Source organism: Morus notabilis, unplaced genomic scaffold, assembly GCF_000414095.1.
Source record: "Morus notabilis unplaced genomic scaffold, ASM41409v2 Scaffold503, whole genome shotgun sequence".
NCBI lineage: Eukaryota > Viridiplantae > Streptophyta > Magnoliopsida > Rosales > Moraceae > Morus > Morus notabilis.
Genome location: NW_010366489.1, coordinates 65,211 through 137,299, shown reverse-complemented (window position 1 = coordinate 137,299; position 72,089 = coordinate 65,211). Strand labels below are relative to the sequence as shown.

The 72,089-nt window shown below is 32.2% G+C and overlaps 5 protein-coding genes across 6 annotated transcripts; 4 read left to right on the top strand and 1 right to left on the bottom strand.

Moving 5' to 3' along the window:
• The first annotated feature begins 1,206 nt into the window (after nucleotides 1-1,206).
• On the top strand, nucleotides 1,207-4,994 carry LOC112093970. The gene is made up of 4 exons (XM_024173665.1): nucleotides 1,207-1,243; nucleotides 2,151-2,579; nucleotides 3,795-3,835; nucleotides 3,923-4,994. The coding sequence occupies exons 1-4, from the start codon at nucleotides 1,207-1,209 to the stop codon at nucleotides 4,793-4,795; spliced, it is 1,380 nt and encodes a 459-aa protein (XP_024029433.1). The 3' UTR covers nucleotides 4,796-4,994.
• An 18,839-nt stretch (nucleotides 4,995-23,833) lies between these two features.
• On the top strand, nucleotides 23,834-26,155 carry LOC21398757 (expansin-A15). Its single transcript, XM_010110383.2, has 4 exons — nucleotides 23,834-23,918; nucleotides 24,066-24,210; nucleotides 24,317-24,629; nucleotides 25,270-26,155. Exons 2-4 carry the CDS (start codon nucleotides 24,084-24,086, stop codon nucleotides 25,571-25,573), a joined length of 744 nt encoding a protein of 247 aa, XP_010108685.1. The 5' UTR covers nucleotides 23,834-23,918; nucleotides 24,066-24,083; the 3' UTR covers nucleotides 25,574-26,155.
• Nucleotides 26,156-31,306: 5,151 nt separating this feature from the next.
• LOC21398756 (agamous-like MADS-box protein AGL30) lies at nucleotides 31,307-36,373 on the bottom strand. Its single transcript, XM_024173663.1, has 13 exons — nucleotides 36,281-36,373; nucleotides 35,754-35,815; nucleotides 35,217-35,451; nucleotides 34,223-34,279; nucleotides 34,116-34,134; nucleotides 33,915-33,979; nucleotides 33,809-33,821; nucleotides 33,662-33,723; nucleotides 33,446-33,542; nucleotides 32,814-32,858; nucleotides 32,595-32,722; nucleotides 31,781-32,153; nucleotides 31,307-31,685 (listed from the first exon to the last, which is right to left on the bottom strand). Exons 3-13 carry the CDS (start codon nucleotides 35,399-35,401, stop codon nucleotides 31,674-31,676), a joined length of 1,056 nt encoding a protein of 351 aa, XP_024029431.1. The 5' UTR covers nucleotides 35,402-35,451; nucleotides 35,754-35,815; nucleotides 36,281-36,373; the 3' UTR covers nucleotides 31,307-31,673.
• Nucleotides 36,374-44,668: 8,295 nt separating this feature from the next.
• On the top strand, nucleotides 44,669-47,172 carry LOC21398755 (transcription termination factor MTEF1, chloroplastic). 2 transcript variants are annotated; one of them, XM_010110381.2, is made up of 2 exons: nucleotides 44,669-45,675; nucleotides 46,464-47,172. In XM_010110381.2, the coding sequence occupies exon 1, from the start codon at nucleotides 44,676-44,678 to the stop codon at nucleotides 45,660-45,662; it is 987 nt and encodes a 328-aa protein (XP_010108683.1). In that variant the 5' UTR covers nucleotides 44,669-44,675; the 3' UTR covers nucleotides 45,663-45,675; nucleotides 46,464-47,172. The 2 variants fall into 2 exon arrangements, with proteins under 2 accessions (XP_010108683.1, XP_024029438.1); XM_024173670.1 differs by having other exon boundaries at nucleotides 44,669-45,680.
• Nucleotides 47,173-65,330: 18,158 nt separating this feature from the next.
• Nucleotides 65,331-67,409, top strand: LOC21398754 (myb-related protein A). Its single transcript, XM_010110380.2, has 3 exons — nucleotides 65,331-65,796; nucleotides 65,996-66,577; nucleotides 67,071-67,409. The coding sequence occupies exons 1-3, from the start codon at nucleotides 65,331-65,333 to the stop codon at nucleotides 67,364-67,366; spliced, it is 1,344 nt and encodes a 447-aa protein (XP_010108682.2). The 3' UTR covers nucleotides 67,367-67,409.
• Nucleotides 67,410-72,089: the final 4,680 nt, after the last annotated feature.

Genomic DNA, 72,089 nt, shown 5'->3' with positions numbered 1-72,089 from the left:
TCATAATTTGTCTCGTTATGAACTATAACTTGATAAGTTATTGTCCATAACTTATCTGGTTATGGACCATAACTTGACAAGTTTGTCTATAATTTATCTGGTTATGAACCTTAACTTGACAAGTTTGTCCATAACTTATCTGGTTATGAACTATAACTTGACAAGTTATGACCTATTAATTTCTATAACTAAAAATTGGCCAATATACTTTCTTAAGCTTTTCATATTGACATATTTCCTACTATTTCCGTAAATCCAACTTAACTTAGGCTGTGGGCTCCCAAAATGCCTTTCTGTGTTTTTATCATTTGGTTAGTGATAATCAAGTTTGCCGTGTTAGTTTAATTAGAATTCAAATACAACATATTACAACTAATGAATTTCAGCATAATTTCACGCGTGACTCTATTATAAAATGTAGAGTTTAAATTTCCCGCTTAAGTTGAAAAAAAAAGTCCTATGCTATGTGCACATAATTTTTTTAACAGATAAATTTCCTACTTTCAAAAAGAGCCTCTTGATCTAATAGCAAAAAGTAACATAAAATGCCAAGAACAATGAACAAATAGAAAGAAAAAAAATAAGCTATATTACTGTTTAAAAAATTTAGTCCATAGTCTTGTGTTGAATATATACAAAGAAAAAGAAAAAAAGAATTTTAAAAAGGATTGAGATTTTGGTCAGCTCACTATAATATTGACGTATAGATACCAATGATTAGTTATTGTCTATCCATGAGATCAAGAGATGAATGATTCAAATGTTTCAATTTCAGTCACTATCATCATCAATAAAACGTTAATGATTTAATAACTAAATTTTGCAGAAGAAAAAAACTAGAGCTACAAAGTTTATTTTTCTAGATTTGCATGCAAAAAAAAAAAAAAAAAGGAAAAAAAAAAGAAAAAAGAAAAATGGTACCACTAAATTAAACCTATGGCTTTGGATGTGGTCCTCAAAAGATGAACAAAAAGTTTGTTATGGAAAACGACATGAATTGTCTGATGTGGGATGGCATAAATGGAATTACCCAAAACAAGGAGGATCTCTCTGCAAAAAGCTTCCCCAAAATTTGTTGTTCCCTTCTTCTCTCTCTCTCTTTCTACTCGATCGTTTTTTCTTCACTTCAAGTGATATAATTAGGGTTTTCTTCTGCTCTCTGGGGACAGCCAATCGCCAGAACAGAGAAGAGCACTTCGTCAAACGATGTCGTTTCACCTCGTGCCTCTCCTTCGCGTAAACGGTACTCTTCTCTTTCTTTATTTCTCTCTCTAGTTTGTTGCTTTTAGAAGTTTTGAGCATTCCTAATTGTTCGAATAAGCAGTTTCTTCTCGTCTTCTAGTTTTGCCTGTTTTCAGCTTTTTTTTTTTAATACTTTTTAAGGAAGGAGATTGTGCTTTTTGTTGTTGAATTTTAAGTTCAATTTGGTTTATTACGAAAATCTTTACTGTTTAGGCCATACAGAGATCATTTTTTTTTTTTCTTTGGCTTATCATGCTTGAAGTTTTAAGTTTAAATTGGATTTACGGTGCTTGGGGCAAACAGAAAAAAATAATAATAAAGGAAATAAATAAAAAAACCTTATTCCAGTCTTTTTTGTTAAGCCTCATTGATTTTCTTTTAGGTCACGATTTTTATGGATTCATAATCATGATGGGGTTTTTTTATGTGGATATAAAGTTGTTAAATTTACGGATCTTGTTACCTAAAAAAAAAAAGTTTCTTGTTTGAATGACGGTAAGTACTGTTAAATAATATAAGCTCATACATTCGTATTTGTTCTCATGGTAGGTTTACTAACCAGATTGAATTTCTGGAAAAGATTTAATTTGGTGAAATTCTTTGGAGAGATGGGCAGATTTTGTACCATGTGATGCTAGTGGTGATGGAGAGTTGTTGATTTGTTAATCCCTCTTACACCACTTAATTGCCCGTTTCGAATGCGAACTTATTTGAAAGTGTAGATTGTGGTGTTATTCTTGAAGCAAGACTTTTTCGAAGTTCAGATCTCGCATAATCCCCGTATTTTTGTATAATGTGGTTTTAGCAGACGTATGACATAAGCTAGTTTTACAAATATAATGTTGGTGTTCTCTTAAGTAATGTAATCTATCAATGCTGGTCAGTGGTGAACTTTGTCGAGGTATAAGCAAGCGGAATTGGTCTTCGTGAGTTTAACAAAAAAATAGCTAAAACGGGGTCGCTTTGTTGTGTGGCCGCGAGGCCACATGGATCTCATACAACCAGTAGGGACTGGTCAGTGGGTCCACATGAGCCGTACTGGCAGACTAATTCAAGCTTCTCACCACCCCCAGCAAGATGGGATTTCCAGTTCCAAACTGAAGGACTGCAATATGGTCCGCACGATGGCATTCCACCGTATGGGTCTTCTACATCATCAAACAGTAAAGAGAGTCGGAGCTGGGTGAGAGGCAACCAACTTTATAATCATCACTACGCATCTGATGGTGCTGGGATGTTTTTGAGTAGTTCGTCTGACCTTTCTCAAGGTCCTCAATGGACACCTCCTGCAATACAGGAAATCAGAGTTGATGATTTTGAATCTGCACAGAGGAGAGGTAAATCCGATCTGCATTGCATTGTTTCACCGTTTCCTTACGTTACACATGCACAAATACGTGAGTACTCCTGTATTTTGAGGTTAATAATTGGTTTTGACACTGTGATATGGGTTTCAAAGTAGAACTTCTGTGAAGTTTTCTGTATATTCTTTATCAGTACTTTAGCTATTAAATTTATTCTGCTAAGTATTATATATGTTTATTTATCCCATGTCAATTATCATGAATGTTGTATACGTTATGAACATACTAACCTCTTGTCTGCCTGCTTAAATCTCGAGGTAATAATAATATATATGTTTTGCCGAATGGATTTAATGTGCTTTATCATTTTTCCCTTGCTCTCATGAAAGGTGAAATTTTATATAACTCATATGTGCAAAAATATAGAATATACATTTATTACAATCCGCATAATTGTTGCATAACCACTGAGAGTGCACGGTTTAGTAGAAGTCCACATGGTACCGGTTTACTGATGAGGACCAGAAGGATAGCTAAATACTGAATTTGGTGTATTTCGGTTACCCATATGAGTTATATTTTTAGAGTTATATATATTAGATATTTTGTTCCTAATTGAAAAATGTGACCATTTAAATCTTTTCGGAAACTGTTTGGACGATGAATCTTAAATTTGAAAAGGCTATGGAAAGGAGAAAATAAATTTTTTGCCTCAATTTGTCATTTCTATTTAAAAAGCTAGGATAGGTTGTTCTTTTTTCGTTGTGCAAGGGCTTGATGAGAAGTGGCAGGGTTTTGAAACTTTTAGCTCTGTAATTCCTGCGGGTTTTCTGTAGGATTCCAAATCATTGAAGCCCAAAATTGATTAATTCATGGCATCATAGTACAGGCCTTGTTATGGGTATTGTTTGAGGATTTTCTTCGACTATCCGACGTGTGAAGTCCTGCCTCCAAATGCCATGACATTTTTCTATGCTTTTTGAATCTTGTGTCTTCCTTGGTATCCACCATATATTTTGATTGCAGTCAGTACGGTGATAATTCACTGTTGGCGTCTCTCACTTCAATGTTTAATATGCAACGGCTATTCCTGAATCAGCTTCCGAGTTCCTCTGACAAAGAAAATGCAACTTCTTGTTGAGATTCTAAGAAGATAAAAAATCTAACCTGTTAATGTCATTGTTCTTCGTTTCTACTATTCACACAGTTTATTGACGGAAAGTTCTTTCTGTATTTCTGACTTGCTAGGTATGACTTTGGGTCCACCATCTTTTAAAACTAACATGGAGGTACTTCATCGTTTCAAAGCTTTCTTAGCTTAAACTGAAATAGAATTCTTCGACCGAGTCGTATCTTACATTGATTAAATTCTGCAGGGAACCTCAGAAAATCCAGATAGTGGGGGCTCCACTTCATTCCGATCAGACAGTAGTGAGTCTGAACCCAAATCACGTTCATCCTCGCATCGTACCTTCTCAAGTCGCCGCTCTTTTATGTCTAAACCTATACATCCCTTGTCCTTCCCAAGACAAACCTCTCCAGGAGAGGTTTCTGACATTGCAGTTGCTGGGTTGCCAGAGTTTGATGCCTCCGCTCAAAGGGATGCACACAGCTGGAGCAGTGCTAGCAGCAGCCTTGATTTTGCTGATGTTTCTGAGACTTTTGAATCAGAAACATGCAATCGGTCATGTAATCCATCAGATGGTCTTAGATGCGGTTTGTGTGAAAGGCTTCTTTCCCAGAGATCGCCTTGGAGTTCTCGTCGGATAGTGAGAAGTGGAGACATGCCAGTTACCGGGGTTCTTTCTTGTTGTCACGTTTTTCATGCAGAATGCTTGGAACAAACAACACCCAAGATGCGTAGGAACGACCCTCCCTGTCCCCTATGTGCCAGATTGGAGGAGGAAAACTGCCCTGAACAGAGAAGCTGTTCAAGATCAAGGAATAGTTTCCCAAGGCTTAAACCATTTAATGAGGACGGACCATCAAGGCCTTGGGGTTGTGTGCAGGTGGGAGATTGTGTTGAAGGTGCTTTGCATGTGCCGCCCCGCAATTCTATGCTTTTACTCAACAGGAGCCGCATTAAAAAGAATCTTTCCTTGAAGGGCAATTCGAGCAAAGAGTTTCCAGGTAAGTTAAAGAAAAGCGGTTCCTATTCCTCGCAGCAATTTAATGTAAGATCGATCGATCAAGGAGCGATTGGTTGTTCAAAGTCGAAGAGTATAACGGGGCCGATCATGAAGAGCTGAAGGAAATATGTAGATAAGTTTGGAATATGAACCTTTGCTCTTTCAGAGCCATTTTCCTCACACTCGTTCTGTCTACTTGCTTGCAAATCCCAGTTTAAACGAGTAGATTCTTTGACAATGTGATTGGATAACCTGGTTATGTTGTATAGATTTCATTGTGTGAACTATGGGTTGGAAAGTAAACAATTACATCTTCAAATTTTTGTTTTTGTTTGTGGAATGTGGATGGAAATAACTATATTGCGTTATTATTCTTTGTTGGATTATTTTCATAAACTCTCCCCGAATTTTGTACCCTATTTCAACCCTGATTTTTTAAAATCGTTCATTATGTCCCTTGATATATAAAAAAAACGGGTTTAAAACACCTCCTTTCAAAATCCGTCTCTAATTGTAACGGATTGTTAACGGGGCATATCTTAAAAAGTTAACTAAAGCTATTTAATTCAAATTAGTTATATAAAAATGATTATATTAAAAAAACAATAAAAAAGGAATTAAAGAAAAAATTCAAGGCTAATTTAATTCGTTAATTTGAGTTAAGATGTGATTTTATATGAAAATTTTTTATTATAATAAAAAATTAAATATAACTGTTTATAAGAATTTTTTACTACAAAAAAATTTAAATTTTAAACTCGAATCGATTAAATGATGGATATTAATATCCATTGCCTCCAAATTTTCAAATTCCTAAGTCCCAACCTCCGCCCAACGCCGACGAACTTCCGACAAGCCTTCAGCCTGGCGAACTTTTGACTCGCCTTCAGCCCCGCAGACCCCAGCGCCTCCACACCCTGCCTCAGACCTGCACGAACACCGACAAAATCAACACGTCAGCTGCGACAACGCGACATTCTCCCGTGGAGCGTTCGCGAAGAAGAAGACGGCATTCTCTGCCATCACCCAGTTGCGACCCAGATCCGTCCTTTGCTGTTGCGCCACTGTGCTAGATCTCCCATTTCCCTGGCATCCCCCGAGAGCCGATGTCAAGATGCCATTGTTGAGCTTGATATCTGAGTGTTTTGCAGGTCAATCTTGGAGCTCTCATTCTGTTGTGCTATCAGAAAAATCCCTAAGCAGCTTGATTTTCCAATTGAGATTAATGTTTGAAGTTTCCGATTAAATTGTTTTTTTTTTTGGGTGATTTGTTCCAATTGAATTGTCGTCACTGTAACTCATTGATTCTTGATTATGTTTCAATATACTAGTGACTTTTTTCTTTTCTTTATACTAAAATATACTCGTGTTAATGTTTTCTCTCTACAAATATACCAGTGTTAATTTTTTTTTTCTTTTTGCTGAATATACTAGTGTTAATTGATATGAGGAACTTGGGTCTAGTTTCCTCGCTGTGGGATTTTTTTCCTTTTGAAAATTGATATGTTTTTTTATCTTTATGTTCATAAGTATTTTATTAATTTTTTAGTAATTAATCTTATTTTTTAGCTTAATTAAGTTTAATTTTTAAAATTAATGTCATGTCAGTATAATCCGTTAGTGTTATAGACAGACTAAGATGAAAGGGATATTTTAAAATGTTTTCTATAAATCAGGAGTGTAATGAATCATTTTGAAAAGTCATTGGCCATTTTGAAATATGATACATAGTTTAGGAGGATTTATAAAAATAATCCTTCTTTGTTCTTACCTTGTCAAACGTGCAAAGAGGCTTGGTGCAATTCGTCCAAATATTATTGTTTAAACTTTGCTTTGGCACAATGTAAATCCATTGCATTGTACAACTATTAGTATTTAAGATTAGTTAAGTGAAAGTATGAAAACCATAAACGACATAATCGAATGTTTGATGGTAGATATAGACATTTCTATTGAAAGTATGCTTATATTTCACAGGTAAATTGTTTATACGGAGAAAACCATTAAGAGTCATTCGTTTCACTTGTTTGAATTGAGAATTTGAGTTAAAGAGGAAAAATATTGTAGTAGAAAAAATTAAGTTTAAATTTTTGTGAGATAAAATATTGTAGTAAAAATTTGAGTTGTAATTTAGACTACGAAAATGAACGGAACTTTTCATAAAAATGATATCTGGACACCAACTTTGCAAGCGTAATATTACTCTAATTCAATCCTACTGAAGGGGTTAAATCTCTTCATGGTCCTCTTTCTCTGACTGGGGTTGTGGAGCTAATGCAAAACAGTGTTTCATTTTTGCCCTCTCGTTTCATTTGAAATCGCTCCATAACAAGACATTGGGATTCAAAGATATTTCCATGCCCTTTGGTCCATTTCAGTAAGATTTATCTTCTTGTTATTTGTTCATTCGTTCATTTTTAATATGACTACGTAGACACATTTTTGCCCTTAAAGTATAAATGGCAGACAAAATTTATGATTGGATATTTATACACGTGGTATAATTTCTGTCTTGTAAGATAAATCCCAAACCATACCAATAATGGTTACTTCAAAAATTGAAGTAAGATATTGATCGACGACGGTTGTAATAAATTAGATAGTTAATTAAAAAATTTATGATAATTAATGAGATTAGATTCTTATTATGCCATGTTATCAAATTTCAATATATTAATATTAAGATGCAAAAGAAAAGGCAAGTGCAATGTCTAAATGCATGGCTTAATGTGTCACCCTTTTATTCATGAATTGAGTGGTTAAGGATGTGTTTGAAGTAAGGATTCGTGTTATGGTTCGGATCATGATTCGTAATTTGTTATAGTATTTTCTCTATAAAAAAAATACACGTAAACTGAGAATAGTTTTGAGTCATTTTCTAAGAGTACTTTACATGTATAATTAAAGGTGCTAATTTCCTTTGTGTTGCATTTTTCTCGGTGATCAAATCAGTGTTAGAGATAAGACCTATTATTGACCACGTACGTGTTCGCTTTTTTTGTTATAATTTTTCTTACCCTATATATTTCCTACTTAAATTTCTGCTATTAGATATTTAGATGGCTACAACAAAAGCAGATTTTCCAAATAAATAGATAGATAAATAAATAAATAAAACACAGAAACGAAAGGAGTATTAGTAGATCCTTCAGAAAAGAAAGAAAAGGAGTTTTAGTAGAAGACGAGTAAGTTATGTATTATTATACATTTAAGCTTTTTGATGCGTGTATGTTAATATATGAGTCGACGCAATTTTACCTGACAAATACCGATTGATTTTATTGCATGTACATACAATCACTTGTTAATCCAAGAAGTTAGAGGATGACTTTTTTTTTTTTTACCTTCCCTTTTCTCAAAATGTTTTCAGGTTCGAATTTTGACAACCGTAATATAAAAGGTATTGCATAACCAATGGCCGTCTAATTTGAAATTTTTAAATTGAATTAGATCGGATCGAAACACACTGTTATTTATTTATTTAAAAAAATAAAGACCATAGAGAAGAGCATAAAAATGACACCAATAATTCTCATTTTTTTTAACCAAAAAATTAAAAAAAAAAAATCACCCGCGTATCCGAGAATCCGAGATTGGAAATCGATTTTTAACCAGAGCAAACAGAGAATTACCATAAAAGAAAGCAGAAGGAAAATTCCGACAAGAAAGTTACTAAACAATGTCAAATGCAATGCAACCATATCCATCATTTTCTTAAGGTGTGAAAATTCTTGGGGAGGGAGGAAAATAACTGAGAGGACGTTTGGTTTATGTATTCAGAACTATTCTCGTTTTATGTGTATTTTTTTTAAAAAAAATACTGTAAAAAATCATGAATCATAATTCAAATTCGGGGACGAATATAAGAAACAAACGTTAAATTATTTTAAAATGCCTGGTCCCCATATACACTGACATAAGTACAAACTGCAGTGCACTATCAAAATCAGTACTATACTCCTCTGTATCTATACAAATTGCATAAAACGAGAGGGTATATATATATATATATATATATATATATATATCTGCATTATTGTAAATACGCTACAGTGCAAGGCTTACATCAGTTCACAGGTACTTATCGTCCCTTACATATGGGCCAACTTGTGTACTGGATAATATGTGAGCTTCCCTTCCACACACACACACACACACACACACAAAAAGGATTGAGGAATATCAATTACAACATTGATAGCCCAATTTTCCTTGGGCTGTACAAAAGGGGACCATATTCTTCATCTTCTTTCGTATTCCCCCCACAATCATGTGCACTGTTGGCATTACCATAGACAATTTTCACATTGTACCTTCAACATGGATCCTTTGCCGGATGTTTGTTTCTACTTGCAACCACAAACTGAGTTTTTTTTTTAACAATTGGGCCCTTTCGGAACCAATAATATCCCTTGTTCTTTTCCCACTAGCCATGTTCTTTAATCTCATCCTCTTCATTTTCCATCAATTTTCCCACATTGAGATAAAAACCTCCTATTCCAATTAGATTTAGTCATATTTGCGATGGAGACTTCCCATTAAAGTGTCATCACTATGGTTTGATTTTTTTTTTTCTTTTCCCCCCTTTCCTTCTTTTCTTTCGGTTCTCTTTTTGCTCTTTTTTCTAATTAAAGTGACAATGAGGGATTTGTTTTGTCCAACCTTTCAATTATAAGATAATGTGGTCAAGCTCTTGAAATTCAAGAGATAAAAAATCAACAAATTTAGGCTACTTGGAAAATATAATACAACAGTTGCTGATTTAACCTAACGATAATTCTACAAAGCCATGCGTTGTTAAAGTTTCGAGTACAAATTTCTCAACTCTAATTTTTTTATTTTAGAAAAATGGAATAAAGAAAAGAGGATATAGAAGTTCTCTCTCTCTCTCTCTCTCTCTCTCTCTCTCGTTTGTGGGCAGCAACATCATGTTATATCTACTATTATCCATAACCTTTGCATTTGGTAGCCCACAACTGGAAAGTGGTGTCCCTATTAGACTAGTCTACTTAGTGGCTAAACCATTCACACAACAATGAAATGACACTCAAATCTTCACATGCTATCGCGTCTCACATGGCATGTTACTTAGCTTTTATAGACCGAGAAAGTAAAAAACTTTGCCGTCAGAAATTTAAACTAAAGTTTGGAGCACAAATGCTAAACGACATCAAAGTTACATGTATAAAAAAGTTTTGGTATCTTAATCATGATGGTAAGAGAAAAATTGACGAGATCATACACATCGATTACTTTTATATATTGATATTTATATACTTTGGCCAACTGTAATTCGAATTGACCTCCTCTTTGCCAAAAGGGTAAGGATTGAATTTTCCAATATTAGGGGTTAATTCCATGCACTACAATGTATGATGGTAATTTGAAGCTATAAAAATAAGAGGACTTGAGCATGAGACCCCCATGTGATGGAGGGTCCAAACATTGTCACATTTTTTAGAGGAAGTCACAATCGAAAAGTCTTTTTGGGTCCTAGAAAATATGGAGGCTAAGAAATGTTCCCAAGTTAGCAAAAGGAAAATAGTTGTACAATTGACAATTTCGCTACGTACAAACCTAACTTCTCTAGCTTATTATAAGTAGTAACAAATTTTATCCAATATTGCTCTGTGGTGCGTGACATCTCTCAATGTTCATGCACAAAAAAGCTTTCTGAACTTGGAATTTTGGAAAAGAAAAAAAACAAAGAAAAAAAGAAAAGCTGTATTAAGTTGTCAAAAAGGAAGTGGGGCTGGCTTTAGTAGTGCTTCGTGCCCTCATCCTCATGACCAACTGTCGTTGTGGAAAGCAGTAAGTGGATGACTCTGTGTCGTCCATGCATACACACAAAAATATACATAAAAAGAAAAAAAAAAATATATATATATATATATATATATATGGCTGGATTTCTCTCTTCCAATGGGGTGATATAATTTCCTTCTCTTTTACTACTCTAATCCATTCCTTTTCCTTTCTCCCGATTGCTCTCATATCCATGTCACGCTTACGCATGATATCCTTTGGCCAAAATTTGAAATATATATATATATATATATACACAACATTTTTCACTGTTTAAACTTTGAACTTTATTTATGCATGTGATGTGAGTAGTACATTCAATGACGTGAAATAGATAGAAAATAGGGAAATTTTCTTACACGTAATAATGGTGCATGAACGTCCAAAGGGAGAAAAAAAGAATAATCACTGCATTTAGAATTAATTCCGTTTTTATTTTTTACGTTTTTTGTACACGTAATAATGGTGCATGAACGTCCAAAGGGAGAAAAAAAGAATAATGACTGCATTTAGAATTAATTCCATTTTTATTTTTTACGTTTTTTAAAAATGAAAAAATAAAAACGTTTTTAAAATGGTGTTTGATGTAATAAAAATAAAAAACAGAAATGAAAATAATTTTTTATTTTAGTATTTTTTGTTTTCGTTTTCTTCTCTTTCGAGCAGAGAGAAAGAGAGAGAGAGAGATATTAATGAATTTTTTATACTAAAAATAATTTCTTGATAAAACTACTAAACGCATTTTCAAAAATGATTTGTGTCTAAGATTGAAAAACGTTTTCATTTTCATTTTCAGACAAAAAACAAGCGTTTTGAACTCGTTCCAAAACGATTTTGTTTTTTGTATGAACATGAAAACGTTTTCAATGTCAGACAGAAATCATTTTTAAAAATGCGTTTGGTAGTTTTATCAAAGATTGTTTCCAGTATAAAAAAATTCATTAATGTCTCTCTCTCTCTGCTTGAGAGAGGAGAAAACGGAAATAAAAAATGAAAACGACTAAAAGTCGTTTCTCATTTCTCTCCCATTTTACACTAAACTAAAAAATCGTTTTCATTTCCGTTTTTTATCTTTAATTGTGTCAAACGCCGTTTCTCTCCCATTTTCATTTTTTCTTTCTCGAAAAATATGGAAAACAAAAAAAAAAAACAACTCCAAACACAAACGCACTCAATATTTTGCACTTTTTATCAGTATGTATTGGGAAAATTAGTGTCACATTTACTGTGTTATTGACTCATTGCGCAACATATATTACTTTTCCCTCTTCCTCATCCTCCCCAAATGCTAATTGATATGGCCAGGCCATTCTAGCTATGCCAGTACTCTTGAATTTATGTTACTCTTTCGGGTGTAGAATATATAATATTATCAAGACTGATTGTTAGCTAAGTTAATTTTGGTCGAAAACTAAGATAATTGTTCCATTAATTGGTTACTAAAGAACAATTTCAAGCATTCTGATTAAGATGCTCTCTACTTAAAATTTTTTATATCATTTTCATTGGATGATACATGTTATGTTATAGCATGTGCTTTTTTTTTAAAAAGAAAATGTTGGTGTAATTCCATACTTTGATATGTGATTTATGGGAATCACATTAGTAAAGAAAATCGATCAAAATGACCTTAAATTTCTTGACTAGAAGTCTAACAATTAATTTGATCCACCTAACATTACTCAAGAGCCGTGACGGAAAGAAATGAACAAACAAAAACATTGAAAAAATATTTCATCACTTTCATTAAGGACGCCGTTAGCTGCTGTAAGATTGGCAATATATAGCCCACAGAACAATTAAACCAAGTTACTACGCTATTATATACATGACTATATGTGAGCCATAAAATTACAAGTATTAAATTGGAGTATACTTTAGTATGGCCCACATGTATCATCAAGTTTAAATACGTCACATTTTCTAGCTGGAATTTATTGGCTATTCATAGTTGGTGAAACTAAGGGTGACAATTCGTGTTAATGAATTGTGTTCGTGTCAACTCGTTTATTAATTATATCAGAGTAGATCAATTTAAAAATATCAAACTCAAATACAGCTCATTTATTCATCGTATTAATTATGTCAACTTAATTATAACTCAAACTCATTTATAATAAATCTAAACCCGCTAACTTCTTACGAATTTCAAATTGTGTCGCTACTTAAATTGTTAGCCCTAGGTGAAACCTCCAGATAAATAAATGGAATGGCCAATTAGCTGATGATCAGTTGGCTGCAAATTACGGCTTCTAGATATGTCGGCTTCAGCAAAACTACACAAAAGAGAGGACTTATTTGTAACAATTTAGAGGAATATCTCAAATTCAAATTTCGAATATAAAAACTTGTAGTTGACAAATTACTTAGTTAGAGTGTGAGTCAGGCAATTGGACTTTTGCTGCTGGATTAGATTTTTGACCTTATTCCTCGGATTCCCTCCCTCCCTCTCTCTCTAGCTAATATTTATAAACACATTTATAGAACATGAGAATTATATATATATATATATATATTATGGGATCTTCTCCGTTAACTTATCGATAGGTATTTGTCCGTCAGATCTACATAAAATCACGTAAAATTAAAAAGTATGTAAATTCAATAATTAAAAAAATTCTACATATCAGTACGCTAAGCGTACCAGAGAATCTCTCATATTACATACACACATTCATACATACATACATGTGTGTATATATATATATATATATATACACACACATCTATATGCCAACAAAAGTTATAATAAGGAGGCAAAATATTGGACAAGAATTATATACAAATGTTAGCGAGAACATGAAGAAGATTTTAACTGAAATTGTTGCTGCAGAGACTACTGTTGCCGACAGTCATTCTCTCTCAAGGCTAAGGGATATTAAATTGGTCATGTCATTTGTTACAAAACAATGCAAACAAACTAAGATGATTGCTTAATCATGGCAGCCAGAGAAATTTCTCTGCATACCATAAGTTCAAAGCATTGTCTAGAGGTTATTAATATTAAAAACCACCTTTATAGGTGATTAGCCTATTCTGATCAGCAGCCTTTTCAATTAGTCATAATTACAAAATTAACTTTACAAGGTCGTTTCAGAACAGCAGTAATTCCTCATCTAGTGGTCAATTAAGAAATTGTTTATGCAATAAGTAGAAAAGTAATTACCACGTACGTTTACATTTACATCCTCTTAATACGACACCTTATGTGACATGTTTAGGCTCTATCCTCTAACTTGTATGACTATGACTTGCCTAGACCACGAGCTAGCTCTCATGTTGTGCATGAATGAAACTCACAATTCAAATGATTTCATTTTAAATTTGATACTAACTACAGTCCCAAGAAAGAAAAAAAAAATACACTGAATTTTTTTAATCTAAATTATAGACCAAATTTTACGTTGTTCATTAGTTTTAAAACATTTATATCTCAATGAAAGAGCGTAACTTGATTATTAACAGTCGCGTCCTTTAGATCATCCAACTGTTAAAATCTCAATGAAAACCACATGTGATTCTTAAGTACTTTTTATTTTAGAATTGGATGGATGGAATGTTTTATTTAAGATAATTTCATCTGGAAACATTATAAAAATCATGGACTAAAATAGGATTTGACCTATAGTTCGAGGATTAAAAATGGGAGTAACCTTTTTTTCCCTATAAATCTATTCTTCCAAAAAATGCAATGCTAAAATCTATCAAACTTGACAATATTCTGTCTCTGTAAACGACCCCAAGCTCATAGTACATTAGTACTGCACATGCAACAAGCCTATAAGCACATGTAGATAGAGATTTGGCTCTAAACATCACTTTCCATCCAATGTCGCCTCGATGAATATTGCTGCTTAATAATAAAGTATGAAACTCAATTATGCTCGAAAAATGTGATTTGCTATTTGTTTGTATACTAATTAGTTTGCTTTCTACTTGAGCTTGGTGGATTAATTAGGGAAACTTATAAGCAAGGAATTAATTAGGCTGTTTGCTAAAGCAACCAATTAAGATTAGATTATGCTAACTTTTGTTAGCTTCAAATAGGTTCTATCGCCTTCAAAAAGTTGATACGATTTCATGGCTTATGTCACCAAAATCTTTGACCTAAGAACTTTATTATGATTTAAAGGATGTAACTAGAGCGATTGCAAGATATGAATTGTTGTTTTGGAATTTATTAGCATTTAATACAAAAGAAAGAAGTTTTTCAAGAATTTGGAAGTTGAAAACTTGGTGCTGGCTATTAATGAAGTAGTTAAAGGTCAACATCGCTGAGTTTTGTCCAGCTTTAGGCCACATGAATCACATCTTCATGAAAAGAGAAATAGAATGCGAAATTGAGTATGGTTTTAAACGCCAGAGAATGAAGAAGGTTCCCAGCTAGATGTACATTTAGGTACCATTTATTTCTTTTAGGTTTTGGCCAAGTATTTGTACTTCCTTTAAAGTGTAATCTATAAGGTATATATCCTTTAGTTTCTCCTCTATAGGATATGATCCAAGATATTAGTTTCACCCCTATAATAGCAAAAATAGGAAAGGAAAAGAAGGGTATTTCCATGTAGCGAGTACCTACAATTTAAATTAAACAATATACGTTATATGAGATTGAATATGGTGAGAGAATTTTTCAGACAACATTGTTATAAGAATTGTCTATTTTAAATCATACTGTTACAGTCAATAACTTTATAGATAAGGTGTCCGTGTATCCACCATAAAATTCATCCTCAAAAGGGTGTTCATCCAATTTTTCATGTATAAAGGGCCCGTTTAGTTCGCTGATTCGAGTTTTTAATTCGAGTTAAGATGTGATTTTATGTGAGAGCTTTTTACTATAGCAAAAAAATTAGATGTGATTGTTTGTGAGAGCTTTTTACTGTAGCAAAACTCGAATTCTAAACTCGAATCAGCAAAATGAACGGGGCATCTATAAGCAAAAATCCACATATTTTAACTAGTAGTGGGCTTAGCATTTAACTGATCGACTCTCTGTATACAACCAATTTAGAATCCAAAGCAAGATCCGATGCAGACCCCATTGCTTAACTTTACAGAAAACTTTACACAATTGATTCTAATTCCCAAAATAAAAAAATCCCCATCATTAAAAAAAATAATAAGAAAAAAAAAAGTTGAAGCAACAGAAGAATTCATTCACTCAAATTGTTTTAGCATAAATATGTGTCGGCAAGATCACATAAATCAGCTTCCCAAATTTCAAAAACTCAATTAAGGGCATGAAAAAATAATAAAGATAACCCAAATCAAATGGCTCTCATTCAACAATCATAGTAATATTCTCTAACCATTTATTAAAAATGTTTACTCCTTTCCTCTTGGTGAATAATGACCCTTTAATCTCTATGGTCCATATAGAAGTCTTAAATGCCTGCTTTAACTGAAAGAGAACCAAAACCTCAGAAAGTTTTAAAAGCCCTTTTACCAAATCTAATGGTAGTAGTTGAAAGTGCTTTTAGAGCGGCAGTTTGATTCTTTAATTATAATGCTAAAGAAAGCAAAGCAAGAGAAGAGGTAGTTACAGTTAGGTTAGCTAACCCTAAGGCAGTTAAAAGAGTTAAAAGACAACAAAGCATAAATCTGGTTCAGAGATACGGCTTCTCTCTCTTTGTTAGGCAAAAACTCCTTTGATTGCGGGCCTTGGTAAACCCTTTTAATTTCACTCGCTTTTGGATTGAGTGGTTCACAGAAAAACTTGATAGAATTAGCATCTATAATATTATATTCAATATCAAATTTAGTATATGGGAGCATTTATGGTAGAAAATGTTATTTTATTTTATCTGTGTAAACTATATTTTAATCGTGAGATTAGTTTTTTTACTATTTGATCTCCAGCCGTAACAGTTTTGTATCGTGCCCTATATATTTTTAATGCGGACATGTACATCTCTGACTATTTTAAAACTAATCTAATGGTTAGAAACAATAATTCCTACCAGTAGAGCAAAACAACATTCTTCATCTTCAATTTATTTATAAAATAAAAATTTGTTCTTTTATAAGTTTTTTAACTTAAAAGTTGGGAGTCTTCATGGTAGAGCATGTTATTTTGTTCTATAGATAGGAATTGTATATTTACCGTTGGATTAATTTTTAATGGTCAGATATGCAATAAAAGTAATTTTGTGCTGCGCACTATAAATTTTAAAACAAACTTGTATAGATCTGACCGTTAAAAAACTAATCTAACAATTAAAATCTATTATTCCTACTGACGGAGTAAAATAACATGCTCCACCTTAAGATTCCTCTTATAACATTTAAAATAGTATTGTTTAACAAAGCACAAAATAAAATAAGGCTCTTTTTATAGTGAAACCCCCCTAAAATAATTTATTAGTGGAATATTTTATTATGATTGTTAGATTACTTTTTTAACAGTAAAATATGTCTATCCTTTTTCTTTTTAATATCAAATATAAGGTACACATTTATATTGAAAATAGTTTTATTATGTGTGTTTTGAAGGGGAAGTGACATACACGCAAGGTGAAGGTGGTAAGGGGTTGGACATGTGGGTGTTAGTAACAATCTTCAATATTACAAGCTTTTTAAGGAAGCTATGAAAAGTTTTTCTATCTGCCTGAAGAATCCCGAGGGCTTTATTCTCTGTGAAAGTTCAGTTTGTGAAGGAAAAGACTTTCAAATCACACCCTTCTGTTGTGAATCTTCTTTCACAGTCTTTATTTTGAATTCTGTATTGTGGAACGGTCAACTTGGAGCATTCCCATTGGGAAAGATGAATTTTTTTTTTTTTTTTTTTTTTTTTTTTATAATGGATTTTCTATAACTGGTCCACCACTTATTTGGAGAGAAGATTTTGATATTGGATTAATTGGAAGTCTTGCCAATATGTGATCAAGCACATGATAACCACTTAAGTGTTTAACTACTTGCCCACATGGGGGGGACTAGAAAGATTAAATATATATATATATATATATATATATATATAAAAGAGTGACGCTTTAACAACACATCAAATTGGGATTAGAGAGAAAAGAGCACTCGTGACCATCTTCCTCACGGGTGTTTCAGTACTTCAATAATACCAAAATGGTTAGAATGATTTTAAATTTGAAATTTTCTTCAATACGATTTTTCTTACCATATTCCCCAGTACTTTTTTTCGTAGTACCACCAGTGAGTGACAAAATCAACTTATGTGGCACATTGATATTGTGATATAGATTCCAGGTGAATAATGCGCTATCATTATGGTGGGTACTAATTATGTGATTATTTTAGGGGGCAACAATTTTAACTTTTGTAAATGGGACTTGGGTTCCATGCACGCTTTGGAATAATGAATCCCATCTTGAATGGAGGTAACTTTTCCTTTACGTTAAAGTGTGTTTCTCAAAATGCAAAATTAATTTTTTTCTATTTTTTATGGTTTTGAAGCACGACTATTTTTTTTTTAGTGAGTTGAAGTGTAGGAAGGACCAACCATAACTATTTACATTGGTCGATGAAGCCCTTCGTCTTCGATCTCTAATTATTAGGACATCATTTATTCTGTAGATTCAAATTAAAATGTGATATTTTTTAAGAGTTTTTAATCGAAACAGAAAAAGTTAAATTTGACATTTTCTGATAGTTTTTAACCGTAAAAATTTAAAATTAAAAACTCAAATCCGTAAAATAAACGAATCCTGAATTGATTATATTTTTTCTTCTTTTGAGGAAAAAAAATATAACCCTCAGTTAAGACCAGTTCTACCATTGCAATCTGATGATGAAGGGGGGAAAAAATAATAAAGGAATATGCTATAAATTTCTTGGTCAACAATGGATGTAATTTTTTAGCTTGGCATTTAGTTGCAGAGTATCAAATCCTGAAGCATGGGCTGCGCAGGGAATCCTTAGCAACAGGGAAATGGGTGAAGAAACATAAAAGGAGGAAAAATCTTAAGTACAGAACCAGAAATCCTATATGGCTCAGAAAAGATAGGGGAAGATGGACGGTCTAGATTAAATTTTTGGTGGAGTGTTGACAAAAAAGTGAATAGTACAAAAGGAAGTTGGGATGCTTTGGCGTATCATAACTACAAGTTGGTTGTTATTGGTTTTGGCCGTTGAAACTTTCCAAGTGGAATCTGTTGCGATTTGGTATAGAATTAATTTACTGTTTCCTTCCCATGTTTTTAATTTTTTATGCTTTTACAAAAACGACCCTATCTCAATCACACAGACAGAATTTTTGCATATTAAATTATGTTTATTTTCTATATACGTCCCTAATTATAAATCATAATTCATAATTTTTTACAGTATTATAAAAAAATATACGTAAAATAAGAATAATTTTAAATTATGATTCTGAATTCATGAACCAAACGTCCACTAATTTTTCATTTGTGATAAAATGGATGGCAGAGGACAAAATAAAAGACTAGCTATTTAACTGGTTTTAGGGGAATAAAAAGAACTATACAAAACCTAAAGATATTAGGAATTTATTACGTCATTTCTGAATTTTACATCATATTAAGATTGTATTAGCAAAAATAATACATAAACGACAGAAATAGATTAAAATGTATTAGTATACAACTTTGCACGAGTGAGGGAAAATTTTCTCATACAAAATAAACTAATTTTCTTATAAAATTTTTAAAATTTCTACAATGTCAATAATTTAGAGAATTTTGGTACTCTATTTTAAACTTGACAAATTTGTATTAGATTTATTAATTGTGCATATAACTTTGAGCAATGTTATATGGGCACTGATAGTGCTAAATACCACTTATTGATAAAAAATAAATCTTATAGTATGAGATTTATGGGCAGAGTCTTCATCATGTTACTTAATCATAATTTATTACACTGATTTAAATTTTTACAATTAAAAATTCTCATAATAATTCTTCGCGAACGAGACCTCAGTACTGATAGTGTTCTTAAGTTTTTTTTATAACTTTTTATTTTGATGCGACAGTTATTAGATATTACGATTATAAACATGTACTGCCCATAATACCCCTACAGTAAAATTTAACTCAGCCCTAGAGCTATATATCAGACTAGGGATGGAATGATAATTTGACTGGTGGTCTGAGCAGAAGAATGCCGTCCACATATAATATCCTCCAATGGGGACGTCTCTTAAAAGTTAAACTGACGACTCAGAGAAACAAACCCATAAAGGGCACCAACACCAAGAGATGGCACAGTAATTTCCTCTCATCTTTTTTGGGTATCAACATTACACGAACTTTGAATTTATTTGGCCGCTTGATATGTTCCTTTCTTTTCTGGTTTTAGCTTTTTGTTGATGGCGTCTGCAAAGAATATCTGCATAACAATATTGCAAAGTAAATCAAAAATTCAAAAAGGAAACTCTTATGAAGAAGCCAAATGGGTTTTGAAGAATAAGATACAAACAAAGCAACTGCATGTGCGGTTGCTTCTTTGGCGCCGCTAAATCTCTCTTATGCGTCCCTTTCTTGTATACAGGCAAATGTCATAAACCTTGAAAATATACCCTGCTGTATTTAGTTCTCGAGAATTTTATGGTAAGGTATGAAAAATCATCCCACGAATAGGAGTACTCTCTTTTAGTTTTACATGCTTTTTGCATTTTGATACCATAACAATACAAACTTCGCCTTAAATACTTGTGTCCGAAAGTCCCTTTTTTTTCTCCCCTTGGCTAGTTTCAACCCTATTTGTGAGCTAATTTTAAGCTCTAAAGTAGGTCTAAGGGTTTCATTTAAAATAAATAAATAAAGTACCTTACATAAAAGCAAGCCAAACATCTTTTGAATCCAACCACTTAGGAGACCTCCGAAGTCCTAGCTTAAACAGTATTAATTAATAAAATGCCCTATATATTATTCAAATATACAAATTTTCAAAGTTCGGCAAGGGTGAAAAAAATAATAAGAAGACAATGGATAAAACGAAGCCGTTCGATAAAGAATGAAAAAATTAATTACATGAAAACGTATATTCTGTTAAAGTCAATGAATAGCTACAAAGTAGTTACGTAGTTGCATTCTCTTGGACGTAGTATTTGGCTATTTTCAAAAGATGATTGAAACACTAATACCGCGAATCATGGTCTTAATATCTATTAGTCAATTCATAATCCATGTTATCGTTTTCCATGCAGGCAGGCCCTTATCTTCTGATAATAAACAAATAATCACAAATATTTTTCTTATAATTTATGCAATTAATTAAAAAAAGCCACCACTAATTGCCCTGGATACACGTCTCTACCAAAAGATTTTATGGCACGTTTATTTATCAGGTTGAGGAATGATAATGGAGAATATGAGTCAATCTCATGTTTACTTGCTCTTTTTTATCTTAGAATATGAGTGAGATTGGTGAGTCCCACTCAAATTTAGGATTGACACTCTCGTACCCCTCTTGAGATTGTGACTTACATTCATGATATTAATATTAAATTACTATCATACCCATATTTTACTTATAAATATAAAAATAAAAATAAAATTCAAAAATAATAATTACAACATATATTTATTATTTTATTTACCTAATATTTTAATATCAGCCTAATTATTATTAACTTTAATAAAATAAATATGTACTTTATTTTTTTAATAAATTAAAAAGTTATTTTAATTTTTTAATACTATTTTTAATTTTTTAATTTTATTTAAATTTTTTAACAATTTATTTTTATATTTTAAATAATTGTTCCGTTTATATATATTATTTTAGTACCCTATTATTACACTAAATATTTTAATTATGATTAATTTGTTATATAATAAGTACAATAATTTATTTTTTAAATTAAAAATATAAATTGACTTAAAGGATATATTAGTACTTCTACACTATTTCATTCTGGTTATGGATGTAAGTAAACGCATGAATGTGATTTGAAGTGACTCTGATTCTAAATCCTGTCACCAAGTAAGCAATTTATTCTTACTCTAAATCCTACCCACTTCATAACCTGTCTACTCTGATTCATGTTCATTCTAATTATACGTAAGTAAACATGCCAAAAGCTGAAACATCATTAAAAAAAAAAAACCCCAACCCAAACTATTATTTTCTTTTGCTACAACAGAAGCCATACTTCAAGCAAGTATACTAGTAATGTGTAGCTGAGTTGTGTGATATTGATGAAGGGTAATTTTTTTTTTCACAATTTTGAGTTAAGAATTTGAATTTAAAAGTAAATTATATATGTGAAAAATACTATAGTAAAAAAATTAAATTTAAATTTTTGTGAGAGCTAACATTGTGATAATAACGTTTGAGTTGTGATTCGATGTGTCTAAAGAACATTATGCCTCAAGTTTTTTTTTTTTTTTTAATTTGCATTCATAAAAAAACATTAAATTTATATTGTATAATATTATATAATTTGATGGCTCAAAATTGTACACCATTGATAAAGTTCTTTTTTTTTTTGGTACCAGAGCACAAAATTCTCATTTTCTCATAATTTTTAATGCATGTCAGCGTGTTTTTCTGAATTTTTCCAAATATAATTATATGACTTCAGCAATATCAATCGTCAATACCTACTTAAGAAGCTATGTTATTATATTAATCCAACGCTATTAGGTGATAATTAAAAACTACTAGTTATTCTCTTAAGCATTTTCTTCCAACTTACATAAAAGAGGAATGAGAAAAAAAAAGGGGGAGAGAGAGAGGACTTTTAATGAGATCTGAGGTATTTTTCAATTGAAAGGAGGCAGCTAAGAATGTCATCACCCATGTGCTTGGGGCCTTAACTTTCTCTCCAGCTTCAAACTTCAAAGGGTGACAGAATCATCTGTAGTACTTTAACGTGTCAAGTTTCATATGGGCCGTCCATGAGAGCTACGAGTGGGGCCCAGATGAACGATTGAGATATCATATCAGATATCAGATATTAGATGGACGAAAAACAATTGGAAGACAGAAAAAGCAAAAGAAAGAGCTAGCTACGCAGTGCCGCGTTTTGGTACAGAAAGCCTGCTATATTCAGTCATCAGAAAACGAAATTCTTTTATTAATGCTTCAGTCAAAAAATACCACATTAAAGTGTTTTACCAGAAAAGATTTGGGGCATTAAACTCCCCAAGTCGTAATAAACGGCTGAGAATTGAAGAGTAGAATTGCTTGCTGTTAAATGCACCTATGAATGTGTGTCATAGAGCCAAAAAAAAAAAAACACAAAAGTAACCGAGACATAATTATGTCTTTGGAAGAATAAAGGGGGAAAATTTGCATTAGCTTTGCTTTAATCAAGTTTCGGTTAAACCAAGTAAAACCTAGAGGAATTTTTATTGAAGAATCTGACTTTTTCAACTATGGTTATAGGTAAGAATTATTGTTTTAATCATAAAATGAGGAATTTTAACGGTTTAATTTGTAATTAAAATAATTATGTGTTGTGAATTAACGTGAACAATCTCAAATCAGAGGAGTCTTATCATAAAAATTCCTGTACATTGATAAAGGTAATAAATTAGTAGTGTAAGAAAAGGCTAAAGTGGGGACTAGACTAGAGAGAAGAAGCAGAAGGAACAAAATAAAGAAAAAAAGAAAAAAGAGAGAAAAAAAGAGAGAGGAGGAGTATCTATCTTGCGGCAAATTGTCGTTGATTTGCATGTGGGTGTTTAGTTAAGCATGAAGAAGAAGCCTAAAAGAAACCATGACCCACTTGGATTTGGGAGGATTTCCCATTCAAGATAGCAACAAAAACTACACGCTTTCCTCTCCAAAAACCCCTTGCAAGCACCCAAAACTACTTATTTGCTGTGTTTAGATTAATTATTGTTTTTGTTTTTCACATTTTACAAGAAAGAAAAAATAAAACGATTTTAAAACGGTGTCTGACACAATTAAAGATAAAAAATAAAAATAAAAATAATTTTTTAATTTAACGTAAAATAAAAGAGATGTGAAAAACGACTTTTAATCGTTTTTTATTTTTTATTTTCGTTTTCTCCTCTCTCGAGCAGAGAGAGACATTAATAAATTTTTTTATACTCAAAATAATCTCTTGATAAAATTATCAAACATATTTTTAAAAATAATTTCTGTCTAAAATTAAAAATCTTTATATTTTCATTTTCATATAAAAAATAAAATAAATTCTAAACACACTCACTCATTGTAACTACGTTAGCAGATATAAAACCGCTTCAAGAAGCCCACTCTTAAACCGCCCCCCAAGAGGCCAAGCCGTTAGTGGTCCCAACAAAACAATTTTTTAAAAAAAAAAAGGGAAAAAAAAGAAAAAAAAGGTGAAACTGTTAGTTGTAAGTTATAACGGTGGGGTTAAACATTCCTAAATTCCATTTTTCCCTCCCTCCCTCCCTCCTAAAAGCTCTATATATTCCTCCTCAACCCCTCCCCATTTTTCTTCACTCATCTGCCTCGCATTCTCCTTTTTCCTCTTAAACTCACCACTCTTGTTCAAGTAATAATCCACCTTTTCCCTCACATTTTCCTCTCTTGCATTTTCCTTTCTTTTCATTTTTTTTTTGCCTTTTCACCAAACAAAAAAAAAAAAGTTTCAAACTTGAGCTAAGTAATGCTAAAAATACTCTCTTACTTCTTCATGCAGGAACCAAAAAAGGTCAAAATGGGTCTTGCTGGGCTTTTCTTGCTGGGCCTTTTGACAATGGCGTCCTCTGCCTATGGCTACGGTGGGGGTTGGAACAATGCTCACGCCACTTTCTACGGAGGCAGTGATGCCTCCGGCACAATGGGTAAAACCGTAAAAAAAGCCTTAAAAAAAGGTTTTCAAAATCTATCTTTTTTTACCATATTTCAAATGACTGATTCTTTTTTCTCTCTCTCTCTGTTTTTTTTTAGGCGGGGCTTGTGGATATGGGAACTTGTACAGCCAAGGGTATGGCACAAACACGGCGGCTCTAAGCACGGCTCTGTTCAACAATGGGCTGAGCTGTGGGTCATGCTATGAGATCAAGTGCGCGAGTGACCCAAAATGGTGCTTGCCTGGCTCCATTCTGGTGACGGCCACCAATTTCTGCCCACCAAACAATGCCTTGCCCAACAATGCCGGCGGTTGGTGCAACCCTCCTCAGCACCACTTTGACCTCTCTCAGCCTGTTTTCCAGCACATTGCCCAGTACAGAGCTGGAATTGTCCCTGTTGCTTACAGAAGGTAAAAATGCAAAAAAAAAAAAAAGGAATCTTTGGGTTAAAGTTGTTGGCTTTAGCTGAATATGTTCATGTTTTTGTGAAATTTGGTTCAAATACGTTGTTTTTCAACTGAGATCTCTGGAGTTTAGTGGTCTTAAGGAGCTAACTCTTTTAGATTCCTTCTTTGCAAATATTTTTTTTTTTTTAAAGAAAGGAAAAGAGAAGATATACACTTTTTCTGATAAATAAACCCCCTGTTTTTTTTTTCTTTTATTTATTTATTGTTTTTGTAATGAGTCTCTCTAACTTACTAATGTTCAAAAGTCATGTAATATGCTCATTAGAGTAATTTTGCCCTTTAAAAGGTTGAAGCAGTTTGTAATTTCCTAGTTGAAAGTTTCAAATTAAAAAAAAAAAAAAAAAACCTAGTGAAAGTGTTTATTTTCTATAAAAGGGGGCAAAAAAGGTTTTTCCTTTCACTCAAGTAAATTCTTATGTTGAGAGTATTGACCGACCGTTTATTAGATTTTTATTTTATTTTTTTAAGCATGCAAAAACTTTTCTTTGGCCCTTTTTCTCTTGGTATAATTTTGTCTAAAGTCTTCTACCATGTGTAGCACGCACATTGGTGCTAAAATCCAATTATTTTTGTGTGTTTGTAGGGTACCCTGCAGAAGAAGGGGAGGCGTCCGATTCACCATCAACGGCCACTCCTACTTCAACCTTGTCCTAATCACAAACGTTGGCGGTGCCGGCGATGTCCATGCCGCTTCGATCAAAGGGTCCAGAACCGGCTGGCAAGCCATGTCCAGAAACTGGGGCCAGAACTGGCAAAGCAACTCCTATCTCAATGGCCAGAGCCTCTCTTTCAAGGTCACCACCAGTGATGGCCGCACCATTATGTCCTACAATGTTGCCCCAGCCCGCTGGTCCTTCGGACAGACCTTCACCGGCCGCCAATTCTAGACCAATGAGTAAAAAATGCTTGGAAACACTATGGACCGTGGTGGTGTCTTTTTTCCTATATATGTTTTAGCCATATAGGAGTACCTTATGATATAATAGTATGACTTGGTAGTAGTAGTAGTAGTATACTAGGGTATTAGATAGTATACTATGTCTTTTTTTTTGGGCTATGGAGTTTGGGCCTTTTGGGCATTTTTGGGCCAAAAATTTAGAAGGGCTTATTTTAAATATGGCCTTTCATCATTTTGGCTTCATATGTGTATTGGTGTAGGGTAACCCTATTTCTATGGGACCATACCCTACTCATTCTTGGGTCTTTTTTGTTATTGTTATTAATGGGAAGAGCAGTAGTGGCAGAGGTGGGCTCTCACCACCCGCCAGTCACTGTTTGAATAGCAGGCTACTTTGTTTACTACTTTTTGGGATTGTTGAAAAAAGTGTTGAAAAAAAGCATTTTTGGGCATTGCTTTTAAGGTTGTTGTAATCAGCTTTATGTGCTGAATTCGCCCTTTATTGTTACGGTTGAACTCTATCGAAGGAGACTTTAAAGTGTATATTTCCAATTTCAAGTGATATTATTAATAGAGTGCTGATTTTACTATTTGGGTGTTTCTTGTCTTTGGCTTACCGTACTTAGTTAATGAAAGAACAACCGTTTATTTAAGATTATGGCAGTATTTAAAGAGAAAATTTAGCACTATAATGGCACGATGAATATGTTGCAAAAGGACTTGTGTTTTGAAATTTGAAATGTGAAGGGTGTTCATTTGGCATCCTTATCATAACCAAAATGACTCCCCAAAGTGTTTTTATGAACTTTCATGTCAAAGTCTGCGTATTATATTTTTGCATCACAAATTAACTCTTTAAGGTTGTTAAACGTTACGTGAAAGTTGAATAGTAACCTGTGGTTTGACTCCATATGGTTGAACTTGAGCTCCAATAACATTTAAACAAGTCTAGTTGGTAACTTCTTGGGTATAAAAAAAAAAAAAAAAAAAAATTAAAACAATACTAAACAATTGGTTTAACAACATTTTCCACGATGATATGAAACCAAATTCTCCTAGCTTTTCCCCTTAAAATGTTGTGCTCGGTCATAAAACATGACTATTGAGATCAGATTCTATACCTCCATTTATGGCGCAAACAGAAACGTTTTAGTTCATGTTTGTTTAGAATTTAATTTCCTTTTACGGGCGGGCCGGGCTGGGTCGGACTGGTAAAGCAAATGCAGTCCTCTATCTGTATGGGCCGAACTAGACCACCTGAATTTACATGGGAAAATGAGACATATGGGTAAATAAGATTGTTGAATTAAAATATGACTTGAGTTTGTGAATATTATAATGACATCGTTAATCTTAATAATGGCATTGAGGTTTTAAAATTTTATTAGATAGACCAGTATTTAATATTTTTATTATTTAATGATAATGGTATATACGATATGGTGTAGATATTGTATCCCACAATTTGTGGGACTATTAACCGTCTTAAAACATTTTAAATCAATAAAAGAATGACATTACCTTATCATTATTTTGTACTCATCATTTAAATTAGATTAAAATACTGGCAATATAATTATTAACTTAATAACATTTAACTATATCATTAAAATACCAGCAACATAATTATGTCGTTAATGAGAATCAATAAAAACACAACAAAATCTTGAAGGAGTATTTTAGAGGTGTCAAAAAATCTAATTTAAAAAATAAACCATACGACTGATATTTGTAAAAGGAAGTCAAATTTTAATTCCACTTAAAAAACAGTCATATCCTGTAATTCTTACAATTTTTTCGCAACTCCAGTTAAAATTTTTTTTTAAAAAAAAAAACTCCTCCTTTGAGGTCTGAATCAATGTTTAAACCAATGGCAAAAATATGCTGTTTACATCACATAATGAGGAGTCAAAAGTTTCGGATTGCACATGGAACAAGAAAGGTCTTGTTCACATCTTATTAGAGTTTTTCCACGTCACAGCTAACATTGGATACATTTTTTTCAGCTTTATAATAGAGTTATGATATGATTTTGCTTGTAAAATAATGATATGAAAGTAAATGTACGTGCAAATTATCACTATTTGCTGAGAGCGAAAGATTGTGATAAAATTAGCATCCCTTTGTTGATTGGAATTTTCCGCATTAAAATAACAATTGACAAGTGTATCAATTCCTCAAGCTAGTTATTCTGCGATTCAAGGATTTAGGTAAGTTTAGCTTCTTTGGATTGAATAATTGAAAAACGCTCAAGGACACCATTGATTTGTTAAACACCATTATTATAACTTTAGGTTGTTCCATCTTTTATTAATGGTGATGTTTAACACTATCGGTACTAAATAACATTAGTTTAATAAAACGCTGTCAAAAAATCTAACCTACACAGTGCGGCGCCCAGGTGCTAAGATGGGTCAAAAATTTACATTTTTATTTATGTTATGTATTCTAAAATTTATACACGATTTTTACGAATTAATGCAATAAGCGACACTATTTTTTTATGAATATTCTATTTTTTATGATTTTCTTTATTTTTCATCTTTGAAAAATAGAATAAAATAAAAATGACGTCCAAAAATTCTGAAATTTTACAAATACGATTCTTACATTTTTCTGAACATACATGTAAAAAATGGCCTCAAATTATAAAAAAAGAAAACGCTGCAAAAAGCCCCGACAACCTGTTAAGAATGTGTAATGTGGAAATTTGAAGCGGTGAAAGTGAAACCAATTTACAAACTATTTATTTCACGTAAACTTTTAAATGTTGGGGTATATTTAATTAAATTCCTCCTTTTTTGTTATGATTCTAATATAATCAGTTAAAAATAGGGTAGTGCCAATGGTATTTTTTTTTTCATATGCTAGCATATAATTCTCTAAAAGAAATACAAGATTAGTCTCTTAATTTATAAAATTGAAAAGCTCTTCATAATAGCAAAAAGAATAATGAAGGGAAGCTCCTATATTTGTTAGTTTTTCAATGCCTACTAACATTATAAATTATTATCATTTCTAGTTGGTAAATGTTGTTACATTTATTTATAAAAAATCATATTTATTTATTAAAAAAAAACTCTCACCTAATGTGTTTACTTAAAATGATAAAATCACTTCAATAAATATTAAAAGATGGATAAATAATTGGTATAAACCTAATAGCTATAGCATTTTTCTTTTGAAAATGTTGGTATATTTATTTGTATTTATAACTCTCTCATCTAATGTTTTTATTTTAAATGATAAATCACTTCAATAAATAATGTGCAAGCAAAGATGGCTACGTAAGTGCTTTGCTCAAAACTAATTATGAGACAATCCATTAATGATAAATATCAATAGTTAAGAAGTAGATATCTTTCTTTTAAATTCTAATGACTCGTATGAATTTGGTGTCACACCACTCACCGGCACCGCTAAACTACACTCATAAGCTTATAGCGAACAGAATCTAAGGTCACAGTCCAAGATAAGCACACAAATATTTTATTTTCTCACTTTTTGTTGTAAAAACACATGAACCGTGTTAGTTTTCAAGTTAGCGATTATGTCTACTATGTGGCATACAATTTTCAACAAGATTATTTCTTACGCAAATATATATATACATATTTATATATGTATTTCAATTTTTTTAAGAAAATATTTCTTTTCTTTTTTTTTTTTTTTTTTTTTTTTTTTTAAAAATCCTTTTTTTTAACATTTTTTTTAAAAAATATTTTTTTTTTTTTTTTTTTTTTTTTTTTTTTTTTTTTTACAAATCCTTATTTCTAACTGCCACGTTGCAAAACAAATTTGAATAAAGAAAGTCATAAAACTGTGGACAGCATTTATTTATTTAGGGCTCTTCTTTAGTCTTTTCGGTGGGAGAGGTGCCCCTCTGATGTAACAAATGATATTATACAAAAGATAACATGATAAATCTAAAAAGTTATATTATACTTTTTTAATGTTAATGTTACATTCATTAATTGTTGTATGGCCTGTTATGACTTGTTTGGAATAATTTATGTTTTTTTAAGTAGTAAAAGAAGATAAACATAAGTTGGGAGCTTTTTAATTAGTGTTTGGATAGTGTTGAAAAAGTATTTTTATATTTAAGAAGAGCTTTTGAACTTGTTTGGGTAAAAAGTCAAAAATACTTATTGTTATAAAAAGTAATGTAATAAAATGATATAAATAAGATATTTAATTTGTTATTCACAAATAAAATGTTAAAAATGTTAATAAAAAAGCTTTTCATAAGCACTAAGTGGATGGTTTATTTTAAAAGTGTTTAAAAAAGTCAAAAGCACTTTAAGGTTGACCATCCAAACAGATTCAAAAGTGGCTTTTGAACTAAATAAGCCAATAGCAGTTTGTTTAAACCAATCCAAACAGACTCGTATTACATTTTTCATATCTATATGTTATGGCGGAGGGACCTCTGAAAGAGAAACCGTAGAAAAAGCTTATTTATTTAATTATTTGAGAGGAATTGTGCGTTATATATGCATCGCTAACAATGCATGGTGAGTTGGAAACCAACTAAACAACGCCTGTTATGATTTGTTTAGAATAGTTTGTGTTTGTATTTTTAAGTAGTAGAAAAAAATAAACATAAGATGGGGTTTTTTAATTAGTGTTTGGATAGTGACAGAAAAAACACTTTTATATCTAAGAAGAGCTTTTGAATTTGTTTGGGTAAAAAAGTCAAAAGTACTTCTTGTTATAAAAAGTAATGTAATAAAATGATATAGATAAGATATTTAATTTGTTGTTCACAAATAAATTGTTAAAAATGTTAATAAAAAAGCTTTTCATAAGCACTAAGTGGATAGTTTGTTTTAAAAGTGCTTAAAAAATCAAAAGACTTTAAGGTTGACAATCCAAACAGGTTTAAAAGTGACTTTTGAACTAAATAAGCCAATAACAGTTTGTTTAAACCAATCCAAACAGACTCGTATTACATTTTTCATATTTATATATTATAACAGAGGGACTTCTAAAAAGAAACCGTAGAAAAAACTAATTTATTTAATTATTTGAGAGGAATTGTGCGTTATATATGCATCGTTAACAATGCATGGTGAGTTGGAAACCAACTGAACAACTCCTAAACCCTTAAAAAGACATTTCACTTCATTGTCTATTGTCTATCTTGCATGTCATTTTGGCTTTTCAGGTCTCTTTCCATGTCATTTTGTCTTTTCATGTCTCTTTCCATGTAGATTTCCCTTAAGATTCATATTCCGTGACATCAAAGAATATAATTTAGCCTAAGATTTTCACTTGGCTTTTCATGTTGGAAATATCGCATATCTCGCCCTCTATTTTGGTCGTACACTTGTATCCTTCTCTGGCGGTTCACACGTCTCTTATCATCCAAACTGTATTCAACAGACTCCCCATCTTTCAAAATCAAATCCAGATAACGATATTCGAGTGGTCGAAATTTTATTTTAATAATAAAAAAAGCTCTATTTACCGTAGAATTTCTATCAATAATAGTGTGTTTTAAGACGTTAAATTTGACCAAAATTACATATAAAAAAAAAAATTATGCAAAAACTGATACGATAAAAATATGACGATTCAAAACCGTACTGCTGGAGTAAATTTTCAAATAAAATGACAAATTCTTGAGGAAAAAGCAAAAATACAAGTATGAATTTTCTCATTAAAAAAGAAATGTATATTTTCAATCAACAAGACAAAATGATAATAGCTTTGTCTGCCGTGTGTTGTATAGAATGGATACACTTGGAAGTAGTAGGCAAAAATCTCATCATATATCTGTGATTTTGATTACTATGTATGTATATGTTTTTATTTACAGCTTAAGAAACTGAGAGGGGTTCAAGGTCATGCAACATTCTCGATCTTGACACCCCCTCAAGGTAATTTTTGATATAGTATTGGCAAAAGATTTTTCTGTTTTTTTTTTTCCCTATCCCGTAGTATACATCACTCACTGTATGCCTTCTAATTTATCATAGCAAGGATGAGAAAGCTGTAAAAAAACCAAAATCATTATGCTCCAAGCAAGATCCAATTTCTGCAGCAACTTTTAGCAGTGAACGAGCGAAAAAGTTTCATTCATGGGTCTAGTTCGGTTGCTGCAAAAAGCAATGAAGGTGTTCATAACAAGTAGGAAAAGTTTTAACGATCAAAGGGTAAAACCAAAAAATAAAAAATAAAAATAAAAGCTCACCTGAGGGTACAAAGTCTCATCTAATATAGAAACAGCATCATAGGGCCCAGATGTTGAAGCCCAAGTACTTTGATGGGTTGTCTCGTATGCATGTCTAGGAACTTCAAAGTTTCCATTGACATGATAATCCACAGCGTTTTCCTGCGGATTCATCTCTGCTTGAGGCCGAAATTTTGTATCATTTAGCACATTCAGATTGTAAGGCACGTAAGGGAATTGGCCGCCACCCAGTGGTAGCCTCATTGGCGCGGTTTGGCTTAACTCGTTGACTATGCCGGTTTCTTGTCCGGAATTAGAAATATCCAAGTTTCTGCCCATGCCAAAGTAACCAGAATAACTCCCAAATGAGGAACTTGTAGAGCATTCAATATCCCTATAAAATAAATAAATAAATAAATAATCCACCAAGTTGAAAAATGCCGCAAATGAAGAAGACGCTAATGAATTGTTGGATTAAAGCACGAATCCTTTACTAATGAGAGCAATAATATAAAACAGGCAAACAGAAACACAAATAATTTATACCAGTTCACTCTCAAATATTAGAATTACATCCAGTTTCAGCCACCGCAAAATTTCACCATAATGAAGATTACAAGACAATCACACACCTCACGCCTCTCAGACCTTGTAAAATTACGGCAACCAGAAATACAAATGTGAAATCCCCAATATACCTAACAAGTTTTAGCTCCACGAACTCAACATTATCTATATATGTTATTATGCTATACACAGGACTGGACTAAGCAATTTAAATATTATTATTATAATATCACATTCGGAAGCATTGTCATTCGACTGAACCTCTCACCTGTGGGGAATCAAGCTTGGGTCATCCGGCAAAACAATATGTTGACCATCATTATTCGGTATCCATGAGAGAGGCTGTAGCTGTTGCTCAGCACCCACCCTGAAGGGTAAATGTATCCCATTTTGGAACTGCAAGACGATACTAGTTAAGATTAGAAGTTTTAACGCATCAAAGAACCCTATTGCGGAAAATATTCTCAAAACGCGCGCTAGTTTTCACCTGACTGGAGTGTTCTAATGATATTAGCTGTTTTTGCAAAATCTCCTGCCAAAGTAAAGTAGAATGTATTTGGTATTTAAGGTAATAAAATAGAAAAGAAGTACTGAGATTTAGAGTAGGGAAAGAAGAGGAAAATGTATGTAACTTTGCTCTCCTACTTCTGGTCTTAAGGCTAGTGTGCGTGTGTGTATTATTGTTTATTTGTCGCAAACACCGGCTGTATTTTCCTTCCAAACTATGAAGTCTAAAGCATACTATTCACTTCCCGAAAACGGCTTTCATTAACTTTATTTGGTCCTATCACCTTCTGATCAAACAGCAAGTGCCCATAATTTGTTATCCTTCTCCAGTGGTTGGAGTCAGCTCTTCCCCTCATCAATGACTATCAGGTTCCTAAACTTTTTGAAAGTAGAATTTCCTATTCAAGCTACCAATATCTTTGTACCACTCTTTGGTATAGAATAGATTCTAAACAAATCATTCCAGAGGCATACATAAAACATTCCCAAACTAGAAAATTTGGACAAAAACTGGATGACAAAGTTTAACAGCCGACCTAAGCATCTAAAGAATATAACCTAGTCGTGGGTACACAATAACTTCCGAACGATAGCTTTATCAGAGCAGCATACCTTGTGGGTTTGAATTCGGTTAAGTGATTCTCTTAGTGAATTTTCCATTTGCCCAAGATGTTCTACACTATCAATCTTATCAGGGTTAGTCCAGTAGCTGCATAACTCAAAACAAATACAAAATTAGTATACAACAAGCATTAATCAAGCAAGACTTAGCGTCATCCATGAGGAATGAGAGGGAAATCTAAAATGAAAAGATTTTCAGATGTTAACCTGAGTCTCTTATGTATCTCAGAAAGTTGAGACTGAAAAAAACTAGCTTGGCTGGACAACTCCTGCCCACAAAACATGTGATAATCAGCATTTATTGTCCAAGAGTCTTTCGCGATAACAAAAATTGTTGGACGTGCGTAAGCTTACCTCAGTTTGAGAACTGAAACCAAACAGAAAAAATAAGAAGTATTAGTATCCAGATTTTGAACAGATACATTGAATCTAAAAAGGGTAATTTGTATAAGCAACATACCTTGTACCCAAAAATTCTTGTATATTCACATCATGATCCAACTTCTTAAAAGTTTTTTTCAGTGCCTAAACTCTCAAAGAGAATAATGAGAAAGAAACACAATCACAATACAGATAGAAACTATAATAGTACACAGCTTACATCCATAAGGAAAAAAGAAAGAATTTTCTGACAGAGAATAGGTTGTAAAGGCAAACTTACTTCGAGACTTTCCAACTTCCTGTTCCAATAAAATGAAAGTAATTCAGTGACAATTATGTTTTATGTATATCAATCAAGGATGCATGATGTAAGAATTCAATTTGTACCTTTTTGCCCTTTCCTGAGGAGTGAGTTGAGCAAATTTGGCAATAACCTCTTCAATGCTGCTCAACAGGAACGACAGTAGTAAGAACAATTAACCACACTGTAAGGCTATTACATTGTAAATGAGCAATCCCTTTAAAACTTTTCAACTTAACTTGCATGTGCCCAGAAAAGGAAAACGTAAAAGCAGACAATATCCATTCAGAGTCATGATGATGGCAAAAATATCATTTTACTCACTATGAGAAGTAAAAGAGTTATACCAAACAAGAGAATTAAAAGTCAAACCCTCGTCACACAAGAAGTATAAAAGAGAGATCCCAGGAAAAAAAAAAAAAAAAAAAAAAGGAGAGAGAGAGAGATCCTAAACCTAGAGGCATTAGAATACCACAAGATTAAAAGATATGGAAAGCCTGTACAAATACTTAGAACTCAAGTGATTCAAAAAAAAATTCTCAACAAAATACAAACGGCCTTGAAAGGAGATGCTATTGCTGTGAAACTAACGGTAAAAGAAAGAAGTATGGTTGGATTCCTATAACACAAGCCCACATAAGCCCCAAGATCGGCCTTAAAAAGAAAGGAAGGAGACAGATGTACGCAAAACAATGTTATGGTCATAAAGAGTCTGGTGACCGATTCTGCCAGAAAGAGATGAAGACTTCCTGACTCAAGGAAAATTCCTAAGGCATGAGGGTAAGCATATTACAAGCACAGAAGGTAATACAATTAGACCTCATCCACGCTTTTGTACACATGTGTCCATTTCAGTACAAGCATCACATTTGTTTAGTCCAAACCGAACCTTAGCGAATTCGAAAGGTTTCAGTTTCCCACTATTAATGGCAGAAAACATCACGCCAAGAATCCATACATGTTTTGTCTCTCTTTTCTTGTAGCCACAATAGAAATCCTATGTTTTATGCTTTACATCAGTTGGTAAGACTTCTAAAAACGATTACTAAGATAAAAACAAAAGTGAAACAACAAACAAACCTGCGCTTTCCGCTGCACAAAGAAGGCTTGCCAGTTGGTGAGAACATGAGAAGGATAATATCTATATCACAGAGTATAGATAACTCGTTAGCTTTTTTCATGATGCCATGCTTCCTCTTGGCATATGTCGCTTGACGCCCATTTGTGTTCTCCAATTTCTTTATTTTTAGTTTTACCCTTCCCATCCTGCACCTTACACCACACTTCTCTTTTGCAGTCTTAAATTATTCGAGGCCTATTGAAAAAATAAAATAAAAAATCCCATAAAAAATCCAGTTACCAAATCCCAAAACTCTGAAACAATTCAGCAAGATTTTTAGAACACATTAGCATTTATGGATGTTCGTGTCCCGATTGAACCACATTTCCACATATGAGAAACTCACCTATAGGAGGCAACAAATTTAAACAAGAAAACAAATCACAATTCACCATTTTCCTAATTCTAAACATAAAAAAAAGTGAATCAAGATCACCTCTTTTGCTAAAAGAATCCGAGTTCCAAAAAGAAAAGCAAAACCCATATGAGAAACTCACCTATAGGAGGCAACAAATGCACCAAACAATGCCCAGTTTGCAAAGCCAATCATTTTCTTTTTCTATAAAACAATTAAACACCTTTAATATTGTAAAATGCAAATGTATCAAAAGATCTCAAATTCAATAAGAACCGACGACTAAACAACAAAAATAAACAAAACCCATGTGAGAAATACAACAGCAGGAGACACCTTTTAAGAATCAGAATCGCCTTGAGCCTTGAAGAGTATTGGCAACCAAAAAAGTACAGAAATTGGAATTGGATAACACATAGAAATAGAAAATAGATATGTATGTAACTATGTATGAACCCACTTAGGAGAGAGAGAGAGAGAAGGGAAAACGTACGTACCAAGAGAGGAAAAAATCAGGAACAACAAACACGTTTTGAACTCCGTAATCGAATCAAAGCGTCAAAAAGGTTGTGAAGTCAATAAGGGTACGGAGATTCAAAAGGCAGAGGGAGGGAGAGAGAGAGAGAGAATAGAGGTGAGAGAAAGGCGTGTGTGAGAGAGAGAGCTTACATATAGCTTAACATTACACGACCGGGTTGTCGCCAAAATCGGTCATCATACCTAAGGCGCAAGAATCGGAATCCTCGGAAATCCCAAAACCAACAAAACCAACTCATCTTTATTTCTTTCAGAAAAAATAAAAATAAAAACATTTTTTTCTGAGGGGGAAAAACACGTTCTGTTTCTAAGTATTTTTTATAAAAAAAAAAAATTTTCTAATTTCTAACTTTTTCAACCCCTTAAAATGTTAATTCGGTCATTTTTTGGGCGCCAAATTGTTCTTTAATTTCTCTGGGTTTGTCCCACTGATTTAACGTCTTTCTAAATCGGACCAGCAGGTGCGATAGTCATTTTATATGCTGTAGTTAAATACTTATTGAGGGCGTTTAAAATTAGTCTTAAAATAATTGTATTTTTAATAAGAAGTAAAAATGAAATTATTTTAAAAATTATTTTAGAATCGATTTTAAAATTACGTTTAATTAGTTTTTTAAGAGATTATTTTGAATATAATAAAAAAATAAAATCGTGTTTATTAATTAATATATTATAATATTATTGATAATTATTAAAAAATGAAAACAGAAAAATGAAAATATTTTTTAATTATTTTTAATTTCTTTACAAAAATCATTTTCACTGTTTTCGTTTTTAAAATATTTACTAAACAAACGTCGTTTTATTTTTATTTTTCATTTTTTATTTCTCAAAATACGTAAAAGTCGTTTTTAAAACAGTTCTAAATACACATTATTTTCAATTAATCAGGATGAAATGGCCATTTTAATAAACTAGCAAGTGCGAATAAATCATATGGATTGAATGTTTGCCGTGAAAAATAAGAGAATTTCTCTAAGACAATGCCATCTATAATATTAGTTTATAACTTTGAATTTAATTAAAATCACATTAATGTAAAATAAATAATTTTTTATATAAATTTAAGGATTTAAAAAAATAAAAAACCGCCGGTATTTTTTTTTTATCCTACCAGATAAGTTCACGAAAAATAAACATTTAAAAAAAAAGAAAAAGAAAAAAAAACCAGTAATGACAATCATATTCCAAGTTTACCGGTGGCAGTAGCCTACCGTGTTATTGACTCGCCTGCAGTGATACTGAAGGTAATCTAGCACGTTATCTAAAGTATTTTGTTGCTATCGTATTACTTGTGGTGATCATGGTGAGACCGTCACTAACTTAAATAATAAAAAAATAAACCAAAATAGTTATCGTCTTAAGAATTAAATAGAAAATGCACCAAATAACATTTTTCCAAACCATAATTGATAGCATATTTTTTATATGTTTTGTTGAAACACATTTCTGATACTTTCTGTTTTTGATTATATTAAAACGGTATTTCGACATTTTTAAAAACATTTTTTATAATTCAATTGTATTGAAAACCGAAAATATTAAATTATGCTATAATTTATTTATTTAAAAAAATTATGTTATAATTAATTAAGGATCTGTTCTTTTCACAACTTAAGTCACGATTTAAATTTTTTTATACGAAAGAAAATACCACAGTAAAAAAATTAAACTTGAGTTGTAAAAAAAAAAAAAAAAAAACTTAAATATCTTATTAAATATGTTATTTTACTCATTCTCTTTAAAATTAATGAAAAACAGCACATGAGACTCCAACGATGCGCAAGAGGGAGATATGCAATGATGGTTTGGTGGTGGATTACAAGTTCAGATTGTAACCATCACTGAGATAAGGAAGAAGTGGGAGAAATGCGAAAAATAGAGATGTTTGTTCTAATTCTAAAATCCTTAATAATCCATAAAGTTTTTATTTTTAGAAAGAACGTGACTTACATGTAAAAACTTTTTTAATATGAAGAATCAATTTACTACTATGTGGCGCTTATATTGTTACTATTTTCTTTATTGTCATTTAATGCTTTTAACATTTGTAGTCATTTGTCATTTAGATTCCGACCTTTTTTTTTTTTTTCTTATTCTTGAACTTATATTATCTTTTTGCATACATTTATAACAAAAATTATAATAAATATATTTCATTTCAAAATGGCTTGGCATTCAACAATCATATTTTAACAATAAGTATTTTAGACATTTTTAGACAAAAACATCAAAATTGTAAGAAAGTGATAGGACATGTTAAACAATTTAGCTCTCATTAAATCAAAATGAAAAAGAAAACCCTAAACCTAATGAAAAAAGAAAAAAAAAATACCTATACCTAATGAAAAAAGAATCAAATATCTGATACATCAACTTGGGAGATTTTTGATTTTTTTTGTTACATCAATATGGAACATTCTTTGGTTCCATAAAATGCTTCCATATCTTCTTAACAAAAAATTTGAGAGGTGCTCATACACCTTTTTAAATTTATAAGTGATTATATGCAAAACTATCTAAGTTGATAGCCAATTCTTAAAATATATGCTTGCTTTAATTTTCCAATAGACATAATACATACTTATAAACCTCTATATGCTAAATGACGCCTTTATCTTCCAATGCGGGACAAGTTTGTTAGAGCAGTATTCCAACAATTCTTTTAAAGTGCCGAGGGAAAGACGCGTCCTTTTTTTAGCATCATATTCCAACAATTCTCTTAGTTATAATAAATGGCGATTATCAATTACTTAGGTCTTGTTCATTTCACCGATTCGAGTTTTTAATTTTAGGTTTTTACAGTAAAAAATTCTCAGAAAATATCACATTTAACTTTTTTTGCTACAGTGAAAAATTTTTAAAAAATGTCACATCTCAACTCGAATTGAAAACTTAAATCTGCGAAGTGAACGAGGCCTAAAAATCAAGGATTAATAGGCAAAAAGGAAAGTTCTTTAGAATATGAGTGGTAGAAGAAAGAGAAGTTCGATTACAAATTTCGATCTTCTGATTATTTCAACTTCATTAGCCCTTTTTGCAATTTGATGCAATGCCACATTGCTTCTAGTGCTTTACTACAATTCCCTTAATCATAATTAGGAATTTGAATCTAAAACAGAATAAAATAAAATAACTTCATATGGAAAAGAAAATATCGAAACTAACACGAATGCTCCACTTTTCTTGAAGATATCTTTCATCATATTTTGAGATTTTTCTTTTTAATTGAAGTTGCTCTTCGGTGTTAACAAAAACAGGATTTCAAATGCCTTTTCTTTTTAGTGAGTTGTAATAACTAAAATAGGAACTTGATGGTTTCATTCCCTTTTTTTTTTTATCCCTTCTTTATGTTTAAGATGATCATATCTGAATAAAAATCCTGCGAGTTGTATCAGCCATTTACCCCATGTTCCTTCTCATTTCATCATGTGGTCATGTTAAAGACATAAACAATTATGAATAGTTATGAATTAATATCCTTGATAAGGGGATTTCTACTATTATTTTACGATTCTATTCTCTTAATTGAAAAAATAATTAAAAAATAGAACCAAAAAATAAAAGAGTAATAACCTCCTAATGGAGAGATGGGTATGCCTCAGTACAACATTTTATTTCATTAGGTTTGATTGCGTTATAATAGCTAGGTATTTGGTTGTTTGTTAAAAGTGCTTGCCCCGTGACTATTTGTAGATATGGAGTTCTATCGTTGTTTTGTTCGTTTAAGTTAAAAATTTGAGTTAAAAAATAAATTTATATTAGGAAAAAAAAACTGTAGCATAAAAAGTTTAGTTTGAATTTTTCTAAGAGAAAACACTGTAACAAAAACTTGAGTTGTGATTCGAACTAGTGAAACGAACGAAGCCTAATTTATGTTACTTTCAATAAGTGCTATTCACATATTGGAATTTACGGATTAGGGTGATCCATAATCTAATAAAAACTCTTGAATTAGGAAAATTTTAATCCATTGCCAATTCAAAACTCTACCCAGTCCAATCCAATTCAAAACTATTAAATTTCAAAGATTGGATTCAACGAAGTTCATGATTTTGGACATTTAAAGTTAATAAGCTATTAAATGCTTTTTTTTCCTTATTAGAATTTAGAAATTAAAACAACCCAATAAAACTTAAAATTCGAAGTGTTATAACTCAATCAATTATGACAAACTAACTTCAATTAAATTCAAAATGAAATCTTCATCGTTTATCAACATTACTTTAAAGTTCAAAGTAATTCAATGTCCACAACTTAAATAAACATATTATAATGTAAAATAGTTCAATAGATTCTGATTTCTTATAACCCAATCAATTATGACAAATTAGCTTCAATAAAATATAAAAAACTTTACGATTATTTTCAAAAATGCCTCCGAACTATGTATATTGTTTCAAAATGTTCCCTGACTTTGCAAAACAGGTTAAAATTCCCCGTGATCTATAAAAAAACATGTCAAATTATCCCCTCCGTCCAGTTTTGTGTATCAAATGGATAGAAAATGCATAAGTAACGTGGTAGTTCTTGTCTTTTTTACAATCCCTAATACCCTTTCCCTCCAAATCATTAAAAACCCTAACTCCATCTCTTTAACCAAAAAAAAAAAAAAAAGAGAAAAGAAGAAGAAGAGCCAACTCCTCTGTACGTAGAAGCTTCAATTGAAGGCAACAGGACCATATACATTCACATATATGAAAAGCACCAAAGCTTTTCAATGAAAACAAGAAAGCTTTTCTCACACCATGTTAACGGAATATTCACAAGCATAATCAACAATAACGATTTCATCATTTTACCAAAACAAACACAAACCAAATTTAGTATAAAAAAAAATAAAACGTTGTAGACATTAATTATTAAGACTTACCATAGTTGGGAACTCCAAAAAGATCCAAATTAGAGGAGCTTGCCATTATTCGTGAAATAAAACAAAAATCCAAACAAGCAACTTTCAAGTTCGGATCAGCAGGGAAATTTAAGGAAAAGAGGAGGAACCCTAGATATTATATTTGAGGAATTTTGTTTTTGTGGGTTTTTTTTTTTTTTTTTTGGAAAATGAAGGGCTATCCCTTTGTTACTTAAACTTTGTTACTTAAACTTACACAATTTTATTTAAATGCCCTCTATTAGTTAATTTTTTAATATCACGTATGTATTTTCCGTTCATTTGATACACAGAACTAAACTGAGAGGCTTATTGTAACGCCTCCACCACTAAACCGGTCTAAGGCCGAATTTAGCGAGGTGGTGCTACTTAAAACATACTTTTTATACTTAAAAAGATGCGAAAACTTATGGTTTATTTCATCACAAAATTTTCTTAAAAGTTTTTGAACAAAATGAGTCAGTGTGTAAAATGATTACAACCACAAATCTTAGACATTAAACAGTTATTCAAAAGCGATAAAAAAAAAAAAAAAAAAACATTTTGAGCCCATCTATTGTTTGGAAGTACATATAAGCAAGATGTCATATGTAGGACTTGGAGTACTCAGCCAACCTTGGAAATCATTTTTTTTTTTTTTTTACTCTTCAGTAACAACAACATCATCTGCATCATAAGGTAAAACTAATGAGCAAAAACTTAGTAAGTAGATTTCAAATAAAGTAAATATCTAAAATCTCCGTGGCTAAAATCTCTTTGTTAAACATTGTTCATAAACTTTCATACTTATTCTTAGTTTAGGTATGATACAAAACTTTGGTTCCAAGTAAGCCTCTCTATACAAGACCTTCTCTAATTTTGGTAAATTCTTTTCTCTTAAACACTAAGCGGGGTTTTTAGAATCTCTTTCTCTTGTGATCAACAAGAGACTTCCCACTAACATTTTTCTCTAGTTGTCTCAAAGAGACAGTTTCTCTAATTTGGGGTACCGGTCCCTCACACCCCTGCTTACCCAACCTCTCATCCATTTACCATACCATAAAATCTCATAAAACATAAAAACATAATAAGCATAAATCATAATCTCTTTCAAAATAATTAATCATGAATACTCTTTTAACATAATCATATAAGAATTTCATAAGAGAATAAACTTGCATAATCACAATTCTGAACAAGTTATGTCAAATAGGTTTTGTGATGCAGTTTTGAAAATGCTTTAACTCTACTTACCTGAATTTCGATCACCACTTTGCAAGCACAAACTAGCTGGTTGTGGGGCGCCTTTAATGTGCTAATTAACCTTTAAAACTACAGCTTTCAAAAATCACATTCATATCATCATTTAACGAAACAAATAACTACGCATTGTTACGAAAATATGCATAACAAATTCATCAAAACTCAAAATATTATGAGACCAGTGGCAAATAAAAGTAGACTCAAAACCCTTTTTTTAGAGCTACTGCATGATGGGTTTTGGATTTTTCAAACTAACCAAAAACAGCCCGAAATCCAGATTGAAGTACAATCTCGTCAGGAAAATGAAAGCTTTTTAACTGAACTTATAAAATTCATCACTAAATGTAGAAAAATCTGCATGGAGTGATTCAAAAACTCACATAAAGCTTGAGATGTATACTTTAATAAAAAAATATAAGATCAGTCAAAATCATAAGTATATATAGCACGAAAACAGAATCTATATAGACTGTACAGAAGACTTATATTTGAACATTTCATCAAATACCTAGCATGCAAATCTTAATCTTCAAAGACCACTCTCATATACATGAATCATCATCTTAATAAGAGTTTATCTTCAAATAATCATCAATAATATCAAGCTAAAATAATCAATTTCACCCAGAAACCAATATTTGAACCAAAACCTCAAGAAACTCATTTTTAAGAGTCTACAACCAACATGCATAATAAGCCCCATCAAAAATCCGAATCTCAAGTAGGATTTCAACATCTTAATCTCTGAAGTCTTAGTTTCTAACCTAAGAAATAAGTTACCTAAAAAAAAAACGTGTTCCCAAGTGAATAGAAGCTCAAAACTTGGTGGTTATTTTTGGTTCTAGGTTGAAAACGAGTTGAGATGGGCTGGTTGAGTCTTTAGCTCATTCTCTCTTAAAACCCTAGGTTTGAGTCTGAGTTTTGGGTGAAAAAAGGAGTGAGAAGAGAGAAGAAAGTGCTATGGTCAGAGTTCTAGAGTTTCTTGTTAAAATAGACCAAAAAATGAAGTCTAAACTTGATAGAAACTAAATAAAAATAAAGTGGCCTTATAATAGAATAAGTGCTTAGGTTTTTCTAAGCCTCTAATAGCTATCCTAACCTCATAAAATCAACTCTAGAGTCTCTATTTTTCTTCTTCAATTAGGTGCCTTAAGTTCACTCAATTTGCTAACATAGACTTCTCTCACCAAAAACTCAAAATAATAACTAAGTCCTCAACACATTTACATAAAATCATATAATAAAAATATAAAATAATGATTCATCATTCAATAAATAATAATAGAGGTAAAATATCATATCTAATAATCATAATAAATATCATTTTTCTCCATAAATTTAGCACATTGAGTTATCACATCGAGTTAGTTACACTGCACATTAAAACTAAAAACTCGATTAGCAAAGCTATAAGTTTAATAAAATAATATGATAGCTATAGTAATAAAATATAATGCTAACAAATAACTTTGAGGTAAATAGTAAATGTGATGCATGATTTTAATTTACTAAATTTATTTATTATTGGCTTAAGGCTTAATTAAATATCGGGTGTTACACTTATTTAACTTGTTTTTTATAGATTGGGAATGTTTTGACTTGTTTTGTAAAGTTTAAAGTGTTTTGAAACAAGGTATTAGTGAAAATAATCTAAACTTTACCAAAACAATATATATAATTCAGATTCACAAATTTTATGAATTGAGAATGCTCAATCGACGAACCAATTCAAAACTTTTGGATTAAATTATTTTTTTAATCTGTTACCAGTATAAAATCCCTCTCAATCTAATCTAACTCGACAAATTAGGTAAATATTGAACTGATTGATCAGATTCATGGCTTTCGTGAATGGGCCCATACTATCAATCTATAGTTGAGGTTGGTGAAGTTAGCTCCCCTACGAGTTCACCGACGAGAATCAAATAGAATTTACTTTGGTTGAGGGAGGGCTTGTAATGATTATATGGAGCAAATTTACAGTTCTCGTCTGTCCTTCTATTGTCGTTTGCTCTTATCTTCGTTGTTCGTTTTCTTGTCGATTTGTCCCTTTATTGTCGTTATTGCTTTTAGATTCTCATTACAGTCATGTTTAATTTGTTGATTCGAATTTTTATTTTGAATTAAGATGTGATTTTATATAAGAGTTTTTTATTGTATAAAAAAAATTAAATGTGACTATTTTTTAAAGATTTTTACTATAATAAAATTCGAATCGGTAAAATAAATATGCCCCACTCTGGATTTCAATTCCTGTAGTCGTTTAAAAAAAAAAAAACACTGTCGTTGGCCTTCCAATGTTGTCGTTTGTTTTTCGATTGTCGTTTTCCCAACTGATGAGAAGAGATAAAGAACTCTCCTTTTTTCACACTGTCGAGAGTGACAGAAGTATCAATGGAGACGATGAAGCCATGGCCAAGCTCTCCCGCCATAACCAGAATCCACGCCACCACCACCACCAACACCATGATTCTCCGACCATCCCAATCCCTTCTTTTCCCTCAAGCTTCCCTTTTACCTTCCCCAAAACTCCCCACCAAAAAAGCCCCTAACGCCATCGCCAGAAAGCCCCAACTTTCGGAGCATCCAAACACCCCCACCTCCGACTCCGGCCTCCTTTTCCGGGAAAAAATCCTCTACCTCGAGAACCACCTCAACGTCGATTCCCACAAAGCCCTAACTCTAAACCCCCATTTCCGCTCCGCCCCTCTCTCCACCGTCAAGTCCGTCGAGCTTTGCCTCTCCTCCATGGGCATCGAACGCTCCGCCATCGGCCGCATCCTCGACATGCACCCGAAGCTCCTCACCTCCGATCCCGACCTCGATCTCTACCCGGTCTTCGATTTCCTCCTCAACGAGGTTGGAATCCCCTTCCCCGACATCCGGAAATCCATAATCCGGTGCCCTAGGCTCCTCGTCTGCAGCGTCGACGCCCAATTGCGGCGAACCTTCGATTTCTTGACGAATCTAGGGTTCGTCGGTCGCAACTCGATCACCTGCCACACGGCTCTGCTCTTGGTTTCCAACGTCGAAGGCACACTCTTGCCGAAGATGGAGTATTTGCAGCAGAGCCTAGGGCTGTCTTACGAGGAAGTTGTGACGATGGTGCTGAGATCGCCGGGGCTGCTGACGCTCAGCGTGGAGAACAATCTCGTGCCGAAAGTTGACTACTTTTTGACGGAAATGAAAGGGGAAGTTGCGGAGTTGAAGAGGTTTCCGCAGTACTTTTCGTTTAGCTTGGAGAGGAAAATTAAGCCCAGGCATAGGCTTTTGGTTGAGCATGGATTATCGGTTCCATTGTCGAGAATGTTGAAGATCAGTGATGGAGAGTTCAATGCTCGTTTGCTTGAGACGCGATTGAGAATGGTGGAAGACAGATAGTTTGTTTGTTGTTGTAAGGTTTGCTCAATTCATGTCTTTGATTGCTGTAAATTTGAAGTAATAGATCATAGATGCAAAGATTTGTCTTTTTGGGTATTGGAATTAGAATATGATTAGTGTTTTTTCAACTGCTAAAAAGCTTGAGCTTTATTTTTTTTTATTTTTTTATTTTCCTGTAAATGAGATGTCATTAATTAGAGATACTATTTATTGCCTGAAAGGATGTATTTGTATGTATATAGCAGCATGAGCTGAATTTGATATAGGCAAGCTTTGAATCTTTAGTTTACAATGGCATAATGTATAAACTCTTAAGGCATGATATAAGTGGCTCGAATGGAAAACCATAACTATACACTTCCACGTAACATATAGTTATGTTATTCAGCCTAACATTAACGTTATATCATAGTTTGGAGTAACTAAAATCACTTGATGTTACAATCTTTCTCGCCTTTGTATGTTACGTGAAAGTATGATTCTCTTCCAGGACCATAGAGATGTATTCCTAACAAAATGCTTCATTTCCGTAACTATGATTATGCTCTTTTCATACGTTGGCATTGCTGGAATAGAATACATTCTTGGTAATAGTTTAGTGATGAGTTCTGATTCCAAATGGTGGTTGGATGATTTTGTGTACAATTCTTATGCTGGGTTGAATTTATGCTATAGTACATTTATCTTCAAGTTGCTATTTAACCTTGCTTGTGGAATCTCTATCGCCATTACCACTGTGCTGAGTCATTCAAGAGTCGGTCTTGATAAAATCCATTCTAATTTCCTCTAATTTTATTGCAGGCTCTCATAGATATTTAGGATTGTTGTGGTTTGGGTTTCTCTGGCCTCACTTGGATATGATTCCAAACTTAAGTTCTACCGCTGGGGTATTGTTGCAGGGCTTAAGTCAGTGTTGTAAAAGCCTTTTTTTTTTTTTTTTTTAATATAAGATTGGATTGAACCCGCAGCCCTACCGCCTACCTCCACCTCATCCAAACTCCCGACGCCAAAAGGCCAAATGGTCTTAGGCGTGCTATAAAGGCATCTTAGAGATGCAGAATGAAAGGAAAAATAATTACATTGCACGTAAGCATCCTTTTTGCTTGGACATATGGGAATGGGCAATTTGTACGGCCGTGTTATTCCAGGTTGAGCTGCTGGGTAGGCTCGTTAAACTGGGAAAAAGAGTCTGAGTTGGGCTTGTTTTGGGTAAAGGCCTCTTTTTTCTCACAGTATACCTTCCACAAACTAGTCCAGAACCAGAAGTTGATACTCAATAGGATTCCAACTCAAACTTGGGCCTTTTGTTTTGGACAAGACTCTAGGAGTTGCTGAACTGTGAAATTTGTGGGTTATAATGTGAATTCCTTCCACTGTCTTCACATTAAAAAAGGGGGAAAAAAAAAAGGAATGAAAGAATGAAAATGAAGGTCAATAGAGAGGGACTTGAGGGGGAATTTCTTTTAAGATCACGAGCTTGGTTTTGCTTTCTTTAGTTTTGAATATTCATCTTTTGGGGGTCTCAGCCTGAGTGAAAATAAAGAATGGGATGTAAATTGTAAAGTTAAAAGCAATTTTCTTTTTTCTACTTGTTGCAAGCAAGTTTCTTCCTCAAGTACAATTGACTTACAAACTCTGGCCTTCTTTTTTCTTTTTTTTCTTTTTTTTTTTTAACGAAGAGCTTAAGACTCTCTCTTTCTAACTTGTTGACTGGTTCCCTTGTACACTTACATACTGCATTAACCGACAGCTGCAATTTCAATTCTAATTTCATTTAAAGCCATACTAAAGATTGTGTCATAAAAATTGGAAACATACCCTTGACTCTGCTATTGGACAGCCTTTAAATTATAAGGATGGTCCCACCCTACTTCTCTTTCCCATATAACTAATTTCCAACTTTCTTTCAACTCCTTCAAGCTGGTCTATCAAGAAGCTTATCATTTTGCATTGTTTAACATTTTTTTTCTTTTAATAAACACAGAAGCACAGAACATATATAACCCACAAGCAGATCGACTGCAAGGCCTTTAGAGAAGGTAATGCCATGGTCCATAAATAGGCCTCGTTAGGTGACCTATGCAGGTAATTGTTGACCGGAAGAGAACGTGTTAGTTGGATTGTTTAATATTAATCTAAATTGTGAATAACAAATACGTTTCTAGTTATTCATTTAGCAGTACAATGAGGATGGGAGTGCTGTCACCCAAAGCCTGACATTACAACTGAGTTTTGAGATTCAATGAAAGCGTCGAGCATAGTGTGTGTGTATTTAAGCAACAGCGCTGGGGGGGCCTCAAAACTCAAAAGCTCTGCGTTTGATAATCACCTCATATGTCGGCATACAGTTGTTACAATATCAACCTCAATGTGGCTTTGCTTTGGCCTTTTATGCTTTTGTGTGGACAAAACAATCAACCAAACAATAAAACCTCTGTGCCGAGAGTGTCTTCTTGTTCTGGAATATTTCTGTGACCTGTGGCTCGACATCCATAAACATGTTCTTTTCTGTTTTCTTCCCTCTCAAAAACGAATCTTGCAATTGTCCCCAAAGTCTATAATTTTCTTGAATCTCATATATCTATATATATATATATATATATATTAGAATAGGGATGTGGGAAAAAATTTGCATAGCTCACCAGTACTGAGCTAGTCCTCCACTGTGTCTGTGGTGTTGTTGTTATATGGGTCCAGGCCTGGCATAAAATGGGCCAAGCCCTGTTTAGGTTAGGTACCAACTGAAACCTGTCTACAAATTCTCATCCACACACAAAACTGAAATAACAACACAACAAAAATCCCTGCCCCTTAATGTCACTTTCCATTTCACAAGTTGGGGAACTTCACTTGCCCATCATTTTTGCTTCTCTTCTCTTTGATAACCACGAACATGGCATAATCACGTGATTAAAGATTACACTATTATTAGTCTCAAAAGGAGTTAAATTTCTGTTTTGAGTGAGTAGAATAGATAATTTCTTAGAGATTTCTTTTGTAAAGTATGAAAAAAATTTTAACCGTTAGATTCTTATCACGTTCTTCATACGTACTCTTGTTAATACGATATTATCCTGATATAATCTAACGGTAAAATAAGAGTAGGGTATTTTTTTTTTATTATACTAGGGCATGTTTAGTTCGCTACTTTGAGTTTTTAATTCGAGTTGAGATGTGACTTTATACGAGAGCTTTGAGTTTTTAATTCGAGTTTAGAATTTGAGTTTTGCTACAGTAAAAAGTTATTAGAAACAATCACATATAACTTTTTTGTTATAGTAAAAAATTCTCACATAAATTTACATCTCAACTCAAATCAATTAACTAAACGGGCCTTAAAAGAATTTCCTTACTAAACATTTTACATGGCATTCTTGGTTTATGCATTTGATATGTAATTAAGGCCAGGTTATACCAGAAGTAAAATGTGTTAAATCAGTTGTTGCTTTCATACAACCGTATTGGAATGCACGATTCTCAGTGAGAATGAATTTGATAGTAATCATCTCAAAGATTCTTATAATAATAAATAAAAAAAGGCAATAAGTTCAAAAGACAAAAGAAACCAGTGAATCAATAAACTCATCTTAGCCGGTTCATGAGGTGTACCTCAAATATAGAATTTCAAAGCCCTATCAAGTTTGTCCATATAAAGAAATAGCCAATAAGGTGACAAAACCCTTTTAGGTTACGTTACGTTAGATGAATCAGTTAGCCCCTAATGACCAATCTGACATGTCGCAGACCTGACGCCATGCTTATTCAAACTATCTGACACACACCCCCAGGAAAAAAAATAATCATTTTTTTGGTTATTATTCTTTGAAATGACCAATCGAGATTGGGGGTTTTTAAAGCAAAATTCCAGTACATTAGGCAGGACCCAAATCCCAGAACCCGATGGTATTAACCACCGGGTTCTTATATCGTTTATTTTTTTCAGCCCTCCGATTGTCTGAACTCTGATTATGGTCTGGTCAACTGAAGACTGGATATTGCTGCCTTAAAATTGTTAAGGGAGATTTTTCTCAAAGTTTTTTTAATGGTTAAATATGTATATTTTTTAATTTTTATGTGATTTTATATAAGTTTAATAGACAAAAAATTTGATCTATTAATTTATTAACACACCAAAAAAGGTTTCAAATTGTTAACGTGGTTTCTGCCATCGAGTTGTAGGTAATAAATAAATAATAAATAAAAGGAAATATATATTTTTAGGGGCTGTTCACTTCGTAAATCAGACTCAAATAAGCTCAATTTGAGTGTGAAATTAGACTGAGTTATACATTCACTAAACGCAACTCGAATAATAACTCGAGTTAGTGAGTTTCACCAACCCTTTATTTTCTTATTACTCAAGTTTGGTTCTACAGTGCGAATTGCCTCTGCAGAAAATGACACTTCTTTGTAATTGATGTTTGGCTTTAGTACAAGTGAACACAAAACTCAAGTTTTAAATATCAAATCAATCTCCTCCTAAATATTTAACTCAAAATCTAAACTAAACTCAAATTTTTTACAACTCAAATTCACTTTCTTAACTCAAATCAATAAATTTGAGTTAGTGGGGTGAACACCTTATACATCTATTTCAGTAATAATCTTCACAGTGGGTCTCAACTAATAAAAGCGTTGTTTTTTATCATCAAAATGAAAAAGTATATAAAATTAATAGAATGTGATACATATATTTTTAAGGTAATTTTGTTCATTTTTACTAGTTTTTAGTGAGTGACGTGTGGCAATTGCAGAAGAAACAGTTTTGGGTTTTGAATTGGAGTTATGAAACAGTTATTTATGTCAACACTAAATGGAGTGATATCTTTGGTGGGGATTGTTTTGCTGGTGGGTTTCAGTGGTGAATAAAACTGGTTGGTGCAATAAAAGATTGCAGTGTAAGTAAGTAAAGAAAAGGGTCTACTTTTATAGCCCAGGATTCAGGTCAGTCAAACAAGAGTGAGAGAGGCTTTGGACATAATTTTCCCCAACCAAAAGACCATGGATACAATGATATGACTTGTTTTGCCTTTTTAAGAACTTATCTATAAAATAAAATAAAAGAGTTTCTCCGGTGTTTTTTTTAAATATTAGTATTTTTTATTTTTACAGTCATTAAATTTAATTAAAAATACACTAAATTAAAAAAAATGTCCAAAATAAATAAATTTTGATATAAATTTAACGGTTAAAAATAAGAAACATGAGGCATGTTCTTTTGTCTAAAAAACTCAAAAAAAGATAACTCGAGTTCTAATTTTATTTAAGTTCACGTTCTTTTAAGTTTCAACTTTATTCAACTTTACTTAACTTTATTTAAATTACAACTTCAACTCAAGTTATAACTCAAATTCAACTAAAAAATTACACTCTAAAAGAACAATCACATGGTGTTTTTAAAAAGAACAAACAAAAAAAAAAAAAAAAGAGTTCTATAAAATAAAGAAAGGAAAAAAAAAATGGGTCGGTCCCTACTCTCTGGTCTCTTTCCTTGGCAAATTATCAAACAACTAAAGTGTCACATCAACCATGTACATTACTTATTAGGTGTGGATAAAGTGTAATCGCCAGTATCCCACATATCCTGCGCATTATATTTGGAGATTAATGCACGTGAAATGGTTTGGAATCACTCTCTTTTTCTATTACTCTGGATAGTGACACTTTTTTTTTCCCCCCTTTTGTCGCACAGTATAAGCAATTATTATAGAGCCCGTTTAGTTTACTGATTCGAGTTTTTAATTTGAATTGAGATATAATTTTATGTGAAAGCTTTTTACTGTAGTAAAAAAGTTAGATGTGACTGTTTCTGAGAGCTTTTTACTGTAATAAAACTTGAATTCTAAATTCAAATCGGTGAAGTAAACGGGACCATAATTGATATCGCTGATGTTTTTTAAGATAAGACCCAACAAGAAAAAAAATTTCTAACGGTTCTGAATTTGTTTCCCATCATCTAATTTGAGACCATGGCCAATCTTAAAGGATTTAAAAGTCGTTATTTTTAGTTACATATATATCCACAATGACTTGGGATTTGTATGAGTAATCAAGGTTAATCAGAAAAAAAAAAAAAAAAAAGAGAGATTGGTTTTCGCAATAGATTTTTATTTGTTGGTGGATGAAAAAGTCTCGGCTGCAGATTTGTATCGTTGTCAATACATATAATAATGACAGGCTTTTATGGTACGGTGTCCGAAAGGACCATGAACCGTTGGGCCTGCTCTGCTTCTGTGGAACAGCACATAGGGGTCTACGCACGTGGACTGGTACAATCACTTGTTCTCCTTGCTGAGACAGACAATAAAAAAGGAAAAAAAAAAGAACTAAAATAATATAAAAATAAGATAAGATAAAAGAGAGTATAGGAAAATAGAAATTTTCTCCGGTAAGACGTTTTTAATGGTAGGTTTGATCGTTAAATTTAATTCAAATTACATTAAATTAAAAAATATGTAAAATAAATAAGTTTTTATATAAATTTAACGATATATAATAAAAAACCGCTGATAATTTTTTTTTTGTTCTACCAAATAAACTCTTAGAAAAATAATAATACTAAAAAATCTCTCTCTGATTAAGATAACATCAAATTAAAAAAAGTATGTAAATATATAATTTTAAATTGAAAAGATTAAAGGTTTTAATATAAATTTAAGAATTGAAAATAAAAAATTATGAGTAATTTATTTTCTTTATTTGACTAAGGAAACTCCACTGTAATAAGAGAAAAAGAGAGAAGAAAACAAGGTACAGACAATTCCTCTATGTTAACAAAGCTGTACCTTTCCCAACCAGTGAAAGAAAATCTCAAACAAAATCAACACCCTCTGTCCTTTTCTCCATCCCTTCTCTCTTCTCTCTTTCTCTTTCACCTGTCATCTTTGGTACAGTTACTTAACTTCTTACACTCCCCATTAATACTGTACTCTTGGATATATTTTCAAAATCTCAACTATACCCCCATGCCTTGGCTTTTCCTACACTCTAGTCTTGTGAATATATTTCTGTTATTGACAACTATTGAAGCAGCTTCAGAGAAAAAGAAAAACAAAAAAACTATTGAAGCAGTTTCAGACTTCCAAATGGCAGATATATAGGCCTTGTTCATTTTATCGATTCGAGTTTTTAATTTTAGATTTTTACAGTAAAAAATTCTTAAAAAATGTCACATTTAACTTTTTCTGCTACAATGAAAAGCTCTCAGAAAATGTCATATCTCAACTCGAATCCATAAAGTGAACAAGGCCTATGTGTTGGGAGTTATTTTTGTTTTTATTTTTTACGTTTTTTTGAGAAAGAAAAAATAAAAACAAAAGAGAAACAGTGTTTGGCACAATTAGAGACAAAAAAACAGAAATTAAAATGATTTTTTAATTTAATATAAAATGAGAGAGAAATGAAAAATGACTTTTAGTCGTTTTTCATTTTTTGTTTCCGTTTTCTTCTCCTGAGTAGAAAGAGAGACATTAATAGATTTTTTTATACTGAAAATAATTTCTTGATAAAACTAGCAAACGTATTTTCAAAAGTGATTCATGTCTGAGATTGAAAACATTTTCATTTTCATTTCATACAAAAAATAAAATAATTTTGAAATTAGTTCCAAACACGCCCATAAATTTTTTTTAATGTTGAATAAAAATGGCAGATATGTATTGGAATTCAACTTCAAGAATATTATTTCCCATTTCACTTTTTTCTCTTTTTCAAGATTTTGACTGTTTATTTAAGACCCGTTTATTTCGTATATTCAAACTCAAATCGTTGATTCTGTTAGTGTTTTTTTCTTAAAAAAATTTAAAATTTTAAATATCAAAATGAAGAATTATAATTTGAATATACATTCTAAACAGATCCTTAAATTCTTTCTAAAGGACTAAAAAAGTTTCACTTAACAAAGCTGCGCTTAACAACTTCTCATATGTGGCACATAATGTTATCATTATTGTCAATACTGGAGATCTTGAAAAAATCATGAAAAATGTTGGAAAACCTAAAAATTCTAGGACACTAAATAAAAAAAAAAATTATTCATGAGTTTTATTTTAAACTGTGAAATCTATTGTTAACATATAACAATTTTGTATTTTTTATGTGATTTGGTTTCTGGAAAAAAAAAAAAAAAAAAAAAAAAAACACTACGAGTAGAGATTAGCTTATGGGAATCCCACCTCCTTAATTATATTCCCATTTGGGGTAAAAGTGAAATTGCAAAATGAGGCCATCTCCTTTTAAGCCATTGGAGTTCTGATACTCGTTTCCTGTTTCAGTGAAGTTACTGACTGTTTGGGGTTTTATGATAGTCTAACTCCCTAACCTTTATTATCTATATGTGGCATCATAGGGCTTTAGATCCTACCCCTTGTTAGGATAATTCACGGAAGTCAGGTTTTAGCTAGAGACTCAGGCACGTTTAGTTAGGGTTTTTAATTCGAGTTGAGATGTAATTTTATATAAAAATTTTTTATTATAATAAAAAAATTAAATGTGACTATTTTTTAAAATTTTTTATTGTAATAAAATTAAAATTATAAACTCAAATCGATAAAATGAACGAAATGTTATATTGTGTTGTCCTATTAATCTTTCTCTCTCTATATATACACATCTATATATATTTGTACGTATAAACGTACATACAGAACAATACATATAACATTTATTTATGGGAAACCTATAGATGCTGACATCCAGCTGTGTGCATTGGAGGTGGCGTTATAGCATAGGATAGCTATATTGTGTACGTCTGTGACCACATAATAATATTATAGCTTCAGTCTCAGTCCTCTGGAAGGAGGAGTATACTATAGTAACTAGTATCACTGTGGAGTTCATTCAGGCCTCTGTTGATATACATCGTCAGGAGCTATGCATGCAATATATACGCCATCATCAACATACACACCATGGATGCATGCATGTCATGACCATCCATGCATTTTCATGAGTATCCATTATGAAATGAGAAATATTAGTATTCTTTGTCACTCTCTGCATACACGTGAATTATACTAATATGATATATTATTATTTAAACAAAAAAATGAGATAGTATTAAAGTTTATGTGTCAAACAATGAATGCATAAAATGACAACAAGAGTGATGCTAACATTTCTCTCATAGAGTATTTTTAGAGAGAAAAAGACTGCTAATTGTGTAGGATCCTGTGCGGCTCATGTTGTGGGACTAACAATGGGGCATCCATGAATCAATGACGACCCAGATTTTGCACTCGTGCAATGTCACAAGTACATTTAGCATTTCATAAATGGCTTATGAGTAGGGTTTAGAGAGCACTTAATAATGCATATTTTGTAACATTGGAACAATGATCTGACCAAATAAAATGGAAAATAGACTGATAATTAAGATATGGGCATCATGATCTGGTCATCATGCATGAAGGGGGTTTGATGTAATTAATAATAAGAGGTTAAAATACGTTGGAAATAGGCAGGAGACACTCTTAGATCTGGACAAAAGATTGTTATGGGTTTTTGTTGCTGTATATATTGTACTTAGAGTTAATATAGTACTAAAAGTAATAAATGTACAATTTTGCTAATGAACTGTTCAGATTCATCATAGAAATATTTTCATGTTTATTGACATTCTTTTTATGGCTTGAGTTTCTTGTTTGATCTTTTAATTTTTGTCCTCTGCATGTAAACACCAGATTGGAATCATACTGTACCACTTTGATAGTGTGTATATATATATTATATAAAGCTTTTTAATTTGTCACGTTTGACAGATTATGAAGATATATATGCTTCATTCTAGAATACATACTTGGCATATTGTATTTTGTAATTATTCCACTGAGGAGTTCAGCAAAGCATTAATATTTTGCAGGTATCCGTTCTTGAACATTATAATGGCGCGAGTCTTGAAGTCTTCTTACAACACAAAGCTCAATTTACTGTTGTGTATGTATACTCTGAGCACTGAGACCTTTGAACAGTTCAGTTCAATGGGTAATTTGACCAGCTCCTCGAATATATTCTCAAACTTTTTTCCAAACAATAAATGGAGAATACTTTGTAGGTTAAAGGAAGGAAAAAATAAAAATAATTCTACCAGTCAGGTACAATTTTCAACCGTTAAATTTAAACTGTGAACTTAATTTCTTAACATGATATAATGGAACTCAACAATTCCGAATTGTGTTTTACTAGTAGGTTTCTTTTTAAAAAAAAACTCTACCACAAATTAATTTATTTCTCTTGTCAATATATTTTGATAATGATTATAGTAATTTTTTAATAATCGCGTGAAAGTAAATAACATGACCTGCATTGATTGATCACAAGGCCTTCACCCTTTAGAAAGAGATAACAATGTGGCTCACAAATAGACCCATTAAATGACCATATATATTCAAAAAATAATTAATGTTGTAATTTTCAGAATATTGAAAATATAGCATCATTGAAAATATTATTGTCTCACAAAATGTTACATATACATTGCTAGTGCCGTTACAAAAGTAATCTTAACACTCTCTCTCTCTCTCTTTTGAGTGGGAGGGAGAGAAGAATTTTGAAGAGAAAGCGTTGGATTATTGTGCCCTAAAAAAGCGCCCTACAAAAAACTGTTTCTAGGTCACATGCTATGGGGTAAATTGAAGGTACTGATATTCATGCTGTTCCTGTGGCATGGGACAAATTTAACCGATTTTCATGCTTGATATCCAACACATCCAAGGTGGGAAACAAACGCCAAAGCATTTGATGTTTTTTTCTTTTTTTCTTTCTTTTATTTTTTCGGTTGGTACCTACTCATATATTATGTATGTTGGTCGTTACCAATATATAAAAACATTAAAAGCTATATCTAATATTGTTATTGTAGCATACATATACCCCTTAACAAAAACCAATTTCATTGATAAGATTTGTCTTGTTCTTGGGAGCTAAAGGGGGGGAATAGCGCTAGTCTATTAAAATTGCTCCCCTTTTCATGTAGTTCCAAGGGAACAGAATCTTATGGAAACAGTCCTATAATTTCACACGGTGGGCCATCCACATCATATCATATCAAACCGCACTTTGTGATACATCATTGATCATACTCTCTCTCTCTTTCACTCTCTCTCTCTCTCTCCCTCTCCCTCTCTCTCCCTCTCCTCTCTCTCTCTCTCTCTCTTCTCTCTGTCTGTCTCTCTCTCTCTCTCTCTCTCATAGAGATTACTTTTTTTTTCATGCATTTGTAGCTTTGCCCTAAATTTGATTACCACGGCATCTCCTGATGTCTTTCCTTAACATGAAGAATGGGGCATTCCAAAGGCGTGTTGTTTCATTTTTGTTCAAATCCCATAACTGAATCCAGCACATGAGCAATTTGTGGGTGCAAATTATTGTGGCAAAAGTCACGTATTATTTGTCTACTAGTGCAAGAGAAAATAATGTGCTACGTACCCAACCCTCCTCTTACAACAGCTTTGCTTCTTGGTTTAGTAATTCAACAACATTTTGATGCAAAGTTTCGCGTCATGTGACAAACACCTTTAACTACCTCTAGTCCCATTCAGGCCTTTCGGCCTTTCCTGCAACTTGTGTTTAGATGTGTCTTTCTCAGGCTCATAATCAATGTCGGAGTCTTTTTCTTTTTTATTTTCAAAATTGTTAATTAATTATAGCAGAGTTTCTTTTTTAAACCATCGGATTTTTTTAAATACTCTATCGACATGGTTCCGTTCTAAACCATTAAATTTGTATCAGACTTTATCGGTTTTGTATATTTTTATTATTTTGACGGGGTATGATCCAAATTTAATGTTCAAAAACATACCCTTTTGGTCTAAATGTATTTTAGAATGGATCGCTAAGTAACAACTAAATCAATCAGTAATTTTGACCATGATGTACGATTTAGTTACTTTAGTTAACATTACACATATATTGATCGAGTCAACCAAGAGTAAGGTTCAGTTTTATTATGGGTTCTCAACATAAACAAGAACTGTAAAGTAACGACAATGTGTAATTGGACATAAATTTTGTTTACTAAAAATTACCAATAGGTATGCACATTTTTCATTTGAATTCACTACGTGGGACTTGGGAACATAAGATAAACCAATTCAAGTCAATCTGGATATATTACAAATATCAATTTTGATGAACGCTTCTTGTCATATATGCTGTCTTCTTTCGTCCCAATTCTGATAAACTATATATATATATATATATATTCAAAATTCTGAACACACAATTAAAATCTAGGTAAACTACTCATCGAAGACGATTCAGAAGAGGTAATTATAATATGATAACGCTAACATTTCTGACCTTTGTCTAGTACATGACGAATACATACACCTCGTGAAGAACCAATTTATTAACATGATACTCCTTTCAGTTCTCTGCAACTTACTAATGTTATCAATGTGTTAACATTATTGTGCTGTCGCTATCTTGTGGAGCAATATTTAAGATGATTAATTGTTAAATCTTTTAACTTCTACTTCTGTAATTTTGCAATATTGTTTTTCCTAGCTAGAGAGATTAATTTCACATTTGTGTTATATACTTTTTAATTTCAAATACTAATATACATAATACATGGCCCCTCATTTGTTACATTTCCTAGTTCCAACTAGGTTTTCTTGTTGTTTTTGTTTTTTGTTTTTTTTTTTAAAAAAGGATTTTGCTGGCGCGTAGAAGTCAAGCTCTTACACAAGGACAAAACACTACGGGAAAACAAGTGGGCAATAGAGGGATCCGATGTTTTGATTTCAAATAGTTGGTCCCAATAATTCTTCTATATATATATACACACATATATACATGATACATGATATTAAAGCCCTCAGAAACTTTGGATTCACACGTGCAAACATGGACACACGTGGGAAAGTGAGTCGAGATCCCTCAGAATGGCAGAGGAAGAAAACAAAAAAGAAATGACTGGCTTTGGCTTTGGTTTTGGTTTTGGGGCAAAAGATGAAGGCAAATCTGCATGATGATGAGAGCAATATATTCTCCTATATATATATATATGTATATATTATACAACTTCCTAACAAATTTTACCTGTCAAATATCAAATATTGCAGTTTCATCCCTGCGGGCCCACTAAACATACACAATATGGTTTCTCTCTCCAGATTGGTCTGGGAAGTTGGAGACCAAGTGAGTTATTTGTCCTAGATCTGAAATGACAAAATGGTCCTTCAGAACTTTCAAAGTTTCTATTTTGGCACCCTCGCTGATCCAGGAGTTCACAACATTGTCCTAGCTAATAAGTAATAACTCATACCTAATCCAATATCTATAATTGAACTTAATTATTTCAAAGCTGATCTCATGTCTCATCATCTCACTTGTAATTAATTAAATAACTGAAGCAAAAGTACTGTACCTTTAATGACATAAACTTGTTGCATCAAATGCATTTGCAATATAGCTTAGGCCAAGTCTGAGTCCATCTTTTGATATTTGATAGCTCTCTCTCTCTCTCTCTCTCTCTCTCTCTCTCTCTCTCTCTCTCTCTCTCTCTCTCTCTCTCTCGTAATTAATTTCAATAATAGAAGGATTTATTATTGTATCAATACTTTCATGTGAGTAACCTGCCAAAATTTACTTACGTGCCCAAAAAATTAACCTTCCTTATTTCCCGAAACAGCCATAAAAAAAAATCAAAAATTATTCTAGCGAAAAAAATCCATAAAGAAAAAAATAATTAGTTATTCTTCGGTGATGCAAAATTTTTGTATGGGTTTTTAAGAAATTAAAAAAAAAAAACTGTTTTGAATATATAGAACTATCTCCGTAAACTTTTAGTTAATATACTATTAGGAAATGATTATGCTAAATTTCAAAAATCTTTCATTAATTTTAACATTAGGTATTCAAATTGACAAAAAATTAAGGCCCCCTCATTTTCATGAGCGGAAAAACTTGAGTTCAATTCAAATTGGTGATATATTGTTTTTTGATACTCTATGTGAGAAATATGCGTTTGGTACATTATGTTTTCTGATAATTTCATGCAGGTACCCTGACGTTTTATAAAATAACTTTTTAGTACCCGACATTTTTGAATGTGAAATGTTAAATCCTTCCATTAATTATTTAGAAACTAAAATTTTTCAAAACATATTTTAAAAAATGCTTTAAATATATTAAAAATTGAGAGTTTTTATTTTTTTAAAATTTTATGGTTTTTTAAAATATTTTTAATATTTTTTTTAAAAAAAATCTGAATAAACTAAGTAAAGGGTATAAAAGACATTTCATGTCTCAAAAACTGTCCTACGGTACTAAAAAATTATTTTCTAAAACGTTGAGGTACCTACGTGAAATTATAAAAACACATAATACTAAATTTATTTTTTTAATGTAACACGAGGTACTAAAATGAAAAATTTTTAAATGTTTCAGTTTTAGTAGTCGTACTTGTGTGATTGCTGAAGTTATTATGGGCAAGTTTAGTTCGCTGATTCAAATTTTTAATTCGAGTTTATATGTGAATTTATGTGAGAGCTTTTCACTGTAACAAAAAAGTTGAATGTAACTGTTTCTGAGAGCTTTTTACTGTAGCAAAACTCAAATTCTAAACTTGAATCGGTGAAATAAACGAGACCTATACACTATTTCATTTACCACAAGCATGCAAAGAAAAAAATTTTGATTTTTTTTAATATTTTGGTATTCAAATTAGTTGGATATAAATAGGACAATGGTGGAGGGAGAGCTAGCCCTGCAGGTTCTTAACGTTCTGTTTTTTTAGCCATTATTACATCAAAGAATCTCATACGTTGGTAACAAAGGAATGAGAATTATGAAAGACAAAAAATAACAATGCAAGAGATAAAGAGGGGCTTCCGAAGCTCTAATTTTACTCTCCTCAGTATCAAGAAATTTGTATAAATCAGTTTTCATTTCTCGTAAAGTACTAAATAGTTCATCATTTCAATATTGAAATGACACGCAGTTTTTATGTTTTTGGTAGAAAAATGATACTTGTAATTTCCTCATATTGTATGTTGTATTAACGTTGGACCAATTAAATTTGCTATTTACTCTCACAAGATAATACCACAAATAAAAACTAAAAAAAAAAAAACGTAGAGAATACCATTATTAAAAAGGAGGTAGGATATAAAAATACTGTGTGCGAAACACAACCAACTTTTCCTTAATTTTGAGGTGAGGTATTTGAACTCTACACTGTAAGATAAAGTCACGTGTATTGATTTTCTGTTAATCTATTCTTGCAACCATAACTTGATTGTTCAAAGCATTTAACATTATATATTTGTTATTTAAATAGATAAAATAAAAGATTACAGTCTTTTTTTAAGTGTCCTAAGATCATCTTCTTTGTAAATGCTAATGCCAATTGCATATTTAAAACTAAAAAATATGACCTCAATATAGTTAATTTGTTATTTTCATTTGTATTCTAATGCATAATATTGTTTTTGCTATAATCATTAAGGTTTGGGAGTTGTAAAAGTAAATTTTTACTTTTACTTTTACCTTAGGACAAAGAATAGGATTGTATTGGAGAGTGAATTTTCTACTTAAATGCTAAAATTTAGCATGACACACTAAGAGCATCTCTAATGTAATACTATAAATTAATGATGTGCCAATTACAAATTTGAAATTTGAGTGTAAAAAAGTTCTCTAAAACTATCTTCAATGCAAATGCTAATGCTAATTGTATATTTAACATCAAAAAGTATGATATGGTATGTTATTTTTATTTTTGCTCTAATGCATAATGTTATTTGAAATGCTAAATCTATTTTTCCTATAATCATTAAGTTTTGAAAGTTGTAGAAGTAAACTTTTAGTTTTAAAATAATTAGAAAATGTAAAAGTTGTAATGATTACATGATAAAGTAAACATTTTAACCAATAAAAATAAAATGTCAAATTTCTCATATGCTATATTTAGTGGAAAATTTACCATAAAATATAGCATATGGAAAATTGACACAACAAATAGTATTGTATTGGGGAGTCTTTTTTACACTCAAATGTTAAATTTGTAATTGACACATAAATTATATCATTGCATTAAAAATGTTCTAATGCAATGTTATTTATTGTGGTAAATTTGTTATATGCTATATTAAATTGCATTCCTTTAGTGAGTATAGATATGATTGGGCTTATATTGTTACAAATTTTGTTAGATCGGGACTTAGTACTCTTTTTTCTTCTTTAGTTTTTCATTTTGAGTTTTATACTTCAAAATTTTAACGAGGCTCAGTCCGTAGGGTCCATGCTTATAGCTAGTCTTGGCTTGACCTATTACAAATAAATCTTGTTGAATAATTGTGATCTATAGTTCTGATAATTTTCTCTTATGAGTTGTTGATTTTCGATTTGTACAATTGTTGATTATGCATTCTCGTCTCTTTGATAAACTTTTCTTACTGTTATTTTCCATATTTTTATTATTAATAGGAGTTTGGTATAGGATGAGATGCTCATACAATATCAATTTAGTTGGATATTGTGAATAATTATGAGTTCGTTTAGTTAATTAATTTAAATTTTTAATTCGAATTGATATGTGACTTTATGTGAAAATTTTTTATTTTAACAAAAAAATATATAACTGTTTTTAAGAGCATTTTACTATAACAAAATTTAAATTTTAAACTTAAATTGATGAAATAAACAGACTTAAATTAATAAAATGAACCGATTTTTTTTAATATTATTTACTCGTCATTCAAGAAAAAAATTTATGATTTGACTCAACATTGAAATGCAAACACGCCCAAGTGTGTGTATGTATATATACCTAAATACAGTACATTACCAAGTATGTTTTTATGTAAAATATTACCATCAACCGAAGGAACGTGGGAAGGATACGCGTATGCATAGGGTCTGTACATGCAAACATAATAGATGTCATGGGCAATGAGTACAGTGAGACAGAGAGGGAACACTTTGAAGAGACTAGAAAATAGTGAGTGAGATGTGACCCAAAAGCGTGCATTCCGATCCCTATGGTTTCAGAGAACTTGACACCAAAAAAAAAAAAAAAATGTTTTTCTTTTTCCCTGCTAGAACTACTCTATCCTTTCGTAGACGTATACATGACCCTGTTTAATTTGTTGATTGATCGTTTATTTTATTGATTTGAATTTATAATTTAAGTTGAGATGTAATTTTGTATGAGAATTTTTTATTGTAACAAAAAAATTAGATGTGATTGTTTCTGAGAGCTTTTTACTGTAACAAAACTCGAATTCTAAACTCGAATCGGTGAAATAAACGGGACTTATTGGTTAGATTTTTTTATTTGAACATAAAATTTTAAACTGCGTTGTTTAAATTGTAATTTGAATTAACATTTAAATGTGCTGTTAAAATTTTAATATAATAGGAAATAAAATTTAAATTTATGGTTTTTTAGGTATAAAAAGTAGAGAGTATGTATTTTTTTACTGTTAAAAACTGAATTTAACGGTTGAGTTAGGAGAGCTAAACTCTTACTTAGACAATTTAACTCAGTTTAAACGGAAAATATAATTCAAATTGCGTGCTTATTAAATACGAGTTTAAACTGTGCTCACTGTTTAAATTGAATTTAACTGAACTAAAAAAGTAAAACAAACGGAGCCAAGATAGTTTGTAGGTCGAGATGTTTTTCTTGCGCATAACAATTAAAAAATGGTGTCTGAATTTTGTTCAAAAGTTTTTGACCCAAAATGGTCAGTTTTGAACAGCCTGCATAGTACATTGCAGCAAACAATAAATAAACGTCTGCAATTGGGTTTCCAGTGAGGTGGAAACTGAATACCAGAACAAAATTATTCTATGCAAATTTCTCTTTAGTATTGTTACCATTATTAGTATTGTAATTGGTAACATGATTTTATAAACCATACTATCACGAAAAATAAAAACAGACAAACAGTTTTGTTGACCATAAAAAGTGCATGTAGATATGCTATATTGACTATTTCTATGCATGTACATGTGCTCTTGTAGCTGTAGCTATTAACCAAGCATGAGAAATTGTTCAGAACCCTATAATCACAAAAACACTTGGGATTTTGCCACAATTATCATTCACACAAACCGAGTACATTTTAGATGTGATTTCATGTGAGAATTTTTTATTGTAATAAAAAAATTAAACGTGATTGTTTTTAAGAGATTTTTACTGTAGGAAAACTCAAATTCTAAACTCGAATCGGTGAAATAAACGGGGCCTTTGACTATATAAAAATCTCCGGTTCCTGATATGGGATAACTTATAACAACAAATATTCACAAAAGTCTTGACTATTTGAAGATTAATTCCTTTTGCACAAAAGAAAGCCCCAAAAAGGGTTTTAAGAGGGTTGGTTTAGGAATGACGTTAAACGGTCAAAGGTAAAACTAGCTGAAAGCCTTATTTAAGATTAGTAAAATTGGTTGGAGATTTCTAAGGTAGTACTGGGACAAAATGACCTGTTGGTATGTCTTTGTTTTAACCTTAGTTTTATATAAAAAAAAATGATCTATTTTACATAACCTTTTTTATTTAAATATAATTTCAATTATATTAAGTAATAAAAAGTATACAATACCGTTAGGAGATCCTACTACCGCCTAAGGATCCTAGTTTTTTTTTTTTAGTTTTGGAAGTAGGGACATTTGAGATCAAGAATGTGAATTACAGGAAAATAAATCCTTGGCGCCTAAAAGGTTTTGTTTGTTGGGGTCAACTTCAGGTGGTTAAATTGAAATCCAAAGGTTAAGGGAAGAAAACACACAATCTAGTCTTTAGTCTAGTCTAGTCTAGTCTATCTAGTTTAGTTAGAAAAGAGGAAGCCAAAAGGATCATTATCTGGATATCACGATGATGGGTTCTTCTCATTAAGCGTCTAGCGTCCGACAAGAGGTGTAGTTTGTGTGAAAGCCAATTGCCATAATTTTTCTTCAGTGTGACTTTGAAAAGAAAGGTGTCTAGCCCTGCACAACCCCAAGCTAGCACACATCACATTAAGAGTCTTTCTTGTCAATTTATAGAGAGACAGCCTAAGACCCTTCAACCCAATGAATAGAGAGAGAAAGTGAGAGTGAGAGTGAAGTGTGTTTTAGAGAGAGAGAGAGAGAGAGTGCTTTTGGGGGGTGTCCCTTTTCATTTTCACACGTGTGAGTGATGTGGGATTTTTGTCAAAAGAAGAGACGGACACTAGTATTAATAATGGGGAACTTGTTAAATTAAAGGCTCAATGTCAGTCAGGGTTGTTAACTACTTTAAAGCACTCTCTCTTTCTGTCTCTATCCATCTCTCTCTCTCTCTCTCTCAAACTTCGTTGAGAGAACAAAGGTTTGTGTCTTTGCAAGTTCTCTCTTCTCAGTTCTCACCATTAAAAAAAAAAGAAAAAAGAAAAATCTCTCTCCTTATTATAATCAGCACAGTCACCATTCTGTCAAATTTTGTCATCTTATTATTTTTTTTTAAATTCTAAAAAAGAAATTCACACATTTGTTTTCCTCCTTTCCCGGCCATGGAGATGACTTCGTAACAGTAGTTTTCTCTATTACATGTCAGAAGAAAATGAAGCCATGGCCAACAATTGTATTATATATACAACAACAGCAGCAGCAGCAGCAGAAGAAGAAGAAGAAGAACAAATCCAAAACGGCCACATCAGTACTTCTTCTCCTTATAATAATTCTCACTGCTCTTCAATGGGGTTGGTCTATGCAGACATGAATTCTCTCTCTCTAAGCCCAAACTACAAATCATCACTAGTATCATCAGTTTCTTCTCAGGAGAGTTTTGCTTCGAAGTGTTCAGAAATAGTAGTGGAAAATGGGAGGGCTTTCTGGGGTTTTCCTTTGATGGGCAACTTTGTTCCTAAAAGCTTTGAGGAGCACCAAAACAGTAGCGGTGAAGTTATGGAAGGTAAGGGCTGTGAGAGCAGTGATGGAATATTGTTTGGAGAAAACAAAGGAAATTTGGAAGATGAAAATCTTGTTAGTCATGATCAGAATATTGGGGTGGTCAATGGGAAGGAGACAGATAGTGGTCAGTCAAAACTCTGCGCCAGAGGACATTGGAGACCTGCTGAGGATGCAAAGCTCAAAGAACTTGTTGCTCTTTATGGCCCTCAGAACTGGAATCTTATTGCTGAGAAGTTGGAAGGAAGATCAGGTAAAAAATAATTTAAAAAAAAAAAGCAAAGAAAAAGTACTAAAACATTACATATATGTACATATATATATGTAATGTCAATTTGTTTTTGTGTTCAAACATTTTTATGAGAGAGAAAATAGCGTAGCAAAAATGTTTGAACCTCGCGATTTCTCGCGTTATTAATTGTTGTTTTTTTCTTTTTTTGTGGGTTTTGAAGGAAAGAGTTGCAGACTAAGATGGTTTAACCAATTGGATCCAAGGATCAACAGAAGAGCTTTCACTGAGGAAGAAGAGGAGAGACTAATGCAAGCTCACAGAATCTATGGCAACAAGTGGGCCATGATAGCCAGGCTTTTCCCAGGGAGAACTGACAATGCAGTGAAAAACCATTGGCATGTGATCATGGCAAGGAAGTATAGAGAACAATCAAGTGCTTATAGGAGGAGAAAACTGAGTCAATCGATTTATAGAAGAATGGATATTCAAGAGAACAGCAACAACAACAACAACTCCTCTAACTTTGTGTGTGGAATATCAGATCATCAGACGTCTCCAAGAGGTGATGTACCAGTACCCCCACAATACTGTTTTGGTAGCATTGTCTCAGCTCATGGATCAGCTGGTCTTGGCAATGCGTCTTCTTTTCCCTTTGGAGGCTTTAATGGTGGTGGGGTTTCCTATTGCTTCAATTGTTCACCCCACATGACTGGTGGTGCAGAACCATTCTCCAGCAACAAGGTCCCTTCCAACAGTGGATTATTCTGTGCCCACCAGATCACTCCTTTTGAATTCTTCCCTGGTGTGTACATTGATCATTCATATGATTATTTTAACTGCCCCTTGCAAAATTTCCCCTCATTAAATGATCTCTTGTTGTTGTTGTTATTATTTTGCTATTGTGTTAGTTTTTTGCATTTGGGATTTTGTGCTGTTCCTCATTGGCTCCTCATCTTGATCCTTTTGCTAGTTTCTTATCTCATATATGTGTGTGTGTATATATATATATATATATATATTTGTATATATCCTCCTTTGCCATTGGAAGTTCTAATACATTTTTGTGCTTTGATCCATTTCTTTCTCTCATTCCGATAAACTAAACACTGCAATATCCATTTTGTATCTCCTTTTCTTCTTTTGCTCCATCCAATGTCTCTTTATCTCTCTTTGCCATTGGACAGCAAAATGACTAATGATACAATGACAAACCCTTCTGTTGTATGCCCTTTTAGGCCAATTTTAAGCCCCTCTTTCTCTCTCTAACTTCTCATTTATAACTTGGGTCTTTGTAGATGGTGCCAAGAGCAATGACTTGACAATGGACATGCTAAGCCAGAACAAGTCTTTTGAGTACAGGCCAAGTGATGAAAACCAAACAGATGTTGGTTTTCACCATCATCATGATCATCACCATCATCATCATCATCATCATAACCAATATCAACAAAGCTTGCAAAGTTTCTCAAACTCAACATCTCAAGTCTCAGGAGGAGAGAATGAAGAAGCAGTGGGATTAAGCCTGCATTTTGATGAGGGCATTCCCATTCCCCCACAGTTCATAGACTTCCTTGGGGTTGGAGCCACATGACACAGCAAGTTTTTTAGAACCCAGAAGAGGAGAAAAGAAGAGAAGAGGGAAAAAAAAAAAAAAAAAAAAAAGCTGATAAAAAAAAGGTATTTTCACATATTATTAATTAATCATCAGAAAGGGCCTCAATGTGGTTGTGGTCCAACATAACTGAGGAAACCATTAGAGGTAAGAGGGTAAAAAAAAAAAAAAAAAAAAAGGAGTTGTTGTTTTAGTTTTGCATGACATTGGAAAAAAAGACCTGCACCAGCTTCTTGCAGTCATATCCCACCTTTTTCTTGTAAGTTCCCATATCACATGAGAGACTCTTTCTAAAAGGTGAAGCAATAAATTACTAGATATATATAATATAATATTTAAGCAAGGGCTGTTACTTTTTTTTCCTCTCCATTTTTTTTTTTGTTTGTTTCCCTTTTTGTTATGTGGGTAAATACTGGATTACCCAATTAATTGTTTATTTTGATTTGCGGATTGATTAATCAAATTTGGTATGCAAATTAAGCTGAAGAATTATAGCAGAGAGAAATTTAGGGTTGAGAGAAAATTAAAAATGGAAAATATGTGACAGAAAAGTTGTATATCATGGGGGATGATGATGAGAATGATGAGGTTTAACAAAGACAAAAACAAAAGTTGGAACTATTCAGAACATCCTTTTCTCATGGGCCTGCAAAAGCTCAGGCACAAATTCTGCAACTGAACAAACCCACCACCCCTCACTCTCTCTCTCCTATGCAAACATGAAAGAAACTGTTCAACATCCTTTCCCCATCAGCAGAATCTTACTCAGGAGGAATTCATGCCATCCACATGGGGTGTGCGGGGCTGTCGTTACTGTTTATAAATTGTCGTAAAATACTTTTTCCTTTTGTTGGATTCAGTCCAAAAAGTTACCTTAAATCAAAACCTTATTATATACACATATACATAACAATATGTACAATGACATGTACTCTGATACATTGCATGCCACGCACACACAAAACTGTATTTAGAGATTCTTTTCAACAATTTCACTACAAAAACAAGTTATTATTGAGTAATAACGCAAGGTTATGTATTTTGGCTTTATTTGCCTCGTGGGGTTTTAATGTTCTTTTTCGAATTTCTGTTGCCACAATGAAAGGAAACGCCTTTCTCATTTGACTACTCTGTGATTTTGTACTACTGTTGAATATGAATATAGGTGATAAATATATCTACTAACATGTGAAAAACAACGATGATAAAAGCAAAAGAAAATAAATATGATAGAAAACATAACACTGATGAGAAAAATAGAAAAGAAGGGAAAAGCATTTCTCTTATTGTGTTTCATTTGGATTTCTGATTCTAATATCTCAATATATATATATTTAGGCATTGTTCATTTTACCTATTTGAGTTTTCAGTTTTAAGATTTTACAGTTAAAAATTCTCAGAAAATATCACATTTAATTTTTTCTGTTACAATTAAAATTTTTTAAAAAATATCACATCTCAATTCGAATTCGCGAACCGAGCTAGGCCTTAAGAATATCAAATTGAGATTTTTTAAAGGACTTAAAATCCTGCACCCTTCTCCTGCCTTCCACTTTTTGCACCCACCAAACAAGCTTTTATAGTACGTTTAGTAGGAGAGATGGAAGAAAAAAATGATAGACATATAGGAGGGAGGGAATGTGAAGGAATAGAAGGATTTGAGGAGAGATGGAAGAAAGAAATGATAGACATATTGGAGGGAGGGAATGTGAAGGAATAGAAAGATTTTAAGATTTTTCAAAGTCGTTTGATATGATAAGTTTAAGGAGTGGAATGATAGGATTGTAAATTTAAGAAGGAAAATGATTCTCCATTTTCTCTTTTTTTTCATTATTTATTATTTTTTATTTTTTATGTCAAATGGAAAAGAAGGGGAAAAGTTCACTTTTTTATTGTCAATAGTCCATATTGACCTTTTCACGACTTATCGCGCACATTTCATTGTCCTATTTACATGTACTTATTAGTCTTTCTAAAGGTATATAATATTTTTTACTTAAAATTTCTTCTATTTGAAAAAAAAGTAGATTAGTAGACATAAATTATATCTTTATTTTGAATTTGGGTACGGGGATAAACAAAAAAATAAGTTGAAATTCATCATAAATTCAATCTAGATCTAGTGTTTTCACGAAACAAACTAGTTTTCAACAGAATATGTATTACTAAGTAATAAAGATTAGGATTAAGAGTGACTATATATTTAGAAAAATAAATAAAATGTATACTAGAGAGGAGGTTGGATGGGGAATGCTTCTCCATTATTGTTTCTACTCCGCCTCTGACTCGAGTACAAGACTTTGTTTCCATTTCCGCCCCCATCCCTATTCGGTGCGGGCCTCCGGGTTTGCAATACCCGCGGGAAATATTGCTATTCCTATTTCCATCTAAGTTTGGGAGGACCGGAAAATAGTGTGGCGTAAATGTGTTAGAGCAGCCCCACTATATGCGGCCTACCTATTTGCGTTTATGAGAATAAATCCTCATCGGGACAAAAAAAACTTTTTAAGGTGTCATGAGCCCCTAGCCCATTCCTTTCCCCGGACAATCTTCTACATGCCCTATCAATCAAAGGATCTCTTGCTTTCCCTTATGAGAAGTCGTACTCTTTTCATTTGGAAAAGGAAACAAATGCTTCTTAGAATGCATGTGTATTGAATTTTTATTTTTTTACAGTTGATTAATGCCCTTTAACAAAAGAATTATATTAGTTAAAAAAGTTATTAGTCAAGAGTAAAATATAAAAATCTTAGAACAATGCGTTACCAATTTTCTCTTTTTCTTTCCTTTCCCAAATTCCCAAAATCAAACACAATAATAGGCCACTACTGTATACAAACCAATTTGGGCTGTGTTGATCCATATTGGAATGGCCAGCTCTAAGGAATCTAGTGATTACAGGCTAACTTGGTCCAACCTGACTATGAAGCCCATTTACAAAGCTGATAGGGTTTCTTTTTTACTTAAAAAGAAATTATTTACAAAAAATGTCAAAGATGAGAAGATTTTGTCCTAAAATTCATGGTCGATATAATACTAATTTTTTGTGTATTTTTGATTGCATAATTCTTGAAATTAGGATATTCAATATCCCGAGATGTCAAGACAGTCTCATGGCTTGTTTTTCATTACTCTACGTTACACAGAAACGGAAACATATGATTTCATTATTGCAATGTTTAAAATCTCTTTCATTTTGGTCTGTGGTCGGTCTGTAACGGTCAAAGGCACAGAGAATGGTGACTTTAGTTGGTTTTGATACTAAATGCGAAAAATACTCATGTAAAAACTATATATGGTACATAAAAAGAGGGGGAAAAAAAACAGATGTAGTGTACAACCAAGACAAACACGCGTGACGTTAGGGTGTTGTAATGAGAGAGCAAGAATGTCTTTTTATGTTTTTTTTTTTCTTTTTTTTTTTTTAAATCGTTTTACTTGATAATGTCTATGAGATATATGATGATTTTTATGTTGTGTACAAGGTGATAATAATGACGTTTTTTGTTATACGCTATACCAATGTTTTTTTTTCCTTCTAATTTAGAGAGTAGAAACAAATATATACACGTGTCATATGTATTGACCACTATCATAAAATAAGCTTAATTTAAATGTCCAGTTTCATAAAGCTTTCATCAAACAGTAACACTTTTTCGCGACCTAGTTAAGGCCCTGTTCATTTCGCTGATTCGAGTCTAGAATTTAAGTTTTGTTACAGTAAAAAGCTCTCAGAAACAGTCGCATCTAACTTTTTTGCTACAGTAAAAAGGCTCTCACACAAAATCACATCTCAACTCGAATTAGCGAACCGAATGGCCCTTAAATAGAGTCAAGGCTTTAGCAGTTATTAGGAGGGTGTTTGGTACGAGGATTCCTGCTATGATTCGTGACTCGTTACAGTATTTTTTCTCATAAAAGAATACATGTAAATCGAGAATAATTCTGAATCCGTGAACCAAATGTCACTAAGTTTGTATAAAAAATACTAGTGCAAAAAAAAAAAAAAAAAGGCACCTAAATCCTTTTGTAAGTGTTTGCCATCTCCATAGTTTACTGCTGACTTGAGACCAAGATCGTTATATAATATCTTAATGCATACATTTTATTCTTTTATTTTTTTGCACAACATATTTGGATTCTTATTAACCAAAAAGATAACAAATTCTTCTACCGTTAAAAGGAAATAAAATGTAAATATTACACGCAGCTGTTAGCTAGTACAAAGTCATGACTCAAAGGCCAAAGCCATATTGTTAAAATCAATCCTCCATAAACTTGAGGAACTCGTTAAAATCAATGACTCCATCTTCATTCTCATCCACTGTTTTTATCATCATCCTTAGGCGCTCATGATCAGTACCGGTTCCTGATGAATATTCTTCTTTGATCAAACCAAGACTGCACAAAACCCTACCAAGTTCCGAGGCATCTATAAAACCATCTTTGTTATCATCAAATACACCAAAAGCTTCCTTCAACTCCTCCAAGCTCGGTTCTTCCTCATCAAAAACTTCCAAAATCTCTTCTTCACCAATCTGGTCAAGAAGAAGAACATTGTGATCATCATCTCCTTGTTTTCCACAGCAGATTATTCCTAGGCAGTTCATAACCGTCTTCACTTCTTCTTTGCTGAGCTTTTCTTGTCCTGCCGACGCCGCTTCCGAACCAATCGCTTCATTTTTCTCGGTCTTGAAGATCC

Bases quoted from the DNA above. Each gene is read 5' to 3' on its own strand.
- LOC21398754 (XM_010110380.2), top strand. From the start codon at position 65,331: ATGGGGTTGGTCTATGCAGACATGAATTCTCTCTCTCTAAGCCCAAAC. The intron at 65,797-65,995 runs GTAAAAAATAAT...TGGGTTTTGAAG, and splicing joins GAAGTTGGAAGGAAGATCAG to GAAAGAGTTGCAGACTAAGA. The intron at 66,578-67,070 runs GTGTGTACATTG...GGGTCTTTGTAG, and splicing joins TCCTTTTGAATTCTTCCCTG to ATGGTGCCAAGAGCAATGAC.
- LOC112093970 (XM_024173665.1), top strand. From the start codon at position 1,207: ATGTCGTTTCACCTCGTGCCTCTCCTTCGCGTAAACG. The intron at 1,244-2,150 runs GTACTCTTCTCT...TCGAGGTATAAG, and splicing joins GCCTCTCCTTCGCGTAAACG to CAAGCGGAATTGGTCTTCGT. The intron at 2,580-3,794 runs GTAAATCCGATC...CTGACTTGCTAG, and splicing joins TGAATCTGCACAGAGGAGAG to GTATGACTTTGGGTCCACCA.
- LOC21398755 (XM_010110381.2), top strand. From the start codon at position 44,676: ATGGAGACGATGAAGCCATGGCCAAGCTCTCCCGCCATAACCAGAATC.
- LOC21398757 (XM_010110383.2), top strand. From the start codon at position 24,084: ATGGGTCTTGCTGGGCTTTTCTTGCTGGGCCTTTTGACAATGGCGTCC. The intron at 24,211-24,316 runs GTAAAACCGTAA...GTTTTTTTTTAG, and splicing joins TGATGCCTCCGGCACAATGG to GCGGGGCTTGTGGATATGGG. The intron at 24,630-25,269 runs GTAAAAATGCAA...GTGTGTTTGTAG, and splicing joins GTCCCTGTTGCTTACAGAAG to GGTACCCTGCAGAAGAAGGG.
- LOC21398756 (XM_024173663.1), bottom strand. From the start codon at position 35,401: ATGGGAAGGGTAAAACTAAAAATAAAGAAATTGGAGAACACAAATGGG. The intron at 32,859-33,445 runs GTATGCTGCTCT...TTACTTTGGCAG, and splicing joins ACCGAATTCAAACCCACAAG to GAGATTTTGCAAAAACAGCT. The intron at 32,723-32,813 runs GTGAAAACTAGC...ATCGTCTTGCAG, and splicing joins CATTAGAACACTCCAGTCAG to TTCCAAAATGGGATACATTT.